This window comes from Panicum virgatum, chromosome 3N (genome assembly GCF_016808335.1).
Source record: "Panicum virgatum strain AP13 chromosome 3N, P.virgatum_v5, whole genome shotgun sequence".
In the NCBI taxonomy this organism is placed as follows: domain Eukaryota; kingdom Viridiplantae; phylum Streptophyta; class Magnoliopsida; order Poales; family Poaceae; genus Panicum; species Panicum virgatum.
This window is the reverse complement of record NC_053147.1, coordinates 22,970,206-23,039,594: the sequence shown is the minus strand read 5'-3', so window position 1 is coordinate 23,039,594 and position 69,389 is coordinate 22,970,206. Positions and strand designations below refer to the sequence as shown.

The 69,389-nt window shown below is 48.3% G+C and overlaps 7 protein-coding genes across 8 annotated transcripts; 3 read left to right on the top strand and 4 right to left on the bottom strand.

Annotated features, from left to right (window-relative positions):
- Positions 1-6,066: 6,066 nt before the first annotated feature.
- LOC120665175 (exocyst complex component EXO70B1-like) lies at positions 6,067-8,588 on the bottom strand. Its single transcript, XM_039944636.1, has one exon. It carries the CDS (start codon positions 8,353-8,355, stop codon positions 6,373-6,375), a length of 1,983 nt encoding a protein of 660 aa, XP_039800570.1. The 5' UTR covers positions 8,356-8,588; the 3' UTR covers positions 6,067-6,372.
- An 11,345-nt stretch (positions 8,589-19,933) lies between these two features.
- On the top strand, positions 19,934-21,022 carry LOC120665174 (PRA1 family protein B2-like). The gene has a single exon (XM_039944635.1). It carries the CDS (start codon positions 20,044-20,046, stop codon positions 20,695-20,697), a length of 654 nt encoding a protein of 217 aa, XP_039800569.1. The 5' UTR covers positions 19,934-20,043; the 3' UTR covers positions 20,698-21,022.
- Positions 21,023-22,867: 1,845 nt separating this feature from the next.
- On the top strand, positions 22,868-35,594 carry LOC120665173 (protein RETICULATA-RELATED 5, chloroplastic-like). 2 transcript variants are annotated; one of them, XM_039944634.1, is made up of 16 exons: positions 22,868-24,020; positions 24,166-24,375; positions 24,471-24,731; positions 26,184-26,270; positions 26,416-26,467; positions 27,516-27,729; positions 29,324-29,453; positions 29,959-30,489; positions 30,843-30,950; positions 31,142-31,687; positions 32,722-32,844; positions 33,472-34,148; positions 34,363-34,582; positions 35,144-35,194; positions 35,281-35,354; positions 35,462-35,594. In XM_039944634.1, exons 1-12 carry the CDS (start codon positions 23,142-23,144, stop codon positions 33,637-33,639), a joined length of 3,309 nt encoding a protein of 1,102 aa, XP_039800568.1. In that variant the 5' UTR covers positions 22,868-23,141; the 3' UTR covers positions 33,640-34,148; positions 34,363-34,582; positions 35,144-35,194; positions 35,281-35,354; positions 35,462-35,594. The 2 variants fall into 2 exon arrangements, with proteins under 2 accessions (XP_039800568.1, XP_039800567.1); XM_039944633.1 differs by lacking the exons at positions 22,868-24,020; positions 24,166-24,375; positions 24,471-24,731; positions 26,184-26,270; positions 26,416-26,467 and having other exon boundaries at positions 27,051-27,729; positions 33,472-34,152.
- On the top strand, positions 34,460-36,106 carry LOC120667680 (aldo-keto reductase family 1 member C23-like protein). Its single transcript, XM_039947707.1, has 5 exons — positions 34,460-34,582; positions 35,144-35,194; positions 35,281-35,354; positions 35,462-35,549; positions 35,717-36,106. The coding sequence occupies exons 1-5, from the start codon at positions 34,460-34,462 to the stop codon at positions 36,104-36,106; spliced, it is 726 nt and encodes a 241-aa protein (XP_039803641.1).
- Positions 36,107-37,227: 1,121 nt separating this feature from the next.
- On the bottom strand, positions 37,228-37,971 carry LOC120667679 (secreted RxLR effector protein 161-like). Its single transcript, XM_039947706.1, has 2 exons — positions 37,584-37,971; positions 37,228-37,508 (listed from the first exon to the last, which is right to left on the bottom strand). The coding sequence occupies exons 1-2, from the start codon at positions 37,969-37,971 to the stop codon at positions 37,228-37,230; spliced, it is 669 nt and encodes a 222-aa protein (XP_039803640.1).
- An 18,145-nt stretch (positions 37,972-56,116) lies between these two features.
- LOC120665172 (WRKY transcription factor WRKY24-like) lies at positions 56,117-58,940 on the bottom strand. Its single transcript, XM_039944632.1, has 4 exons — positions 58,617-58,940; positions 58,284-58,499; positions 57,175-57,785; positions 56,117-57,085 (listed from the first exon to the last, which is right to left on the bottom strand). Exons 1-4 carry the CDS (start codon positions 58,863-58,865, stop codon positions 56,461-56,463), a joined length of 1,701 nt encoding a protein of 566 aa, XP_039800566.1. The 5' UTR covers positions 58,866-58,940; the 3' UTR covers positions 56,117-56,460.
- Positions 58,941-60,140: 1,200 nt separating this feature from the next.
- LOC120665171 lies at positions 60,141-63,238 on the bottom strand. The gene is made up of 2 exons (XM_039944631.1): positions 63,047-63,238; positions 60,141-62,157 (listed from the first exon to the last, which is right to left on the bottom strand). The coding sequence occupies exon 2, from the start codon at positions 61,988-61,990 to the stop codon at positions 60,272-60,274; it is 1,719 nt and encodes a 572-aa protein (XP_039800565.1). The 5' UTR covers positions 61,991-62,157; positions 63,047-63,238; the 3' UTR covers positions 60,141-60,271.
- Positions 63,239-69,389: the final 6,151 nt, after the last annotated feature.

Below are 69,389 nucleotides of genomic sequence, written 5' to 3'. Positions count from 1 at the left end.
CCTGATCCGTAGAGGAAGTAGGCGTTCTTGTCGGTGTAGAAGATGCAGCAGCGAATCGGCGTCCTTCGGGCGCCAACGGGAGTGCTTGGCCTTCCAAACCCCTCCAGTGCCCTTAGCGATCAGACTAGCGGTGGCTAGGGTTTTAGATTGAGATGAATGAGTCAAGGTGCTAACCACAACCTTATATTTATAGGCACTGTGGGGCTGGGGGCCAACCTCTGGAAACGAGCCTAATGGACCTGCTGATCACAGCCTATTAGGATTTTATCATTAGATTTCCTTAATCGCGTTTAGATGGTTTAAATGCTTTCTTAATAGTGAAGATCATGAATATCTTAACTGAAATGTATTTCCAACAGTGAGCACACTATGCGCTTCAGCAGCGCGCAGCAAGCGGAGGAGGAAAAAGCAAGGAGATCGACGAGTCAAAGGAAATATACGAGCATGATTCTGCAGCGGAAACAGATATCCCTATTCGGTAGTGCACTAGTGCTTGCTTGCTGTCGCCGGCTGCAGCTGCAGCCGTAAGCAGTACCGAACGCAGTTACGCAGCCATTACTTGAACCTACTGCCATTACTGTGGCGTTGGGATTCTTGGAATGGCGCGGCAATCTTCCACGCCGTCTTGCCTCCCGTTCACCCCTGGTTTACCTCACCCCACGCCGTCTTGATCTTATTTGCAAATTTTCTTCGCAAATGAGCTGCACGCCTGCCTATAAAGGAGGCAGCTTAGCAACGCCCCGCAGCAGCCTCCTCCCTCGTCTTGCTCGCTGCTCGCTGCTCGCTCGTCGTCTAAAAAAGAGTCAGCTAGCACCACCCAGCAGCAACCTCCTCCCTCACCTCATCTTGCTCGCTCGCGCCGCTCGCTCATCCTCTACAATGGGAGGCAGTTAGCACCGCCCCATAGCAGCCTCCTCCCTCACCTCATCTTCGCTCGGCGCTCGCAGCAGCATGGCGAGCCACCGCTCCCTCTTGCCACCATGCCTCGCGGCGCTGCTGCTCCAAGCTGCGGTGATGTCCGCCACCGTGGAACATAGGAGGGAAGCGCACCTGGAGCCGGCCGACGAGGCCGGCTACAAGACATACATAGTCCTTCTCGAGCCACCTGCAGGAGGCCAAGACATGGATGCTCACATCCAGTCGTTCCTGCCTTCGACAACGACAGCCCTCGGCGAGCCGCGACTGCGGCGGTCGTACCGAACCCTCATCCACGGCTTCTCTGCGCGGTTGACGGAGGAGGTCGAGTGGGTGTCAGCCAAGTCGGGGATTCGTCCGCGCCTTCCCCAACGTTATCCGGTACCCGCAGACCACGAGGACGCTGTAACACCCGGTGTTAATTTTGACGGTAACATTGTGCTTAATCACTAATCGAGGCTAATCATCATTTTTAGCGCTAATCGAATTCGCATAGTAAATTTCGACTTAGCTACGTTCGATCTTGTTTTTCCCTCTAATCCGAGTTCTAAATCAACTTTTGCCCAACGTCAATGTTGTAGAACTGTTCTTCCTCTGTAACTTTCATTTTGGCCAAAAATTGAAGTTTCAGCACGAAATTTAAAGAAAATTTTTAATTTTGCTTTGAATATGACATTTTCAAATGCACCTAAGTTTTAAATTTTTATCTTTCAAAGCATTGTTCAAATGAAAAAGTGCCTGAAACAAAAGTTGAAGATCTCAAAATTTTGAACAACTTTCGTATTCAGAAGTTTTTCATTTGAGGCCAAAAACAAGGAGAAAAACTGAATTTACAAACTGGAATTTGAAACTTCGAGCTATTTACAAAATCGCCCTCACTCCACCTCCTCCCCTGTTCGCTGCTCGACACGCCGCCGAAGCCGTCGCCGCTTCTCGACGTCCGTCGCCACGCGTCGGACGTCGGCGAACCTCGCTTGCCGTGCTCGCGCACCCATCCTTATCCCCTCTCCCGGAGCCGTGTCCGTTTTCCCCTCCCTTTCTCCTCCCTCGCGCAGCACGGAGCCGAGCAACCCTAGCCCCGCCGCTCGCCGCGCCGTTGTCGATTCCGGCCAACCCTCGCCGCCCCGCCCTGTTTCCTTGCGCCCAGTGCCGCGCGACCTCGCCCCGAAGCTCCTCCATCCCTCCACGAACGCGGCCATACCCTACACCGGCCGAAATCGAGCCGCAGACGCTGTCCGCCATCGCCGTCCGCCCCGAGCTTCGCTCCCCCACGTCGAGCTCCCTCTTCCGGCCATCCTCCGCCTAAAATCGAACCGCGGTGAGCTCCCCTACGACCTCCTCTCGCTCCCCGACCCTTTCCCCGCCGGAATCCGCCACCACCGCCGTCGCAGTGCCGCCGCGCCGCCGTGGCTGCGCCGCCGCCACCGCGCGCACGCCGCCAAGCCTCCCTGCGTGGGTCCGCGAGCCGCCGTCGCGCGCCCCAAGGCCACCCGGCCGTGCTGAACCCCGCGCCGCCCACTTCCGCCGCCGCCTTGCCCCGCGCCAGCAGGAACGCCGCCGCCGACGCTGTGCCGCCGCCCATGCCACGTGCGCCGCCGCCCCATCTCGCGCGCGCCCTGGTGCCCTGCCCCGCGCGTGCCCCCGCGACCACACTCCGCCCTGGCCGTGGGCCAGCGCCGCCAATTCGCCGGCCGGCCCTCGCCGGCGGCACCACCGCCGCCGCCATGGCCCGTGCGGGCGAAAGCAGGGGAGGGGGAGGCAGCTGGGCCTGGGCTCCCTTACATGTGGGGCCCGGCTGTCAGCCCCCACCCCCCTTTTTTGTTTTATTTTATTTCGTTTCCAGAAAATGATTATTTTGGTTGATATTTCATAATTGCATAATAATTCATAGAAAAATGCAAAAAATTACAAACTAAATTTTGTTAGGTTTCTAAAATCAAGATCTTCAGAAGAAAAATACTTGCGTTTGGGAAATGTCACTTTTGCTCCTGCTAAAATTCGGGTTGTATTCAATCTAGTTTATTTAATACCGGTTGTTCCGTTGCTCTAAAAATTATGAAATTTATTCAGTAGATTACTCTTTGTATGTGTAGTCCACTGAAAAAGTTTCAGGTGCATGGCCTATGTGTGTTAAGTGTTGGTCTTTATTTAATTCTTAGTTTCGGTTTTTATCCCCGATTCTTGTGGTTAGTAAATTCTAAGTCCGTAGTTTTATGTTTTCCTTGTGCTCTAGTTGGGCGATTAGTCGTCCTAAGTAGTTTAGTAGCTATTGTTTTGAAGGAAACACTTCAGGCTAAAACGAGTTGAACTTTGGAACCGCACCTAAGCACTCAAATCGTTAGTTGTTACTTTCTTTGTGGTGGTTACTCAGTTGATGCATGTCAGCTCTGTCGTTTCTTTCAATTGCTTTGTATTGAAATGCGTCGCATCATGAGCATCCATGCATTGCTGTGGTTCTGACTCTAGCATGGCATCTTTCATACGTGTAGACACTGCGAGCGAAGCCGTCTACGAGTTGGTTGCTGATACGATCTCGGAGCCGCAAGCAGGGGAACCGCAAGCCGAAGCAGCAGCCGAACCAGAAGGTGGTGTAACGGTGGACGCACCGAGAAGATGGATGGATGGACCCGATGTGCATTACCCAAAGGAAAATGTCCGCCAAGCGAGTATCATCTAACCAACACTAACTAATTCAGTGTTGATCCCAGGCAAACCCCGGAGCATAACCTTTATTTTCAAGTATTCAAGGTTATTATTTAAGTATTGTGCATTAAGTTTTTAGGAGTTGAATGAAACCCTAGTATGCATGTTTCTCCCTAAGTACCTATGAGTCTCTACTAGTATACAGGCACCGTTAGAAATGCTTTGCTAATTAGAGACCCGGTAGAAGTCGAGTGATTCCTGTCACTCGCGAGATTTAGGTCTTGCTATTTATGAAAAAGTTACTGAAGAAGGAATCTTTGAGAAAAGAAAGGAAAAACTGGAGACCGGGCGGAGATGAATTGGTTATGGATATGGAATGGATGGAAAGTAAGCCTCCTCCTGTGTCGATTGAGGACCGTACCATTGTTGGCAGTGTTGATCGAGGATTGAACAGTACTAACCACATGCCGGAAGTAGGAGGTAGTCGAAACCGGTAAGCTCAGTACCATATGCGCACCGGTAGGCGGACTTGATACTGTCTTCACCAGTGGAGCTAGTATAGAAACTCATGGCTGACCCTTCGTTGGTATCGGTGGGGCTAACAGTCCCGGGTCGCAGGGCAATTCGACTATTCGGTGTGCATATGTGAAGGGTTGGCGTGTATAGCCCGACGGGGCATATACGTGCCGTGTTGGTTAGGTCCACCTTGCAAGGTTAAATCGGATCGATTCACCATGACTCACGGTTATGAGAGCCTTGATCTCTTTGTCACATCGTAGTAAAGAATTGGAACGAGAATGATATGATGATGATACTCTGTAAAGATTGATGTGATCAACCATGCTTGCTTTAGATGTCAGGCAAATCTAGTTGGCACTTGATAAACTTAAATTGAGCTAAAATATTGAAAGTAAGGATTCATTAGTAGTAGCCTTTCAGCAAAACAAACTCCAGAGCCAAAAAACTTTGCATGTCTAGATAGTGGGCTAAGTATACCCATAGTCGGGTAAGCCTTGCTGAGTATTAGTATACTCAGGGTTTGTTGTCACCCTGTTTTCAGGTAACTGCTGCTGGCTGGAGCTAACCAGGATTCACATCGGTGGGCTCGATGTGACGTCCTCACGTCATCGTAGTAATCGTTGTTTTTCTAAACTCAACTTCTATTTAGTTTCCGCTGCATTTTGAACTCTGATATTTTACGTAAACTTGTTTGTATAACTCCGCTTTGTAAATTAACCTTGAGAACTTTTGTCTGCTTGTAATCATCTGTGCTCGTCTTCGTGCGAGACTTCTAGTGTTTTTCGATCCTTAAACCGACAGACGCCCGGATTACACCGTTTTAAGTGCACAGTAACTTGATTAATCATTAAAATGATAGTTAGCGCACTTAAGCCGGTTTAATTTGGGCGGTTCTGCTACAACGCCGACGTTGCTCGACCTTCCCTACCACATGGGGGAGTCCCTACCACAAAAACGAAACCAAGGCTACTACTACTAGTACGTACGTGTGTGTTCGTGCACCGTGCCCACCGTTGCTGGATCTAAGATCTGCGCGTCCCCATGGATCTTTGCATCTGCTCCGTGAGGGATATGACCTCGTGGAGCTCGACGAGCGAGGCGGAGGTGACGGCGGCGCCGACGTCCTCGGAGCGGACGACATCGAGAAAGGGCCGCAGCTTTGCGGCGGGGAGCACGACGGAGGCAGCGTGGGAGAAGGGGAGGCGGCGGAGCGCGCAGAGGGAGGTGACGAGCGGGTGCTCGACGGCTGCAGCCGTGGCGCGCGTGGTAGAGGCCTCGGCGCATGACGGCGAGCACGCTATTGGCCTTGACAGAGATCATCTTGAGTCCACTTGGGGTCAGATCGCAGTGAGTGGAGAGAGAGGATTATAGCAGGGACATTTTGTCTATACGATAATACAATTGTCTGCATGCGGGCCCGTAGTCGTCGAAGACGTATAAAATGACATGTTTTAAGGTTCAAACGAATTGTAATGGCATCATTCGGAATAGATGAATTGTAATAGTATAACTCAAAAGTTGCACATTTATAATGGCATCGATCCAATTAACCCAAACAAAATTATCATGTTTTCTCCTGCTAGTTCAGAACAATAGGAAATAACCATGTCAATTAATGGTCAGTTGTGCAGGATATTCATTATCTGTAACAGCACCAGATACTAGTCTAAAAAACCCAACCCATTCCAACCACAGTTGACATAACTGAATATTTATGCATAATGTGTTCACAGAGAAGTTTTTAGTTCTCTTTCATATAAGTTGACATGAACTTTCAAAATGTATAATAGGCAGAAGTTCCTCTTGCAGACTCACCTGATGACTTCATCACTTCTTCTGCTGTTCCACAAAGATGACTGTTGCAAATGTCAGAAGTAATAACACCATGCAGTGACCTGAAGGTTCTACTTATGGTTTGATGCCAATTTTGAGCTACAGATCCTCTGGGCATCATATAGTTAGATCATTCACACAGTGGACAGGGAAAACTTAAAATTTCAAAAGGTTGCGCACAAACTTAATGAATTTCACACATAATACTTAATGGGGTTAAATTAAAGTAGAGTTTGAAACAGAAATGGAGCCCTAATATTGTTACAACATAATTACGCTACTGATTGATACAGACACACAAGACCTACATTTGCTGAACTCCATAACTTCATGGCAAGTTGAGCCAACAGCATCATCATATGTGACTACCAGATATTAACCACCAACCCAAAATCCATGATAGTATCTTCGCAAATTTAATAGAGCAGAAGCTGCAGCATAACAGGTTACCAATTAATTTTATCACTTCGCTGCTCCTTCAAACAAGTGATGGATGCGGGCTACAACATCTTCCGGTGTGTATTTGATGTACAAATCACGCCCAGTTTCAGGAGAAGACTTCAACTTGGCAATTAAAGAGGCATAAACTGGCATAACTGAATCCTCCACTGCTGCCCTAATGTCCACCCTTAGCTGTTCATCTGCTATCACCCATTCTGATTGTGTCGCAAAGATCTCCTCAAAGTATGTGTTAAACATACGCAGTTTCTGCAGCATCGCCTTGGCTGGGAGTCCTCCGATGCCTGGACTACCAGTCTGCAGCACAGTTGTAACCTTGCCCCATGTTGTCCGCTGATAATCCACGCTCCAGCGGCGAACTCTAGTTGTCATCTGCTTGATCCACTCATCACCAAGTAAAACACCTAACTCACTGTCATTCACCTTCTGTATGATGTACTTGCCGTTGTTCAACAAGAAGATAGAAGCAAGTGACGGATCACGGTAAATCTTAGACTTTGTATCCAAATTCTTGTGAAGGACGTCCATGATCCATGCTATGTGTACAGCAAGGGATGAGGTGGGGCGGTCAGGGTCAACAGCCACAGGCGCTCCTCCATTAACCCCCAAGTCACCTTCCATTACCTCTTCCAATGTCTGCCGCGACCCACACGCAGCACGGAGATAGTTCATAACATACCGAGTTATCGGGTGTATGCCACCACCAGGGGCAGCAACTCGGGCAGGGTCACGGCGGATGAGATTTTCCAATTCCATAAATATGCCTTTGATCGAGGACCCCAGTGTGTTGCACATCGTCGAGACCTCCGCGCGGAGTGTAGCAGAGTACGGGTCGGAGAACACAGGATCAAGGTCAGGAAGGATGTTACGCACAGCCTCGTACATGTCAACGACGCGGAACAGGCGCTCCGGAGCGCGGCTTGATGAAGAGATAGCGTCGCCGAACGATATGAGCTGCAACGCCTGGGTGCGCACGGCAGCAATGAAGGCCAGGTCCCCGAAGGGGGCGAGGCCGTCGAAAACGCGGTCACAGAGGCGGCGCTCGCTGGGAATCAGGATGCGGAACACCATGTTGAAGGCCGGGATCCAGCGAGCGATGTCGAACTCGAGCTCCTCCCAGGGTGAGGCATGGACCTCCTCGGCGGTGCGGGGGCGGATGCCGAGGCGCGCAACGCTCTCGTCGACGAAGCTGCGGCGCGCCTCGGCGTATGCCTCGGCGCACTCACGGCCGAAGCCGGCGTCCACCATCCTCTTGGCGATCTGGTGCACGTTGGCGATGGAGCCCGGCGAGAGAGCGTCGATGACGACGTCGTAGTCCGTCACCGGCTTGGCGATCGGAATCGGCTCGTCGCCGTAGCCGTCCCCGCCGCCGAAGTCGTCCTCCTCGTCGCTCCCATCCGACCCGAACCCGCCGGGCACCACGGGGGCGGCGGCGTCGGGGCGCTCTATGAGCGCCCGGAACTCGTCCTCCAGCCGCGCCATGCACCGGCTGAGCAGCTCGTCCGCGCGGTCGAGCAGCGCGCGGTTGGTCCCCGCGGCGTCGAGCTCCTGCACGGTGCCGATGAGGTCGTCGACCGCCTCCAGGAACGCGTCCGCGTCGGCGGAGTCCGCCCAAATCAGCCGGTCCATGGCCACGAACTGCGAGATCTGGCGGTCCAGCGTGCGCACGGTGCGCTCCATGGACGTCACCGGCGGCCTCGCCCCCGCGGCCGACACCGGGGCCGCCGCCGCGGGAGGCGGGGGCAGCGGCGGGGACGCGGGCATCGAGTGCTCCCCTCCGATTCCCCCCGCTCCTCCTCCTCCGCCGCCGCCGGACGCGGCCGCCGCCGCGGCGGCGCGCGCGGCGTAGAGCTTGTCGAGCGAGAGGCGGCCGTCGTAGTTGGAGAAGACCTTGAGGATGTCCTCCGTCATGGTGTCGCTGCTCCCCAGCGTCTGCACGATGTGCTGCACCGTGGCGAGCAGCTTCTCCTCGCCGTCCTCCGCCATCGCTCGTGAGGTCGGTGGGCGGGCAAAGACGTGCTACTCCCGCAGCCGGAGCGGCATTGCCCGGCGAGCTGGCTCCGATCTGGAGGAGGGCTCCACGCGGCTTCGGGGTGGTGGAGGTGGACTGGTGGTGGTTGCGGGCGGGATGGGGGGAGACGAGACGAGGAGGAAGGGGGAGGTCGGGAGGACTTCTCACTCGGGGAACGCGGTGGCGTCTAGCCGGGAGCGACCGCGCCGTGGACCAGCGGGGCCGCTTGCTTCTTGCTAGACTGGTCAGGCACGGGCCGCGCCGCAGCGGGCGCGCTCCAGTAGCAAGCAGTGTCGGGCGGGCAGCGTAACTCGCGGCGGGCGGTCGGATGAGCCGGTCACGGACGGTCCGGATGCACGGGGGCCTCGCTGATGCTGGTGTGGGGAGAAACGGCGTGGCCTCGGGTGAAGCGAAAGGCAAAGGTCGGGTCGGGTCGTGCGTGACAGCTGTGTGGGGGACGGGATGGCACAGAGCCGGGGCCCCCCGGACTGCTCGGCTGACAGGTGGGCTTCGGACGGACAAGGCGGAAAGGAGTGCACAGGCACGGCACGGGAAATGACGGCGTGGCGTTGCGCGGTGGGGCCCGAGGGAGAGATGTCATGGGCCATGGGCCATGGGCCATGGGCGTGATTGGCGCGGAGCGCGGTTGAACCGGCCGCCCGGGGCGGTGCTGGCCTGCTGGGTTCGTGAAAAGTTGACTGGTGTGGTCTGTTTTTTTTTTTGAAAGATGTGTGGTCTGTTTGTGGTGGCACGCTAGAGGCCTCCAGGTCAGAGACCATTAGCTAAATGAACTAAATTAGTCCAGCTTCAGAAGTCAGTCCAAGCCGCCGTGTCTGTTTGAAGAATATCTTAAACCCGTTTGGAACGTGGAATGGCCAACGCGGTTCCGATGGGCGAATGGCGATGGCCATCGATAGCCGCAAGACTGCGAACTGCCAAAAGGATGATTCGTTGGCTCACAATTGACAAAATCTCCATCTGCTGTGTACAGTTCACTGTTCACGTCTTCCTACTCACCGAGCATCAACGAGGATTGTCACCATGGATGTTTGGTTGGATACCAAATATTGGCATGCCAAAATGTAAGCATATTAAAATGTGGGCATACCAATTTTTTTTCTACTAAAACCTTGGCAAGTTTAGAATACCATTGGCTAGGTGGACTGTTTTTGGGCTTTCAACCAAATGACTGCCAAAATTTGTATATTTATCTATATTTTAGCATGCTAGAATTTAAGTAGCGAATAAATCAGACTCTCAGTAGTTTGAGGGAGGTAGAGTTTGAGCTACGATGCTTGGAGTTGGTTTAGGAGACACTGAACCAGTGCAAGGTTGCATTAAGGTACATCTATTGGGTCTAAAGAAAGGTATTCTAACTCGATTACTTTTAGGCACTAGCATATTCTATACTGGTGTCACATTTATTTCAAAACTTTTAGTTATTTACTAATATAAAGTTAGGATTGGTAGTAACTTTAGCATTATTAACGCTACACACAGTTCAGTTCACTCACTAAAGTCATTTTATCTTATTACGGTTTCTTTAGAGCTAAGAGATATACACACAATATAGATCCGACTCTTAGTCGCAATATTCCTATTTGATTTAGCTAATGTTTATGGTCTTTAATTGTAAATTAGAGCTGTAATCTCAGTCATTACTTCGATAGTATAATGTATGCCTTGCTTGAAAATAAAAGAAAGGAAATGGAAAAGGGTGGCTTTACCCACCTGCAAATGGCACTAGTATCCATCATCAATCAAACTCTAAAAAAGGAGTATCCATCTTCAAAGTTGGTATCTTTATTCCTGTTCATAAACTCTTGTGATTCTCAATTCCAACACAAAAAAAGTCCTAAAAATCTCTTGACACTAGGAGAGTACCACATGAACTGGGCCAACAACTGTCAACCATAAATGGACCACGTCCACAGACCACAGCTGTACTCCTGCTAATAGGGCGGGGATTGATGGGTTTTTTGGGTGGGTTTAAATACAGTATCCATCTTCAAAGTTGGTATCTTTATTCCTGTTCATAAACTCTTGTGATTCTCAATTCCAACACAAAAAAAGTCCTAAAAATCTCTTGACACTACGAGAGTACCACATGAACTGGGCCAACAACTGTCAACCATAAATGGACCACGTCCACAGACCACAGCTGTACTCCTGCTAATAGGGCGGGGATTGATGGGTTTTTTTGGTGGGTTTAAATACAGGTACTATTGTGTCACAGAACCGGCTAAATTAAACCGGCTTAAGTGCGTTAACTATCATCTTAAGTGTTAATCAAGTCACCGCGCACTTAAAACAGTGTAATCCGGCAGCCTGTTGGGTTAAGGATCGAAAACACCGGAAGTCTCACCCGAAGGCGAGCACAGATGATTACATGCAAACAGAAGTTTTTCATTTTAAATTACAAAATAGAGCTTAACAAAATGAATTTACGTAAAATATCAGAGTTCAAAATAATGCGGAATTTAAATAGAAGTTCAGTTTGAAAACCACGATACTACGAAGACGGAAGGATGTCACATCGAGTCCACCGATGTGAATCCTAGCTAGCTCCAACCAGCAGCAGCTACACCTGAAAATAGGGTAACAACAAACCCTGAGTATACTAATACTCAGCAAGACTTACCCGACTAGTGGTATATACTTAGCCGACTCCTAGACATGCAAAGCTTTTTGGCTCTGGAGTTATTTTGCTAAAAAGCTACTAACAGTGGATCCTCACTTTTAGTATTTTAGCTCAAATTTATTATACAATACTAACTAGGTTTGCACCAACATCTAGAACAAGCATGGTGGACTACATTAAGCCTCCAACAATAACATCATTATATTCATCTCATCATCATTCCATTTCATTCCAATTTTTTACTACGATGTGACAGAGAGATCAAGGTTCTCATATCCGCGAGTCATGGAGAATCGATTCGATTTAACCTTGCAAGGTGGACCTAACCAACACGACACATGTAAACCCCGTCGGGCCACACGCATCAACTGTTCCGATAATTACCTCGAAGCCTGAATCGCGTCCGCAACACTCTTGGATGATGAGTCCAACACGTGCGAACACCACGTGAACCTGTGGACGACAACATTGAAAGCATCTAGGCCCTCAAGGTATGTTTCTGAAGCATCCCCTCATGAGAGAAGACTTAAAAGTGATACAATATCAGTCCCAGGAGGCTGATAACACTTTTATTACATTAGATGGTACATCACCGTACAACTCTACGCGGAAGTGGGCAGTGAAGCGCCACTATCGCGAGGATAACAACTAACACCCACACAACGATATTAACTATGAAGAGGGGGTCATCAGAGTCTTGCGCCATACGGAACTTTCTGCGGGTGACCCTATCCACAGACAAGGTTGGGTGCATGACGGAACCTCTACTCAACGTCTTCGGGAACGAAGTCTGGATCTTCCTCTGTAAAAATTAAGAATGGGGTGAGTACAAATGTACTCAGCAAGTCCAACCACATCCACGGAGGGGGTATAAATAGAATATAATGCACAGGGTAAATCAATGATGAGGCTAGGGTTTTATTTGCGGAAAGCAAATTTTGATGCAGGGGTTCATTTAAAAGAAAGGATTTTCAAAGCAAGTTTTCTTGTACCAAGTAACACGTAGTGTTAATTCACACAGGATCCAAGTTTTAAGTTGCTACCGGACTCCTCATCCGCCATAGCACATGGCACAACTGCCAGACACTTTTTCCAAAACAACTCACGCCAACCCGTCCATTCCCAGAAGAAACACTAGTTATGTGACCACACCGTAACTCGCCCAGTACCGTGGGCATGGCTATTCGAATAGATTTTAACTCTGCAGAGGTGTGCAACTTTACCCACAAGCGGGGTACCACAGCTCGAACACCGTAGTGTCGGTGTAGATCCCAACAAAGCCATTACCCACCTTAGCTAGACCTGACTAGCCATCACGGGATCCACCAAGGGGTCATTGACCTATCACAGAGGTTTTAACCGGGGCATAAGTCACATAGAGCTAATCCCTTCTCCTTGATCACCCGTTGCTCTCAGCTCTCCTGATGGCTATCAGACTAACTAGTGGGGTTTATGCTAAGCCGTTGCCCATTCAACGGTCGAGTGATTTGCACGATAGTGGAGTTAGGTGAGATGACACACCAACTCGGTCCTTAATTGTGACAAGATGTTTATCTCTCTTCCTTACTCAACCACACAGGCACGAGCACACCATTTGGCAAATCACACAGAAGTGCCATCCATCCTGTCTAAACTTATCTTTCGAAAATTTCCCATTTTTCCCTTCCCACACACTCACACATTTTCTTTTTATAAAATGAGTTGTATCGTGTTTAAGGTCCTAAGCGCTCTAACAGCGATTAACGTCCAAACAAATCACATTCAGACATTAATCTAGGTGGTCAAGGAATGGTTATAACAAATCAAGGGGTGGCTATCCAACCATGTTTTTAGCAGTCAAAACATATGCAATTTTATAAAATAGGCCAATAGGTTGTGTTTATAAAAACTAGGACAAAATATGCATCAAAGGGTGGAATTGAACTTGCCGTCTTCAAAGCCTTCCGGGAGGTCCTGATCGAAGTACTATCCTTCAGGCTCGGGGTCGCAAAACTGGTCCTCATTCGCTTGCTCACAGTACTGCTCGTCGATGGGTTCTCCCACATTCACACCGCGATCTACGACGCATACAAACAAATGCACAATCAAGAAAAAGAAATAAAGGTTTTATCGTTGAGCTCGAATCGGAAACAATTAAGATATGGAGATAGGAGTAATATTTTTGGACGGTTTCTTAATGGCATGGCCAGAACTATAATAGGAATGGCGTGGTAAAGTTTCAGGTCGATCGGAGATTATTTGGTACATGAAATGATAAGTTAACCGGGTGTTTAGGGTCCAAACAAAGGCCTAGGGACTTATTTGTAATTAGTGAAAGGTCCTGATTGGAATTCTATAGTGTCTGGGTCAATCTAGAAAAAGGTAGGGGTCTATTTATAAATGTGTTATATAGTGGAAGGGTCTGTTTTGAAATATAATAAAAGGGAGGGTTTCTTTTGTAAAAGGACTTGAGAGATGAGAGGGTTCTTTAAGAAATAACGGGAAAGGCAGGGGCCTAAAGGCAAAAATACCTTTCTTCTCCCTTTCCCCTCGCTGGGAAATAGGGGAGCGGCGCGGGGTTGCCGGCGGTGGCCCTCGCCGGCGGCCTGGGCCTCGGGGGCGGCCGGGAGGAGGGGGAAAAGAGAGACAGGCTCAAGGGGGTCGATTCCCCCCTCGATTTTGGGGAAGGAGGCCCGCAGGGCGGAAATCCATGGCGGCGGGCGGCAGCAGGCGGCGGCGGCCATGGTGGCGCCGCGGTGGGAATCGACGGCGGCCAAGGAGAGGAGGGAGAGTGATAGGGAGGCGAGGGGGTCCTAATGCACCCCTTACCTTGGGCAGAGGCAGCGCGAGGAGGCGGCTCCGCGGTGGCCGGCGTGCTCGGCGGCTATGGCGGTGGTGGCGGCACTGGGAGCTCGGGGAGGAGGCTAAGGATGGCGATGGAGGTTGTGGTGATGGCGGAACGCGACGTGGAGGTCTATTTAAGGGCGGGGTAAGGCGGTGGGGCGGTGGCCGCGTTGGTGGCGGCCCGGCGAGCTTCGCGGCCGGCCTTAATTTCGTTGGAGCCGGCTCGGCCGTCGTGGAGCAGCGTGAGCGCCGAGGGCGTCGACGTGCACGTGGAGGAGGGGACCTGCTGCTGCTGTGCTTGTCGCCACGCGGCTCGAGCGGCGGCCGGCGAGGCGGCGGCGCTGTGAGCGAGCAGTGCGCGTACGGCGGCGCGGGCGGCGAGTCGGCCACGCGAGCACAGGAAGGCGGTGGCGATGCTCTGGTCGACGGACGGCACGGCTAGCGGCACGAATCGGCGGCGAGCGGGCGGCGCGGCGCGTTCGGTGCGTCGCGTGTGCGCGTGGGTGGGGCGCGCGCAAGCAGCAGCAGGCGAGCGCGTGGGCAGCAGGCGCACGTGTGCCGCGCGTGGGGTCGGCCGGGGCAGAGCGCGCGCGTGGAGCGAGGGTGGGGAGCGGCCGGTGGCGGGCAGCGAGCTGCTCTGCAGCGTGCGGTGCACGGCGGGGAGGAAAGGGAGGAGGGATAGAGAAGGAAAAAGAAAAGAAAAAGGAAAAAGAAAAGGGGGAGGGAAAAGAGAGAGAGAGAGAGATAGATTGACCGGTGGATCTCGCGGTAGCGACCGCGGCCGGACGCACACGCGCGCCGGTCGGGCGTGACGCGCGGGACGCGGGCGAACAGGGAGTTGGGACAGTGATGGATTCGGATGTCAGGACCGGTTTTTTGGGAGTTCGGGAGATCGGGCAGGGAATGATTTTGAATGGACTGAGCTCAACGATTGAAAAGAGGTTTTGAAATTATTTAGCGCGTGATTTAATTTAGTGGATTTTTGGGATGTCACAATTTCGGTGATTAATGACAACCATTATTGTGACTAATGAGTTTGTGCAGCTTAATGAAATCTTATCGCTCATTGGATCATATGTTAAAGAGGCCCCTAAATTTCATTATTCAAAAAGGCGATCTCGGTTTTCAACTCAAGTATATAACAAGACTAAAGATCTTTCTAGTCCTAAGTGTCGCAAGGTTGAGAAGGACACTTAGGTTAGTATAGGTTTTATAGTTATGTAGAGGTCGCACTATTAAGAGGAGTTAAGGCCAAGTAACTTGAACATGTACATGGTCAATCAAAGAATGGATGCACACACATTGGTCACTCGGGTTCTTGGAAGCTCAAACAAGTGCTATTCAGCTCATATCTCAAGAATATTTGGATTTCATTCAAGACTCAGATTAGAAAAAGCAAAATTAAGAAAAAGTCTTATCACCGGTTTAACCGACGACATCAATTTTCTATACGTCGGTTAAACGCAGTTGTTGAAGTCTGGACACAGTGTTCACCAGATTAACCAACGATGTTTAAAATTAATGACGGTTCAGTTGTCCAGAGAGTCGGTTTTTCAGGGGTTTTCAGGCTTACACTCACCGGTTAAACCGACGAAGGATTTGAGTTAGCGTCGGTGCAGTTGTCCAGAGAGTTGGTTTTTCAGTTGATCAGTGGACAACTACACTCACCGGTTAAACTGATGATACGTCGGTTAAATTGCCCGAGCTGTAACGGCTAGTATTTCAAATGGGCAGTTTACATTCATCGGTTGAACCGACGATGACTTTTGGAGGGCCGTCGGATTAACCGGCGTTGAGTACTTTTTCTGGCAGCTTTTCTCCAATGGCTCTATCCGCGTGAGCTGCCTATATATACCCCTCCAATGGGTCATTTTATAGACTCTTGACACCAGGCAACACTCATACACTCATTCTCTTGTTGAGAGCCACCTTGAGCTTCACATTCCACTCATTTGATCATTCAATCATCCAAGAAGCAAGGCTAAGGACTTGAGTAGAGAGAAGCTTGTGTGCATCCGTTCTTGGTGATCGGTTCTTGCTCAAGTGAAGGCCCTAGCTTGTTACTTTTGGTGATTGGCATCACCTAGGCGATCTTGGTGATTGAGGTGTTTCTTGCGGAGCTTGCCAAGTTGATTGTGGGAGCCCGAAGAAGATTGTACGTGGCTTGAGCTCCACCACGCCGGGATGGTGAACGGAGACTCTTAGTGAGCACCCTTGTCTTGGTGACATGGGAGGTGACAAGACTCTTAGTGAGTGTCACAACGTGGATTAGGGGTGTGTGCCAACACATCGACACCACGGGAAAAAATCTGGTCGTCTCTTGCCAACTCTTTACATTCAAGCACTTACTTTCATGCAATTTATTCATGTGCTTGACCATAGAGATTATAACTTAGCTCTACCTTGCTTAGCTTTATATCTTGTTGTATCTTTTATAGCTTGTGTAGGTTGCTTAGTTAGCCGGTTGGTGAATTGAGCCTTACTAGCATTGCATAGGTTAAGGTTGCTTTATTTTATTTTAGAAATTTGAGAAAGGTCCAATTCACCCCCCCTCTTGGTCCATCGATCCTTACAAACATCATCCGCCTCTCACCCCTACGCCAAAGTAGCGGGTCAGGATTCAGATTCCGATGCAATTAGGTAATTAGCTTACCGGTTTCGACTACCTCCTACTTCCGGCATGTGGTTAGTACTGTTCAATCCTCGATCAGTAGTGCCAACAACGGTACAGTCCTCAATCGAGACAGGCGGAGGCTCACTTTCCATCCATTCCATATCCATAACCAAATTCATCTCCGCCCGATCTCCATTTTCCTTTCTTTTCTCAACGATTCATTCTCCAGTATTTTTTCCTTAAGTATCAAGTACCTATATGTCGCGAGTGACAGGAATCACTCGACTTCTACCGAATTCCTACTTGGCAAAGCATTTCTAATGGTGTCTATATACTAGTAGAGACTCATAGGTACCTAGGGAGAGACATGCATACTAGGGTTTCATATAACTCCTAGAAAACTTAATGCACAATATTTAAATAATAACATTGAATACTGAAAATAAAGGTTATGCTCCGGGGCTTGCCTGGGATTAACACTAAGTTAGTGTTAGTTAGATTGCTGTCTTGAACCAGCTTGACATCATCTCCAGTCCCAGCATGCACTTCAGTCAGTCCTTCCATCTTCTGGATTGGTCAACCAGTACACCATCTTCTGGTTCAGCTCCAACTTTGCCCTTTAGTTCCACGCGTCGCACATCTAGCGTACCTAAGTGAGATGCAAAAATAATAATGCATGAATACATGGAAGTGCAATAGGCAATCCATAAAAAAGGGCAAGCAATACAAGCACAAGCCCACAATGGCATAAGCGTGAGCACGATGCAATGCAATGCAATTAAAGAGAAAGACATAACTGGGCAACTATGTATCGAGTAATCACAACAACAAGCTCAAAAGACAGAAGAGTTGGTGTTGCAATACCAGAGTTCAATCAATTTATTTCAGCCTGAAGTGTTTCCTTTAAAAAGCATTACTACACTTGTTTAAGAAAAACTAAGGAAAGATATAAGACAATCAGGAGTTATTAGAAGAATTTATTTAACCAACAAGATATAAGGAACCAAATGATATAAAGATAACCCGTATCTAGCCTGTAAAAGAGTTAACAAAACTTATACCAGATCAACATGAGTTACTGACATTAAACCTGTAGAAAAGAGTTGCATAGCAACCCTTATAATTGGAAAGCTATGGCTAGCAACTAAACAAAAGCAGAAACATGACTTGCAGCCTTAAACTTGTAACCAAATTTTACCAACATGATAGGGTTTTGATAAAGCATGCAACAAAAATTTACCAACATTTTTAGTGATAAACAGAAAGCAATTATTTTGGCCTTAGCAAGACAAGTGGAACAATTAAAGATCTACCAACATGCATACAACTTATGGCCTGGAAATTTTACAATGAAATACACATGCAATTATGGGGCCACTACACAAATTTCATAATTTTTAGACTACCAGACCTGCAGATACAAAATAAACAAGCTTAAACAAGAGTTAAGCATGATTAAATCAATACATCCCAAAAACATTAAACAAATAGCAGGTTAAATATTTTTTCTAAGTTCTACATATCAAAACAAAGCTAAGACAATTGGTTCTATATTTTTAGCATGCTCCTAACTCCATTTATGCATTTAGCAAACCACAAAAGCATTTATCTTGCATAAATAAAACTACATAGAACAATTTATGAAACAACACATTTCATGGTTCTATTAGATAGAGCATAAAAAGATGAAACTAGCAAAACTGGTTTTGCATTTTTAGCATTTTTCTACTATTTTCTACGAATTTTCAAAGCATGCAGCTAAAATATTGAAAAGGCCCTTCGCGACACTATTCATATGAGTCTACGACTTCACAAAAAGACCCCTGTACTTTTATCTATTCTTGCACAAGGCCCCTGGGCGGAAATAGGAACGGAGGAGGGGCGGCGGCCCGATTTGCGGCGAAGTGGCTCGCCGGCGGCAAGGGCCCCGGGGTGGAGGAGCTAGAGGAGGTCCGTGCGCACCTGTGGGTGGTCTTGGGGCTCAGGGAGGTGCTCTGAGGCTGTGGCTCGACGGAGCAGGGCGGCCGACGGCGATGGCCTCTCGGCGCGGCGGCGCTCTGGCGAGAGGGGGCGGTGATGGCTGGGCTCAGAAGCTTCATGGGGACGAGGAGGTTCCATTCCCGGGGTTAATTAGGGCCGGGGAAGGGCAGAACGACGAGCTCGACGGCGGGAGGTGCTCAGACGGGCGAAGGCGAGCGGGAACGGACCGAGGAGCTGCAGGACGCCGATAGGATACTCGCTAGGGGTTTTGTTGGGGGTGAGGAAGAGCGAAGGAGGGGCTCCACATGGAGGTGGCCTCGGCGGCGAGCAACGACGGGTGGCGGCGTTGCTGAGTAGGGGAGCTCGGCTCTAGGCTCAGGCGCGAGAAGTGGAGAAGCGAAAAGCGAATTGGCTCAGGAAAGGACGAGGACGGCTTGAACGGCGGCGGAATGGATCGACGAGGCGACGCGTGTTGGCCCAGACATCGAGAGCAGCGACGGTGCGGTAGAGGCGGAGGACCGGTCTAACCGGTGCCTGCTTCCGGTCTGACTGGTCACGGCCAAACCGAAGTGAGTTCGTTTTCTGACCTCCCAAACTCAAAATTTTCAAAAGGAACTCGAAATTTTTTTAATACAAAAGTTGTCCAAAATTTTAAATTCTACAACTTTCCTTTTAGGCACAAACTCATTTGAAGCTTAGTTTCAAAGTTAAAACCTTAAACTTGAGTGTGTTTGGAATTTGTCCTATTCAAAGTAAAATTAAAAGTTTTCTTCAAATTTTGTGCTGAAACTTGAAAAACCATAAACAAGAAAGTTTTTCACCACTCCAAACTATACAACGTTGTTTCTAGACAAAAGTTTATTTGAGCAAGAATTTAAAAATTATTTTTAAAGCATGTTTTATTAGATTGAAATCTATGCATCACTTCATGTGTTAAAGTGCTAGCAAAATTTAATCAAATAGTTTTTTTGTATGCACGATTAATACTAATGATAATGTTAAACACATAATTAATCCTAATTACTGATAATTAACACATGTGTGTTATATATTGGATGGGTGGAAACGAATGACACTATGAAATGGGTTGGGGCGGGTTGGGTTGACGACACAGACGGATTGGGACGGGTTGGGGCGATATGGTAGTAGATCGGCATGTAAGTCGCATATCATTTTCCGTCGTGACTTCGAGTTGGAATGAGTTGGGGCATTAGGTCGATGAATGGTCGGGCGGGTAGTAGTTAGGGCTCTTGAATTGATACACAGCGGTGCCCGCTCGAAAGCAGAATGCGTTGATACGAAGAAAGTCGGGTCCAAGGTCCAAATCATCCACCGACCCAAGACAATTAAAAATAAAGTTTAGTGTTTCAAAAAAATAAAAAATAAAAAATAAAGTTTCCTCTCACTGACATATCTCCCCTATTACACCCTGGCCCACTGTCATTGACCAAAAATATTGAAGTACCAAGCAAGCATATAGAGACAACCCAACCGCGGAAGGAGGCAGGCAAACCTTTTCCTCGAGGCAGCAACACCGCAACAGCAGCAGGGATTCCCCAATTCCCCATCTCCCGTAGCACGCGCTTCCCATCGGAATCCATCGCCATGGCCTCCGCACCGACGCCGCCGCCCCTCCTCCCGGTGACCAACCCCGCCCCCGGATCGTCCCCGGCCACCGCCGGCGGCTCCGACGCGCCGATCGCGCAGCCGGCCTTCCGGCTCTTCCTGAGCCGGGTCTCCGACTCGGCGCGGCGCTCGCTGTCCGACCGCCGGCCGTGGGGGGAGCTCCTCGATCGCTCCGCGTTCTCCAAGCCGGACTCCGTCTCCGACGCCACCTCCCGCCTGCGCCGCAACCTCGCCTACTTCCGCGTCAACTACGCCGCCGTGGTCGCCTTCGCGCTGGGGGCCTCGCTCCTGGCGCACCCCTTCTCGCTCCTCATCCTCCTGGGCCTCCTCGCCGCCTGGTGCTTCCTCTACCTCTTCCGCGCCTCCGACCAGCCCGTCGTCCTCTTCGGCCGCACCTTCTCCGACCGCGAGACGCTGATGGGGCTCGTCGGCGCGTCCTTCGTCCTGCTCTTCTTCACCTCCGTCGCGTCGCTCATCATCTCCGGGCTGCTCGTCGGCGGGGCCCTCGTCGCGGCGCACGGCGCGTTCCGCGTGCCCGAGGACCTCTTCCTCGACGAGCCCAACGCGGCCGCAGGCAACAGCGCTGCCCAAGGGCTGCTGTCCTTCCTCGTCGCACCCGGATCTGGTGTTTGAGGCTGCGGACGGCAAGATCTGGTAGGGTTTTGCGCTCGAGAAGTTCGTCTTAAGCTGGAAATTGTGTGGATCTAGTCCTGTAGCTGTAGCTTATTGTTTCCCCCTATTCGTATTGTGTACCTACATATCTACTGGCTTAGTGCTGGTTTCAATCATGCACCGGCTTTTGCAAAGATTTGCAAATCTATCCTGAGATTTTACTTTATGATTCGATTTAGTGCTAAGTATTCGAGTAACGTGAGTTCATGATGTCGAATTATATCAATACAAATGGTGTTATGAACTGATGATATAGTAATATGTTTCACTTGTTCTGTTGGTATTATTCATTTGCTATACTCCATTTTCTTGTGGAAATTCATGATGACCCATGGGTGCTGAGTGCTGAATGGCATGTGTGAATCTTGAGTTCTTTACCTGATGTTTGTTGTTAAATGACTTATATATTCTGTTTAAAATCATGCTCGAGTCATGAAGATTGTTGTTTGATCATCTACTGTTTGCTTGAAGCTCTGTTTTGTTAACTGCTGATTCTGTCTGAAATTTTTTTTTTTTTTTGGAAAGAGATGAAATAAGATTAGGATGGACCACAATCAGGACAAAGAAGTCCTTGTGAGAAATCATTTTGGACTGCTCTGTTGTTGTTTCAGACTACATTAGATTTTTATGGAAGTGGAAAATTGTTGAAAATTCTAAGTATAACTAGATTGGACACATTACCCGATTCCGAATAAATGATTTGCCCAGGAAACTTTTGACAGATTATTTTTGAAATTCCGGTCAAAGATGTATCCCTTTTTCCCTTGTTTATTGCTTCCATGGGACTTTGACCTTAGCATGGCTAGCCGGCTAGGTTTGCCCTATTTTTTGTTTTTTTTTTTAGCTCCAGAGATGAGTGATACTTCATTACCCTGTTTCCTATGATCAGTTGATCATTTGCCCATAGCAACTGAACAACATTTTCCTGGTTGATGTAAGCTAATCTTAGAGTTACACGTTTCTGCATAACCATTGCAGAGATTATCTTACATCAAGCTGCCGGTATGTTATACTATTGTGGGGTTTCTGCTGAGTTTGCATGACATATATTGTTTAATCACTCAGATATATGATCAAGGTTTTCTGTTTTTTCGTACCCTTTGTTTTTATAAACTGTATATTGATGAATATGGTCTGACTAGTGACAGCTTGCTTAGATGGGACTGGTGGCGCTGGTATGTTATACTATACTAGTGTGCTTCCTGAAAACTGAAAATCATACCCGCTGCAAGTAATCTGGTCACTTTGCTAGATGTTCGTACCTTTTTTTTTACAAAATGTATTTTGGTATTGAACTATGCACCTTTTTGGTTGCTGCCTGCCAGATATGTGTCTGACTAGTGGTAGTTTGCTTAGATGGGACGGCTGGTGGCGCTGGTATGTTGTACTAGTGTGCTTCCTGAAAACTGAAAATCATACCCGCTGCAAGTAATCTGGGTCACATTGCTAGATGTGAATTGTCTGATGTTTGATGAAAAATATTGTAATGTGTCACTGGTTGACAGAGCAGTCTTGCCTGACATTATGGTCAATATAGTGTTCCTTTCCCTTGCTGGCTGACTGCAAAATGTGGTATATGGCTTTGGCTCTGATACTACTAGAGACCTACTGAAATCTAGGACTCCGATATCTGATACTAATACCATGACATACAATTTTCGGAGTTTGCCTTTTGGTAGCCTGGCCTTAGCTGGGAAATGCTTGGTAAATGAATTTTTTAGGTTGTACCTCATTTCGTGCTCTGTGTAAATAGCAGCTGGCTGGAGCTCGAATCTAAATGGTGGACATTTGAGTTCTACATGAATTTCAAATGCTAGTCGGGAATTCAGGATAAATTATCAGTTCTACTACCGGAATATTTTGCAAAAAGATGTCATCTGTTTGTCTTGTCATCATATTCTGTGCAATTTGCTTGAACTGATTGCTCGAACCTTTTCTTTTTTGAACTAGGAGTTCTGTGACGAATCAATGAACGAGAGTCTAGTCTCTGATGGTAAATCGATAATACTAGGTGCTATGCCGTGGTTTGTGTCATTAGAAAAGAACAGAGGAACTACGCGTCCGTTTTAAACATTAAAACTTTTAATGTTTCGCATCTGAAATCTGAACCGGAATATAACTTCACATCCGAACTTATCAATACCGTATCACACATTCACACGATCACGCTGCAAAGAACGGTTTGCTGAACAGTTCGTTATTTTAACTCGAGGCCCCGCTTTCTTCAAAACCGAGCTGTCCACCCTGCTTACGCATACCCGCGGCGGGGACACGCGACACCACCACCCGCCTCGGCGCCTCCTCCCTCCTTCCGCCCATCGACCGATCGTTTCTTCGCGGCCTTCCGCTGAGTCAGATCCCACTCAACCCCCGGCCCAAACCCTACCCACCTTCGCGAAGCAGCCATGATGGCAGCCGAGCCGTCGTCGGCCGCCTCCGCCGCGGCGGACGACCTCGAAACCCTCGCGCTCGACTCGTCCTCGTCCACCGCCGCCACCGCGTCGGCCTCCACCGACCCTCTCCTCCGACCGCCTCCCTCCCAGAACGCCGCCGGAAACCACGACGCCTTCGTCATCGACGACTTCCTCGAGGAGGACGACTTCTCGCCCGCCCCGGCGCCCAGCGTCGCCCGCCAGCCCGCCCCGCGCGGCGACGCCGCGCCCTCGGTGTTCGCCAAAATCACCGTGTCCGATCCGAAGAAGCACGCGGAGCCCGCCGCTGGCGGCGTGATCCCGGGCTCCGGGAGCTACTTCACCTACCTCATCACCACCCGCCTCGCGGGCGGCGGCGGGGAGGTCCGCGTGCGGCGGCGCTTCCGCGACGTGGTGGCCCTCGCGGACCGCCTCGCCGCGGCCCACAGAGGTCTGTTCGTCCCGGCCCGGCCCGACAAGAGCGTCCTCGAGGGGCAGGTCATGCAGCGCCACGACTTCGTGAGCCAGCGGTGCGCCGCGCTCCAGCGCTACCTCTGCCGCCTCGCCGCGCACCCAATTGTCGGCCACAGCCCCGACCTCCGTATTTTCCTCACCGAGCCTGGTGCCATCCCCGCCTTCCAGCCCGAGGCGCCGCGATACTGGACTACCACGGTGAATGCTGCAGCTCCGCTGGTGCAGGCCAAATCTGGGAGGGACTTATTTGGGATGTTCAAGGGTCTGAAGCAGACTGTGGTGAACGGGCTGGTCTCAACAAAGCCTCCACCTGTGGAGCAGGAGACAGACACAGAATTCCTGGCGCACAAGGCCAGGCTCGAGGACTTGCAGCAGCAGCTCACCACAACATCACAGCAGGTATTTAGTCCACTCAAATTATTACTATGTGAAACATTTCAGTTGCGTGTATTGGTATTCACTGTGCCTCTCCATTTGTTACATACTCATTATATGAAGCATAGAAAACTGCTCTCTTAATCCTCTAATTTTGTACTTTATGCAGGCTGAAGCACTTGTTAAAGCACAAGATGATCTTAGAGAAACTACGGGTCACTTGGGCATGACACTGATTAAACTGGCAAAATTTGAAAGAGAGCAGGCAACATGTAATTCCCTGAGAAGACGAGCTGGTGAAATCCATAATTTTGCAAATTCTGTTTTGAAGATGAGCAGATCCCAGATAAAATTGAACTCAGAAATTGTGAAGCACCTGGTATGTTGATATCTTGTGGACTCCAAATTGTTTGAGTATCTTTATTGGAATTGTCTTTGACTCAATATAACCAGACATTGTTTATGGCTTTGCAGGGTAGTATCCATGAGTACTTGGAGGCTATGATATCAGTCAATCATGCATTTACAGATCGCTCTAATGCTTTACATCATGTGCAAAGTTTGTCAGCAGATTTGTTTTCCTTGCATACCAGGGCAGGGAGACTTGAATCTTCATCAGCAAGAGATATGGGGCATGAGTGGTCAACATATCAGAAGGTAGAGGGATTGAAAGAAACAATAAGAGCAACAGAAGCAGCCAAAACTGATGCACTAAGAGAATATGAAAGCATTAAGGTAAGTGACCTGGAAAAAAGATTTAAATTAAAATATCTGATTGGAAAAAACTTGAGTGTGAGCTTATCCAGGAAAATAAACTAAAAGTGGACCTAATGGTTTTAGGTACAGAAAAAGAAGTGCCCATCTCTTAACTTTTAGTGTTGTAAGTTGAGTCATGTTTTTATTTTAACATCTTTTATCTTATTGTTTATAGGCATATGCTCAGCTCGTATTTTAATCAAGTTAGCACATCTAACAAATCAGTATGATTAAATTTATACTCTTATGGTGGTTGCAAATGGATAATTGAAAAGTCATCATATTCTTGAAGCCTAATATAAACTGTTTTAATTGCATATTGGTTCTCTATTGCCTTTTATTTGATGGCTAACATCAGCAGAAATCTTCACTAGAATTGTTGCGAGCTATACGATCTAGCATTTCCGTAGAGCATTGATGTATATAAATACTGACTTGAAATGCTGTTTCTGTACATCAATATTAAAATCGCAAACTTGGAAATTAGAATTTGTGTTAACTTGCTGTTACATTGGCGGAAGATGTAGTTAAAATACTGAGGTCCATTTCATAAGGATGTTTTACTCCTGATCCATTCCATATCTTAAAAAAAAACTTGACCTGCGGGGGGTAAGACCGCCCCCACGGCATTGTTTGAGAGGTAGAATGACCTTCTCACAGCAGGCCAAGAAAACCCCCGAACCCCTGCCCCACCCGTACACGGGGCCCGTCGCCTTGTGAGTTAGGCCGGGCTCCACGGTGCTTTGGACATGAGGCAGGCGAGGGGGTTTTTTTAACCGGAGGCGGAAATTCGCCCCTTCCGGGGATCGAACCCACGACCTCCGGAGTGCCGCCGGATTGCCGGAACCAATTGGCCCGACATCCTTTGGCTGATCCATTCCATATCTTCATTCATAACTACAGCAAAAAATATACAAAATAGGAACTTGTTTAAGATGTAGTACTATTCGTGTTAATTTCAGCTTAGAATGATACTAGTTGAGATCTTAGATATAGATGCAAATCTATCTTTTCAATGCTTTGAAAATTTTAAATGGCTGTTGTTGTAGGCATTACATAGTCATTGGTTTCCCAGTGCAAATCAATCTTTTCAAAGCTTTGAAAATTTTAAATGGCTGTTGGCATTATAGTCATTGGTTTCCCAGTTTCCTTTTTAATCTGGCAGTTATAATTTATGAAAGCCTAGAACTAGAAGTTCATCTTCTTGGGATGCTATCCTGATAATGGAGTGGTACTCGAGCATATATTGAGGGTATTCAACTGATTCTGAGAATAGAAGGATATTTAGTCGAGTCAGATTAGTTGTTATAGCCAACTCTGACATCTCATATTTGTGGAATTGCTGCAGAAATTTTATTGTACTCTGGGAATGCTAGGTTTCACAATGGCTGTGACTGAAATTTGAAACCATATTGCCTTTTGACAATGCAGGAAGACAACAAGATTGAAATAAAAAGATTTGACAAGGAAAGGCGCCGTGATTTCACCGAGATGCTGAAAGGTTTTGTTGTAAATCAGGTACGAGTATTATACATTGCTTAGCAAAGAAAAATACTATGGATATTCCCATTTCCCTAGTACATTTGCGGACCAAAGGGAACGTGACAGATATAGCTACATGGTTTAACCACATAATCTTTTGCTCTTCGGTTGTTTTCTGCAGGCCTCATATTCCGACCATTTTGCTAACATGTGGACAAAGGTAGCAGAGGAAACAGAAATGTATGCAAACAGGGGTAACTGATGTACCAGTCTGTATAGAGAGTATAGAGTAGTGGGTTTTGGTCTATTTTGCTCCGACGTTCAGCGACACGACCATTCTTGATTTCTCCCCAGTTTTGCCACCTTGGGTTGGTTGTAATGCCACGAGTTATGTGCAGTTCGTGGTACTGGGTTGCGGCAGACGAGCTTCTCGGCTCGGTGAGAACTAGCATGTGTGAGACAGTGAGATCCATACGCGAAATTTTTCTCTGTGATAACTGACAACCCAGCGAGCATCGATTACTGCTGTGTACCAAAGCAACTATGCACTTGAAATTGTGCCGTGGACGATACTCACTGTCACTGTGGATGGATATAACGAACCGCTTTTCAGGTTTCAGCGTGAAAACACGTTGATGGATGGTGTGGATATTGACAGGGCAGGCAGCGGAACCTGTGGCTGTCATCTTTTCTTATCCACACATGTTAAAAGGCTTTGCGAATTTTGGTTCTTGCGCTAGTCTTGTTTTTGCCTTGTGAAATTGTGATTCGCGGTTCATCCACTATCCTCACCGTCACCGAGGCCAGAGCATTCCCTTGCGATCAGAACGCAGAGTTCCAGTCCTGCAAGGCTGCAATTCCACCGGCCGCGAGCTGCAATGTCGTCGCTCGCGCCGCCTCAGAGCCCCGCCGCCTCCTTCAAACCGTGTTTCTCCTCTCCCCGCTCCCGCCTCGGCGGCAGCTGCAAACCCCTCGCGGCCACCAGCGCCGCCTCCTCAACCCGCCGCAGCGTGTCCGCCTGCGCAACCTACCGCCGCGGTTTCCTCCTCCTCGTCCCATCGATCGCCGCCGCCTCCGCCGTCCTCCGCACTCTCCCCTCCGCCGCCGCTGATTCCGATGACGCCGACATCCCGTCCACGCCGGCGCCGCCCGACGAGCTCCCCTCCCCCTCCACGCAGCCTACGGCTGAGGCGGAGGCGGAGGCGGAGCCCAACGAGTCGCCCATGTCGAGGGTGTACGACGCGACGGTCCTCGGGGAGCCGGAGGCGTTGGCGGGGGACGCGCGGGGGCGGGTGTGGGAGAAGCTGGCGGCCGCGAGAGTGGTGTACCTCGGCGAGGCCGAGCTCGAGCCCGACCCCGACGACCGCGCGCTCGAACTCGAGATCGTGAGGGGCCTCACGGGCCGCTGCGCCGACGCCGGGAGGGGCCTGGCGCTCGCGCTCGAGGCGTTCCCCTGCGACCTGCAGCAGCAGCTCGACCAGTTCATGGACGGGAGGTGCGGTGCTGTTCTCCTGCTTTTTACTTGGTATAGTTTTAGTTGTTCGCACGCTAGTGAAAATTGTGGGAAATTTAGCTCTGCTAGTGAATTTCTTCTGCTATTGTAGCTTTGGTTTCGTAAACACATGCAACTCGTCTCCACAAAAATATTTTGGTAGGCCAGAAACACTGGTGTTTCGAAGAAGAATTCTGATGTCTATTTCCCAGCGTCATTTAGGGACTTCACAGATAGTTGCGCATCTATGCATAGTTGAAATGTATTAGCTTATAGGCAACGTATGCTATGCAAACCATCATGCGATTAAAAAGGAAAGCGAGTATTTCTGAATGCACTTAGATGATGATATCTTCAATTAAGAACACAAGGATCTTGGCTATCAGCTTAAGCAACAACAGTGTGCACTCTCTGTACTTTGTAACCTCACAGTCATCTGACAGAATCATTGGAGCTTACATGCCGAGTCATAGCGGACAGTGTTTGTGATTTCTCCTTTGCCTTTGTTTGGGCAGTGGATGAAAATCTTACTGTTCTGAATAGTAAAGGGTTGAAATCCTGATTTGTATCATATAGCCCACACCAGATTTTTCCTTCCTGTGCTATAGTGCTTTGCTTAATTTGTACTGTCTGTAATCCGAATGGGTCATTCACCTGACCTCCTATATATCCTATATATATTATCATCATTCTCGAAAAAGGATCCTGGGTCAACATATAAAGTGAGGCTGCTGTTTAGTTTTTAAGAAGTGCCTAGCACTGTGCGGCGAACCTAGTAGCTTTTCCATGGCAAGAACTAAGAATTACACTGATGTAGCGGTCATGTATAGTATGGTTGAGACAAGATTTGTATTGTATGTTTTTTTTATGTTTCTTGTTTCCTGCCTCCTAGGACATCCAATTCATTATAGAAATGAAAATTATATATGATGATTACCCTTTGGCTGGATTACTCTTTGTGCTTAAGTTGTTTTTGCTAACAATATATCTTTTAGTGATTAAACTTTGCAATATCCATTTAATTGAGCCAAAAAGTTGGGTATCCTTTTTTTTAATTGAGGCCATACCCATTTCCATTACTTAAAACAGAAATACCAGAGTACAGGTACAAGTATCTTTGTTACTCGACGGACTAACAATACGGTAACTAGGATGGTGTACCAGTGCTTGGTTGGTAACCTTTATCTTCCAAGAGGGTATTATTTTCTCGATCACAATACAATTTTTTTTACCAGTCTCTAATCAGCTCCTCCTGGCATTACTGTCCATCTACTTGGATTCAGTTTCCAATTCAGGTTACAATGTTTCTCGCCAGGAATTTTATCCAATACCCACTAGGAAAACCAGCTACAACTCCGCATGATGATTTGAAAGTTGAAACCCTTATTGTAACAAATGCATAACTTTTGTCTTTGCTGAGCATTAATAGAGTGATACTTGTCATGAAAAAGGGGCAGCATTCTTTGCAGATCACGATTAATTTGAAGCCTAACATTAATTTGATGTTGGTTAACAATTAGTTTATAAGGGAAAATGTATTTTAAGTAAGTACCAGACTCCCTTTCAGCAAACATTGACAAGCTTATGCTTTATTTAGGATTGATGGCAGAATCTTAAAGCTGTACACATCGCACTGGCCGCAGGAGCTCTGGCAGCAGTATGAACCTCTTCTGAATTATTGTCGTGATACTGGAATTAAGCTTATTGCTTGTGGAACGCCACTGGAGGTGATTGTTAGCTTTTATAATTAATAATTTAGTATGTGAATAATATGGACACCCTTTTTTTACCAATACCATTCAGCACCAGTGACTCAAGTCTTCAAATTCTTGAATATTTGAATCTTGGCAAAGCTTTCCATTATATCTCGAAAGATAACGCTAGATATTTTGTTATACATTGTTATTCCATATAACATCATGCAGTCTCTCTGCAGCTTTTTACACAGTTACTTAGCAGGCATGGCATTAGCATGGTTTAGTATCTAGACAACTCCATACAAACTATTAAAACAACCTTATCTTTGCAAATTTACTATACGGTTTCTCGGTAGTGTTATGACTGTTGACTGATGATGTGTATTCTGCTGAATGCTGAATTTGCATGTTATTCTTATATACTTTGTTTTGTGCAATTATTAGCTTCAAGTTCCAACTTCCATTAGTCAACTTGATTTTTTTTGAAAAGGAAATCAGTCAACTTGATAGAATATAATGTTTCTTTGTTGAGTAGGTAAAAAGAACTGTCCAAGCAGATGGGATTAGAGCTCTCACAAAAGCCGAAAGAGAAGCATATGCCCCTCCAGCTGGCTCAGGCTTCATCTCTGGTTTCATGTTTGGCTCAGGCCGGTCATTAATAGACAAGATCTCATCAATGGACGACTCTCTGTTTGGCACTACCTCATATTTATTAGAACAGACAAGAGTAGTTGATGATTATACCATTTCCCAGATTATTACGAAAGAACTTAATGATGGAGATCATTCACGGTTGCTAATTGTTGTGACGGGCGCAAGCCACGTTATGTACGGACCACGAGGAAGTGGTGTTCCTGGCAGAATATCTAAAAAGGTGCCAAAGAAAGACCAGGTTGTGGTACTGCTTGATCCTGAAAGACAGGTTATAAGGAATGAAGGTGAAGTCCCTATTGCTGATTTCTTATGGTATTCAGCGGCTAAACCTTGCACTAGAAATTGCTTTGACCGTGCTGAAATTGCTCGAGTTATGAGTGCTGCTGGTAGGAGGCCCGAAGGTTTACCTCAGGTCTGCTGCTTGATCTTTACTGGCCATGATTTTGGCAAAAAAAAGCTATAAATTGCATAGAATATTTGTCTGCAATTCTTTGAGGTCTTTTATTGGTCAGTTGTATGTAGGTTTGGGTCATTACACTGTATTGGGGACCCAGCAGGAGGCAGGTCCTGAATATGATTTGAGTCCATGCCATGAGAAAGAGTAGCTAACAAAATGTAGACATTAGAATCTTTCTCCTTTGAGTACAAATGTTTATTTATTCAATGTAGCAGGATCTTTATTCGGTTGATAGAATGTTTCTGTGCTTTGTAGCAACATATATTATTTGAGTTTGGCTAATCGAACTCTTGCACTGAACATCGCAGGATCTTCAGAAAGGAATAGATCTTGGTGTAGTTTCCCCTGAGATATTGCAGAACTTTTTTGACCTTGAGAAGTACCCTGTTATGACAGAACTGATTCATCGATTTCAAGTAAGACTATTTTGCCATTTTCACTTCACTAAGTCCTTCCCTCTCCTATCAGTTTGATAAGTTGATGTTTCTGAACACACCTCCTTGATGCATACACTTGTCTTGATCTATAAACAAAATGATTATCAGAAGCTAGTGATGTCTAAATCATGTCTTAGGCTGAACTTTGTTTTAAAAATCAATTTCTACAGGGTTTCCGAGAAAGATTGTTGGCAGACCCTAAATTCCTTCAAAGATTAGCTATTGAAGAGGCTATATCAATAACGACAACTCTACTAGCGCAGTATGAAAGACGGAAAGGAAGATTTTTTGAAGAAATTGACTATGTCCTCACAGATACTATAAGAGGATCCGTCGTTGATTTCTTTACAGTGTGGCTTCCTGCTCCTACTATTTCAGTCCTTCAATATGCTGATGATGGTTCTGGTCAGAGTTTGGAGTTTGTCAGAGGCCTTTTAGGATCATTGCCAGATAACGCGTTCCAAAAGAATATCCTGGGTCAGGATTGGAGTATCAAGCAAAGAATTGCAGCAGTGTTAGTTGGTGGTTTGAAACTTGCCAGTGTAGGTTTCATTTCTAGTGTTGGGGCTGGAGTTTCCTCAGATCTGGTTTATGCTGCCAGAGGAATAGTGAAACCTTCAGAAAAAGTGGAATCAGGAAGGAAGAGATCTCCTATCTGGAAGTCAGCAGCTGTTTATAGTTGCTTTCTTGGAACATCAGCAAATTTGCGGTATCAGGTAGTTTATGGAAATAACCTACTTTTGATTTGAGGACCTAGGTTCCATTTTTTGGTTTATACAGCATTTTGGCTAATCTCTTTCTACCTGAATGTCACTAGCATTGTACTGATTTTTCTTAATGATTTTGGGTACATGGTACGACTAATTTTACCCATTAACACCTTCGAAATTATTCCTTAGAAGTTAGCATCATGAAGTGTTCAATATTTTAAAAAAGACCCACGTTTTGCCAAGTTCATGAGGTCCCAGCTCCTTTTGGTTCAATCATATGATCTTTGCCCCTCATTTTCCTTTTAACCAAGCGGTACAGCACAAGATTGTGCTGTTGAGGCCATGGTTAAAAGCCTTCTCTTCCTTATTCTCGATTTATTTTCAGTTCAACTATGGCATATATCTCTGAACAGGTCAACGGCCAGGCCATGAAAATTTGATCTGTTTCCAGATCATGGATGTAACTTTTGCAATACAGTTTGCTAGTGAACAAATTTATTATGGGAAATTATTTACGGAGAAAGTCCAGTTTACTCTCCTCAAGTATGACCAAAGTCTGGACAACCTCCTAAAATACCTTTTGGTTTGATTTACTCATGCAACTCTAACTATGTCAATTGGTCCGATCTTCCTTTTAACAAGAGTTTTCCTTTTTTTTTGTTTCTCCATTCACAAGTTGAATTTTAATTTGAAAATTTGTAGACTGGTAGGGACATCATAACTTATGTTAAATAAAATACATTATGAATTTAGCATCATTATTTTGATAGGTTAGGACATCTAATAAATTAGCCCTAGTGATACAAAATTGTACAAAAGATATTGATGAAAATTTCATAATATTTTTTTAATATAAGTTATGATGTCCACTATCACCTCAAAATCACATTTCCTAAGGGGTAGATTGGACTAAAACACAGTTGCGAAAGTAAATCAAACCAAATAAATAGTTTATGAGGTTATTCGGACATTGGCCATAATTGCAGGAGTAATTTGGACTAGCATAGTTTTTCTGAATTTCTTTACTAATTGTGTTGTAGATTATTGCTGGTCTAGTGGAGTATCGGCTAGGAGAGAGCCTTGTGACATATTACAATCAACCACTTATTGCTGGTTTGTTGTCCTTCATTGCGAGGACATTGAACTCATACTGGGGAACACAGGTTGAACATTTTTCCCATTTCTTTTGTTCTCTGAGCATGTTGCAGTAGTACTTTCAAGCTTTTTATAATAAGAAATCATATTTTTTATAGTGCAAGAAAATGGATAAGTAAGTTTATTGGATTTTTTCGCCCCGTATTCTGATTCATGTACTTTCTCCTGTTTGGATTGCTTATCATTTTAGCTTGATACACGTAGATCATATAGGTGATGCCTTAATTTTCTGCTTAATTTTTGTTCACCGTATGCCCATTTTTATAACACATACCACCAAGGAATGCCTTTTGTGGAAAATGAAACGAAATGAGGAAATATTTTAAAGGAAACCAAACTTCCTTGAGTTCCTTCTCTGGCTTCCTTCAGTTCTTATTGGGCTCTTTAAATTTTTTGAGAGTGTATGAGCCAATTGTCGTCTGCTCATTATAACCAAGTTTACACCCTGGAAGCGATAGCAGTCTGTTAACTTATGCATTATCGTACTTAATATTCATAATGCTTCTATGCAATCTTAAGAGGAAACCCGTATAATTTTTAAGCAAGCTGAAAGCCTGATACTTTACACAAGATACTAACACTACCACATAATAGTGCCTTTTCCATCTCCTCACTGCCTATTCTTTTTGCTGCAGCAATGGGTTGATCTTGCGCGATACACTGGGCTACAGAAGATTGAGGAAAAGCCTCCTGGTGAGGCCACCACCCCACCTGAACCGGCACACTTGGATGCTTGTACGACTGAAGGACATAATTTGGATGACAGTAGTAATAACACCAATGAATCAAGTGGTCCGAGCTAGTGATTTGGTTACTTCGCGGAGGCTGAAGATCACATAGCCTATACTTTCATAGACAGTGAAAGAGGCCACCATCTACGAGATTGAGCCTCACTCCTGGGATCTCAAGGAGTGGAAATTTGAGGAAATATTAGCCACATGCATTTATTCATTTTCTTTTTCAGTGCCCCCAACAGCGTGCACACAGCGTTTCTTGTTTCTATTTCTAGAGTAAATATTGTTTTGTAGTGTCAAAAAGTAAATATTGTTTGTACTTTGTCCATCTGTAAGAACTCTTGCAGTCCCTAGAGGATTTGCCGCAACGAGGGGCTGTAGCCTGTATAGCATAGCATTTTATTTATTCTGGTTTAGGATGAATAATAGTGACACTAGAAAGTTCGACTGGTAAGTCCTGCAAAAGAAGTTTGGCAGGTCCGGCTGTTGCAAATGGTTCTTTGAGCCCTCTATAGATCCATATGTTTCAGAGTGTGAGCAAGTTCTCTTCGTCATCTTTCAGAGAAATAAGAAATATGGTAGGTAAGCTAGTTTCTTTCTCGAAGAACTTCGTTTTCGTATTTTATTGTACCACTAGCCAGCTATGGGCTCTGGCATGTTCGTCCAGTGCACCTGTGCTTCGTGCATGGGGAAGCGGTTGTCTTTAGATTCTGATGGCTAGCCATGTGTCCCTTGATACTGCTGTACGTGGCATCTCTTCCTGAAGTTCTATCTGTATATATGCACGCGCAGCCATCTCTGTCCTGCAGAACAAAGTTATCAAGAAGACTTGCAGAAGTGAAGGTGGTAGGTGTTACACTGAGGTTTTGGAATGGCGAGAGCACAGGCTATGGGGCAAGGAGAACAAGATCACTTCGTTCTGAAGAGCGGGCACACCATCCCAGCTGTTGGGCTTGGCACTTGGAGAGCCGGCTCAGATACCGCTCACTCTGTTACGACAGCCATCACTGAGGTATGGCTCTGCATGTCTCTCCTACCCAAACTTTCTTAATGACTTCCATATTTAGGAAAAGTAAATCACGTGGACCCTAGTGGCTGTAAACAGGGCGCAGCATAGTGGCCAGCGGTCAGCATAAGCATGCTGAGCGGTAGATCTGCCGGATTCCAATTTTTAGTTATAAGAGATCATGCTAATTATCACTAAATCTATCTTTATGTATTTGTGTATAGAGTTACATCCTTTTGCAGTGTGACTGGGAATTTAATAAACAAGGAAGCCTTTTCTTCCAGTCCTGGTTTGTGCTAGATACTGAATAGAATAATGATTTGCTGATACTTTATTAGCAGTTAGACTGCTGAAATTGAAACCTGGAACTTATAATTAATATATGAATGTATTTGTTTAAACGGAGTAAAGAGCTTAAAGGCCGTCTCTGTTGTAGGCTTGTAGTGCCATATATCAGCAGCAGGCTTTTCTCTGAAGAATTCACCATGCTTATTTGATTTGTAACCTGAACTCTGCAATGGCTGCTTCTAATTCAGTTTAATTTCGAATCTCTCGTTACCCTTGCAGGCTGGGTGTAGGCATGTGGACCCAGCTGCTCAGTACGGAGTAGAAAAGGAGGTACACATCAAAATAAAATCATGTTTCTGTATTAACCTTGCTAGTAGAAGGTGTATATATGTCGTAAAACATCCTTTGCCAACCAGGTCGGTAAAGGACTGAAAGCTGCAATGGAGGCTGGGATCAGCAGTAAAGATTTGTTTGTAACATCAAAACTATGGTAATCGTATCCGCAATTTACATATTGTCCTCCGAATACCTAAATGTCAGAAATTAATAGTATATTCTGATATGTGAATGTGATCCAATATTTGACTGCTTTTTCAGGTGCACAGACTTGGTTCCTGATAAGATTCGGCCAGCGCTACAAAAGACGCTCAAGGATTTGCAGCTGGATTATATCGATCTCTACCTTGTAAGAAACCTAAACCGATGGCTTTCTATTGTTTCAACTTTCTTACTGTTAGCTGAGAATTGTACACTAAGGGACTTTCTATAGTGATTATAGCTTACGGTTACTTTAGTACTGGTTGAACTACACCTCTGAGCCTGGATGCTGCTCCGGCAATCGCTCGGCTCGAGGATGTGCCACCGGCGGAGGTGTCCTACACCTGCAACCTTCCTGGAAGGCAGCAGGCGCCGCCCCAGCACGCCGACTTAGTGCTGCAGACACCACCACCGTGCCCCACTCTGCGGGTTGTGGACTCGCCTCCGGTGCCATCTCAGCAGGAGCACACACAGGCCGGCGCAGCCTCGGAGCATGATGAGGACTGGCCACCAGGCTTCGGTCCGGCCAAACCCACGGTGGACGATGTTCCTCCTGGTACGCCGCCGGCGGATGCCCACCAGACCACCACTATGGTTGTTCCTCCGCTACAGGTGTACTCTCGCCGCAATGTCACGGTGGCGCGGGGAACACGCGAGGTTCTTCCGTTACAGTTGTTCCCTGATGCCAGCTCGCTGGTAAAATAAGTGGTCGCTAATTTTGTACATGATGTTTGTTCGGAGGCTCCCCCACCCGTGTTGGTCGCCTCGCCGCCACGACGGCGCTCACGACAGCAACCACAAGACTTCACCATCCGCCGCAGCGAAAGGTTGGCAAAGAAGTCGCGCCATCGTGCTACAAATCCAGCGGTTCAGGTGCAAAATGTGTTGATGAGGAAGCTGGGCCTCACTTCAGACATTCATCCGCCGGATGCCTCATCCTTCCAGCAATTTGAGGAAGTTTTCTCTTCCTCCCTCACTATTTCGCACTGTGAGGCCTTGGATGCTTTGTTGCCGGCGGGGATAGGCACTCTGGCAGCCGGGGTGGTGACACCCATGTGAGGCCTTCGATGCTTTGTTGCCGGCTGGGTTGGACACTCTGGCAACCGGTGTGGTGACACCCGTGTACATCAGTGGGTAGATTACCAGGTCGCACATCGACTGCCGTGTAATAGTCTAACTCTGTGTACTAGGTTGGTTTCCATTCTCCGAAACCAACTAGTATGTTGTACTTTGCTTCTCTTTCTCTTAATGAAAAACGTGCTCAGACACAGTCGCGAAAAAAGTACTGGTTGAACTTACACTTGCCAGCTTTACCATGTTATCTAGTAGTAATTTGAAATTAAGCTCTTGCATACAGAAATGTTATAATTTCCTTCCAATAGAACAATTCTACTTGCACTAACAAATGAACACAGATCTATTGGCCCTTCCGACTAAAAGATGGGGCACATGTTGGCACTCTCTCACACACACAACACCCCCTTGCTTGCAGGTGGAGGAAGAAGATGAGAGGAAGGACTTAGGAAGAGCACACGAAGTGGAGCTGCTTAATCTTGTGAGCTGCAGCTGCTCTCCTTTTTATAGACACAGCCAGTCAATGTACAGGGTATGGCTACAGTGTAATGCAGCATCTACTATTACTTGCTACTGCTACAACTATTGCTACCATGTTGCCATATAGTAACTTGCAGCCACTACTATATGCTACCGCCATCTGCCGCCCAAGTCAAAAGACCAGGTATGGCAAGCACAGGAGCAGGAGCTCCCACTACTGTTCAAGCATGATGACAAGCGAGAGCAAGAGTAATTATCTAACAATCCTTCCCCTAATTGCACTGCTCTTGCTTGATTTCCTCAACTCCAATCTTGGTCCTCAACTCTGTGAGTCGAACGCGCCCAAGTGGCTTGGTGAGGATGTCCCCAAGCTGTCGAGCAGTCTCGACGTGCTCGAGCTTGATCTGTCCACCATCGACGCAGTCACGGGTGAAGTGAAACTTAGTGTCGATGTGCTTGCTTCGGTCATGGTGGACGGGGTTCTTTGCCAAAGTAATGGCGGACTGGTTGTCCACCATCAGGACAGGTGCCCGAGCTTCTTCTCCGGTGAGCTCTGCCAGCAGCCGCCCCAGCCAAACTCCCTGGCAACATGCCGTCGCCGCCGCAATGTACTCTGCCTCGCAAGTACCCAGCGCAACGACCTTCTGTTTCATCGATTGCCAGGAGATCGGGCACGCTCCAAGGAAGAAGAGCACACCAGTCGTGCTCCTTCGTCCATCAACGTCGCCCGCCATGTCGCTGTCACTGAACCCAATCAGCTCCAGCTCTCCTCTGCTCCTCCTTGGGTAGACGAGCCCGTAGTCGCGCGTCCCTGCCACATAGCGGAGCAGATGCTTGACCGCGACGAGGTGATCCTCCCGCGGCTCCGCCATGAACCGGCTCACGTACCCCACGACGAACCCAATGTCCTGCCGCGTGTGCGTGAGGTAACGCTGTGCGCCGACGATGCTCCGGTAGCTCGTGGCGTCCACCAAGGGGGCAGTGCTGTCCTTTGACAGCTTCACCTTCTCCTCCATGGGCGTCTGACACACCCTTCACTCACCCATCCCACTCCGCTCCAGCAGCTTCCCAGCGTAGGAGCTCTGGCAGAGCGTGATGACGTCCCTCCCCTGCTCCACGTCAATGCCGAGGTAGTAAGTGGGCAGGCCGAGGTCTGACATGCGGAACATCGACTTCATCTTCTCCTTGAACGCGTCGATGTCCCGCTGCTCAGCTCTAGTGACGATGAGGTCGTCGACGTACACGCCGACGATCACCAGGCCTCCCTTCGACCGCCGTGTGTAGAGGGCGTGCTCGGTGGCGCACTTGGTGAAGCCGAGCGACGCGAGGCTGGCGTCGAGCTTGATGTTCCACGCGCGCGGTGCCTAACGCAGCCCGTACAGGGCCTTGCGCAGGCGGAGCACCCTATGCTCCTCGCGTGCGCGGCGGTAGGGGCGGCAGCGCTCCCGCACAGGAGCAGCAGGCAGCCTCGACGTAGCAGCAGGCAGCAGTGCGCGGCGGTAGCAGACTGCAGCGGCCGCAGCACCATGCCACAGAGCAGGCAGCCATCCAGCAAGCAGGCTGGCTCGGTAGCAGCGACACACACGTGACCAAGCAGGTGGCCGTGAGGAGGCAGCAGCTGCGACGTGGGGGCGGCGGCACAGCGTGCGGATTACGGGCGGCGGCGGTGGGGGTGAGGAAGGAGGAAAAAGAAGATTAAGGTTGATAAGATCTAACGGACGAGATGTTTTGCACGAATGTCAAACACTGAAAGGTGGGGAAGAAAAAATCTTGTGAAAGATGTATAGGATTTCTGGGGCCTAACTGACATGCCGCCAGGTAGTAGGTATTCAGCCCGGCAATCCGGCACGGCCCAGGTTGTCCGAGTCGCGTGGGCCCATCAGGAAGGGGCCGCGGGGAATATTATAATCCGGAGCTTGGCCAGCCCAAATGCTGGCGCAGTAGATTGGATCTGGTGAGTGGTGAGCGGAGCGGATGCCGAGGTGGCCGGTGGCGCGGCGTGGTCAGTCTCGGTCAGATGTTCCGAGGCCGGGAAGCTTCGCGGCGCCTTCTCGCTCGCCTTCGCCTCCCCACGGCGGCCTTTCTTTTGCTGACTGCTGAACGGAGAGAACGGCGCCGGTATCACCATTTCACCACCTAAGACTGACTCTAACAATGCATCGCAAAATAGGAGAGGCATTGGGGAGTTTGCCTCATGTACAGTATTTAAATGGAGCACGCAAAAAATCCGGTCTTCAACAGAGCCGATGCAAAATCACCGCCGCCACTCCTTCCCTCTCCTCCAGCTGCCGCCGGTGCCGCCCCTACCGCTCCGCCCCGGTTCCGGCGAGCTCGCAGGGAGAGGGCGAGGCCCGCCTGCTCGAGCTCCGGCGCTGCCGGCCACCTCCTCCTCCGGCTTCGGCCTCCTCGTCGTGCGTCCTCCTCTGTCCTCCGCTGCCGGCCACCTCCCTCCGCGGCGCCCTCCGTCCGCAGCTCCCTCCCTCCGCGGCTTCCTCCCTCCGCGGATCCACGCGCCGACACGGGCGGGCGAGCTCCCCGCCACCGCTGGCCGGCCGAGCTCCGCACCACCACGAGCGGCGAGCGGATCGAGCGAGCACCGGCAGACTCCTTCTCCCTCCCCTGCGCGCAGCGCGGCCGCAGCCTCTGCTCCGTCCGCGCGCGCCGGCAGGAGCGCGTACAACTCGCACAGATCGGCTCACTCCCCCCAACGCATCCCTCCCCCACCCCCGATGGCTCCCTCCCCGGCGGCCCTTTGCACGGCGGCGTGCGCGTGCCCCTTGCGTGGAGGCTCCTCCCTTCCGGCGCGGCGACTCCTCTCTTCCAGCCGGCCCCTCCCTCTCTGGTCCCTCCCTCTGCCGGCCAGATCAGGGGCGGAGCGCGGCGGCTCAGCCTCAGGTCATGGAGGTTCGGCGGCGGTGGCTCGAGCAGAGCTCTCTCTGGTCTTCCTCCTCGCCGGCCGCCTCCGTTCGCCAGTCCGCCGCACGCCACGAGTTGCCGGCCTGCCACGCGCCTCCGCCCCGCGCCGCGCCGCGCCTCCGCCTCCATCCGGCGCGGCAGCCCCGCGCCGCCGCGGACTCCCAGAACAGCAGGGTATGCCTTCGAGGAGAGAGGGATTGCAATTTTGCATCGCCTCTCTCCTCCGACGCACTTTGCCTCCCGAGTTTGCCTGGTCTGTTGGAGGAGATGCCTCCGACGCACAATAGAGATTGGAGAGGCAAAATGCATTTGCCGCCCTTGTTGGGGTCAGTCTAAAGGACAGGAATCCCATAAGACATTGCCCGCGTCAAGAGATAACTAAAGTATTTTTCTTATAACTCATTTTTTCCTACATTAATTTTTATGAAAATTCTTTTTCCATTCTCCCTAGAATAAATTTTTCACTAGATTAAAAAAATTGTCGGTAACATGTTCTAGCAAGAATTCTTAGGCAGCAGCCAGACAAAATTCAATCTTTAGATAGTATATTCTCTCTTTTTTTTCTCTTGGGCGCATGATGATTTCTTGCTTTTTTAGATAAATTGGGCCGCCTCGTTGTTTTCACATGCTTCCTCGTACTTCTACGCGGATTGCATCGGTATCCAACAGGTGATTAGGATTGTATCGGTATCCAACACGTGATTAATTCTCTGTCACACGAGAAGGCTAAAAGACAGTCTTCTCTATCCTCTGCATCCTATATATGAGTACTCCTTTGCGATCACTACTACAGAATACATCATCGCAAACGCCCCATCACCGCCGGTTTGTTTCAAACCGGCGGTGATAGTCTATCACCGCCGGTTCCAAATGGATCCGGCGGTGATGTGTGCACATCACCAACGGTTCCAGATACGAACCGGCGGTGATGGGTGCACATCACCAACGGTTCTGGAACCGGCGGTGATGGCCCCGCTATCACCAACGATATAAATCCAACGCCTCCTGAACCGTTGGTGATACTCCTTACGAACCGGCGGTGATGAGGGGTGCTGGAGTAGTGGATCAAGTCGACGGGAACGAAGTGACGTAATTAAATCACGATTAAGTCGACGCAGTATGCAGGACACCGATGGCCCCTCCGCTACTTTGGTATCTGGTGTACCCTCCCATGCGCCCAAGAAAAAGAAAAGGGGCAGTAGATACCACTAGCGGAGGGTATTTGTGGCCATAGAGGGCTATGGCCCCCTTGTCATGCAAAATTTTGTCGGTGCCCTGACTCGGGGGGTCCGGATCCCAACTAGTAAATGCTGCGTGTTTTCTCGTCCCAGAGGGGGTCCGGATCCCAACTAGTAAATGCTGCGTGTTTCCTCGTCCCAGATGTTGATGCAAGAGGCAACACAGTAACGCACGGATTTATCCTGGTTCCGGCCACGGGGCCGTACGTCCAGCAAGGGGGTGTGCGAGGGCACTGTATTATCTTGCACCGGAGGCGCCTGTAGGAGGGGGTACAGGCAAGGCGAGAGAGGGAGGGAAGCTCCCAGGTCTCTGCTAGAGGAAAAGCTGACAGAGGCGAGTGCTGAGCGTGGTGCTTGTGTCAAGATGATCGCGACCAACGTCCCCCTTTAAGGGAGCCCGTCTCCTCCTTTTATAGTCACAAGGAGGGACGGTGTACATGAGCAGGGGATCGTGGAAGTCGTTGTTTTCCCCCGAATCGCGGGGTGCAGTGGTCGAATACTGTAGGAAGTACACTGTGGGGCATGGCGTCGGGCGTGGCAGTCGTCCTTGGTCTTGCGGAGATCGCGCTGGCGTCCTGCCAGCCCCAGCGGGTGGCGTGATCGTCACTGTAGGGTGTACAGTCTTCCAAACGTGGCGTGATGGCGCCCCGTGGGCCCTGCAGGTCTGGGTCTTGCATGCTTCAGCGGCATGTGGCGATCCCGGACCCCCCCTGAATGGAGTGCTGGCGCACGTACTAGGAGGTCTGGGAGACACACGGAGTTCTCGGACCCCTCGAGGGGGAGGTCCGAGACTCCGACTGCGAGTGCTGAGCGTCCCTCCTTGAGGGGCACGTGGCGACGCCGGACCCCCTCCCGAGCAGGGGGCGGGTCCGGGGTCATACGTGTGATGAGGTGGAGTCCGGACAGCCGGAGTTGGCAGAACAGTAACGGGAACTGTGCCGAGCGCGTCTCGTTCCGCGTCGCAGGCTCCACAGTGCTGCCACAGCGTTCGGGATGGCGGAGCAGTGACCGGAGTTGGCGGACGGGACTCCGATCACAGTCACTGTGGGGAATGGCGGCTTGACGCCGTCTGTCCTGGACACTGTGGAGGAGTGGTTGGCATTCAATGCCCCCGTACGACGGGCGGGTGAGCGGCAGGTCCGTTTGTCCTTTACGCCGAGCGGTGGCCTCGAGCGAGGCGGAGATGAGTTGCCTGCTCGAGGGTAGGTTCGCTACCCTCGAGCGAAGCAGAGATGTTTTGCCCACTCGAGGGTAGTGTTTGACGAGATTTTGTGCCATATGAGCTATATATCTGATATGGATCATGTGTGCTATATCTCTAAGCAAAAAGAGAAAAGAAGCAAGGAAATGAAAAGAGGCTAGCAAATGCAAGGCTTCACGTACATGCATGCATGACATGACAAGCTAATTGGGCAAGAGTGCATGCATACTTGCGTGTGCTAATTCTCAAGATTATCAGCCTGCTTTGATCTTTAGTCTATATGACAGCCCTTATGCATGGCGTCCTGTTCGTGTACAAAATGTGCATGCATGTTCTCGTACTCGCTCGTGGCTTGTAGTCTTGGCTCACCGGTCAGCGGCCAGTTGCCGTATATACAAGAGGGTACGAGCCCCACGTATACGCGCTGCCGGCTGTTCAACGTGCATCCAGGGATGTGACCACGTGTGTGCTTATCTGCTCCTCGCGGATATCCCTCCAAGCTCCAACAACTTCCGCGCGGCTCGCGTGTAAACTAACAGATCGAATCGGCAGCTCTGGGTGCATGGCAAGGCCTCGACACCTGCCCTATCTGTGCCTATAAAAAGCCAACACATCTCCACGCCAAGGGCTTTTCTTCGGGCAGAGGGAGCAGCGGGCGGCTGAGGAGCCAGGGGCGAGGCGCTCCCCAACCCATCTCCATCGGAGATGCAGACGACGCCGTGCACCTCCTGCTCGCCTTGACGAGCGGAGAAGCCAGGGAGGCAGAGAGAGAGAGAGAGGTAGTAGATGGACTACGAGGCTGCTGTCCACGACATGCTGTCGATCGACGCCGGGCTGACGAGCCGAGAGTCAAGAGGGTAGACGCCAGAGGAGCCGACAACGACCTCGCTTGCGCCTGCAGGCCTGTACCACGACGGCGACGACCTCGCCATCGTCTTCGTCTTCTTCTTCGTCTGCGCCAAGCCGGCGGCGAAACTCGTCCTCCCGTCATCTTCAGGCCCACCGTCCACCGTCGACAAAGGAGCCGGAGTCGACAACAGCGCCGAGCAGAGGCCGAGTTACAAGTCGAGTGACGAGGAGAAGGCTAGGCCATGGCGCCTCCGTCCGTCTTCAGAGGCGCGCCAGGTGCAGCCGGCGGCGAGGCTGGGGCTGCACGTTCAAGCCCGGCACCGAGCCGACAACGACGGCGACACTGCGAAGATGCCGGGGCAAGAAGGGACGTCAGGGCGGCAAGCGATGCCAGCGGTGGGCGGCCACTAGATGCCGAGCTCCGGGGAGCCGAAGAGCCGATCTGCACACATGCGAGCCCACGTGTGCATTGTAATAGGTGTGCGTGTGCTGTTGATGATAAGCCAATAAACTACAGGGGCATGCACGGGGAGCACGTGCGCCACAGTGAAGAGCAAACAGAGAGCAAGTGCATCGACGTGCAGGTGTCTTTGCAACTAATTGATGTCTCTGCAAACGGGACTTTTGCCGCGGAGTTACTTCGTCTCTCGACGATCGGCTGCCACGACACCACTGTCCGAGCCACGTCTATCAAGGAGCCATGCCCAAGCTGATGGCGCCTCCAACTACCACCACGGCCAGACTCACGCGCGGAGAAGCAGGGAGGTGCGCTCGGCCATTGTCGCTCGAGCCACTGAAGCTAGAAGACGGCGACCACACTGGAGTCGAGGAATCCCCGGCGGAGCAACGACACCCCTCCTCATCGACTACTACTTTTGCTCGGCCACCAGCAGAGCGGCGGCACCCCTCGTTGTCGACGACCACCTCGGCTCGGCCACCAGCAGAGTGGCGGCACCCCCTCACCGTCGACGACCCTTTCAGCTCGGCCACCGGCGGGGCGACGGCACCATCGTGGCTAGCACTACACATCCAAGCCCAGCGCTTCAAGCCCAGTATCGACCGACGACCACCACACCGTTGTGGAGACGCCGAAGTGCAGCTCGGCGACAAGGCCGGCGCTTCACATTCAAGCCCGGCACCGACCCGACGCCGCCATCACTGCGAAGACACCGAAGTGCAACCCGACGACGAGGCCGGCGCTTCACGTTCAAGTCCGGCACCGACCCGCCGCCGCCGCCATCGCAGGACGCCGCCGGGCCGACCACCCCGAAGAGCTGTGTGGAGCCGGAGAGCTGACATGCAACTCGGCACCCGAGCACGCGCTCGCACGCATGTCCGTGCATGCATTGCCAGATAGATGCAAGTGCACACGCATTGCACGACTAGCAAGCTAGCTAGTTACAGTCGCATGCACAAGTACGTGCGCCACCAAAAGAATAAGGTGCATCCACATACAGATGCCCTACAACTACAAGATTGAAGCCTTCTGCGGACGGGACTTTTCCCGCGGGACCACTTCGACGACGACAAGCTGCTGTGAAATCGGCTTGGTCCAGCTCGCCACCATGCATCGACTACCCACCTCTACAATGACTACCACGCCGTTCGAGACCGACGAGGCCGAACGACACGGGCGGGTGCTGCTGATGCTCCAGCTGCGCTACACCGGCTTATGGACACCGACGAGGCCATGGATGATGCTTACGCCCACCTCTACACCACCACCATCATCATGCATGGAGAATGGGAAGCAAAGACTGAAGACGACGACTACAGCAGCTTAATCGGAGGTACTCCGGCAAGCTAGTCTTGCGGAGGTAATTAACCGGGAGCTTTCCGAGGCCCCGGGAACTGGAAGACCACATCGCCCAAGTCGGATCCGCCCAATGGCGGCAGGCTATGGAGCGCACATATGTATGGGAACATGTATTTGTATTTTATAAAAATATGAATAAAACTTGTGTTCCCGTCTCTTTTTTCTTTTGTGTATTTTCTATATACACCGGCACGCCCGCATCTTCTTTATTTTCCATGCAGAGAAAATCTTATGTGATTTTTTTCTATTCAAAACAGATAGATTCGCTACCCTCGAGCGAGGCGGAGGTGCGAGGCGCAGTCGAGAGTCTCGATGGGAGCCCTCGAGCGAGGCGGAGATCGCCCCGCGGGTCCGAGAGGGGTGCGAATGGGCCGCATGCTGGGCTTCTTTGAGTTCTTTCCTTTCTTCCGGATTGGAAGGAGGCCGTGGGCCTTCGTGGGCCCAGTCGCCTATCATGTGTTTGCATTTTTTAGGGTGATCTTAGTACCCCTATTAGGGTGTCCCTAATCGTGGTACCCGACAAATTTTCACTAGTTAAACAGTAGTTTTAACATTGTTCATTGTTTTAGCGACTCAATTAATAAAGATTGCCTTCCTGATTCTATGGTTAGGTTGTGCCACTGGTAGATACTACTCTTTCCGTTCTGAAATGTAGGGCATTCTGATTTTTTTAGACAAAAGGTAGAGAAAAATGCATATACCCCTCATTAGTACATTGTCCAGTTAATCATTTGCTTAATTTTCAGTGCCTGCACCAAAATCAAGGAGATTAGCATGCCATTTTACTCCCTTGGCTCACCGCAATTGATTTTTTTTTTACAAAACTAGCACCAAAATAAAGGAGATTAGCCTTACTTTTTGTACAAAGAACTCTAGAATGTCTTATATTCTGGTATAAATTTTAAATTCTCCAATACCTTACATTTCAGGACATAAGGAGTATCTTGTAAAAACATGGCTAATCGATGCACCGGCAGCCGGTGGAAGAAAACCAACGTGGCGAGCATTTAATGCTACAGCGGCAGCGGCAGCGGCCAATAAGCGGCGAGCGGCGCAGCAACGCAGCGAATAGGAGGCACGGTCGCACGCATCCGCCTGCTTCTTGCTGGCATCATGCGAGGCATCCACTTTCTTATTTCTCCTGCTTTCTCTCTTTCCCACACCAGATTCTACCGGCTCCTCGCCGTCCATAATAGTTGCTCTTTGAAGTTAATAATCATTTCTATAAACTAGGTGATACCCCGCGCGTTGCTGCGGAATTTCTTAAATAAAATTCTAACGTGAAATTTGAAAGTAGAAAAATTAAGATTCACAAAAAAATCGGTGGACGGTGATGTGGCATTTGATATAATGGGTTCCTATATGATGCGGATAACTTACATGTTAAGAGAAATAGAGTTAATGATTTTAGTAGGTGTCATCTATATAGGCTATATAGATGATATGAATTTTAATTGCATATTATTTTTATCAGGATCCAGCAGAAATCGATAAACTAATAGAATAAACATCAATAGAATATTTGATCACATTATAGAAGAATAGGTGCTCAAAAAATAGAGTATGTATATGACTTCACATTAAAGATTAAAAATATTGTAAAAATAGAGTATGTCTATGATTTTACGTTAATAGATTAAAGATTAAAAGTATTGCACATAGTAGAGATGATATGGACATTTTTTTTGTTTATTGAATCTCGTAAAAATCGATAAGCTAATAGAAGAAACACCAATAGAATATTTGATCACATTATAGAAGAATAGGTAATGAAAAAATAGCGTATATATATGACTTTACTTTAGTTAATTAAAGATTAAAAGTATTGCATATTGTAGAGATGACATGTACATTTTTTGTAATTAATAAAGTAGTTGAAAGTTAGTGGGACACTTAGTGGAGATTGATGTGGACACCTTGCATGAAGAGAGAAATAGTTAGTGGGTGCCATCTATATAGGATACTAGGTGATACCCCGCGCGTTGCTGCGGGATTTCTTAAATTTAATGTGAAATTTGAAAATAGAAAAATTAAGGTGATTGCATGGCAACATTCACAAAAAAAAAATCGATGAAAAACTTAAATAGATGGCCCTAGTGGATGTTGATGTAGCATTTGATATAATAGATTCCTATATGATGCGGATAACTTGCATGTTAAGAGAAATAGAGTTAATAATTTTAGTAGGTGTCATCTATATAGGCTATATAGTTGATATGAATTTTACTTGCATGTTATTTTTTATCAAGATCTAGTAGAAATCGATAAACTAACGTCAATAGAATATTTGATCACATTATAAAAGAATAGGTGCTCAAAGAAATAGAGTATGTATATGAGTCTTTACGTTAATAGATTAAAGATTAAAAGTATTGCAAAAATAGAGTATGTATATGACTTTATGTTAATAGATTAAAGATTAAAAGTATTGCACATAGTAGAGATCATATGGACATTTTCTTGTTTATTGAATCTCGTAAAAAACGATAAGCTAAAAGAAGAAACACCAATAGAATATTTGATCACATTATAGAAGAATAGGTGATGGAAAAATAGCATATGTATATGATTTTATTTTAGTTAATTAAAGATTAAAAGTATTGCATATTGTAGAGATGACATGAACATTTTTTATAATTAATAAGGTAGTTGAAAGTTAGTGGGACACTTAGTGGAGAATGATGTGGGCATCTTACATGAAGAGAGAAATAGTTAGTGGGTGCTATCTATATAGGATATATAGATATAGATACAAGATGGGGAAGTGGAAGATGACCCTGTGCTTTGAATTAAGAAGAATGCACGCTCCTAAGAGCTAGCTCAAGAAAGCACCTATTACCTCGAAATTTATTGTTCTTAATTAACACCACATCAAATAACTATTTTTTTGCTCGAACAGTTTTTTAAGGTCACAATGGGTGCTCAATACGATGGGTGGCATGAAATAGATTATAGCTAATTATTGCAATACTCGTGTGTGCACTATAAGTCACGTCACAATCACAGGGATGACTTCCTTTTAGGGCAAATCTCGAGAGCTTTTATTCAATTGCGGAATCATTACAATCTCTACCAGCAATCTCCACAAGCCAATTTGGGAGAAGGCCGGACCAAGAAAGAAAGGGTTGGTCTCCGTTGGCATACTCGCACACCTGTGAGCAGCCTCATTATCCTCCCTATGAACAAAAGAAATATCAAAAGCTACAAACCCAATGCTAAGCTCTCTAAATTTCGTGCTGAATTCCGGAGATAACACTTCAAATCCCTTCTTCGGATCGAATGAGGTTCGCCACCGACAGATTGTCCACCTCCAATATCACTTTTGTAGCTCCCAGCTAAGTGGCAAGCAGCACACTATCACAGGGATGACTATTGTGCTACAAAGTGTTCTTTTTATACAACAGCTTTTTTCCTTTGGTTTTGTTTCATATTGATATAGATAGGAAAATAATTTTTGGCCAAATATTTTTGAATTTCATTTGTGCATTTGAAGTACGGAACATTCAGAACTGGGGATTAGATTTCACCTAGATATAAAATATTTCAAACTGAAGGTTGAAATCAAACGACAAAAAACTTCCAAACTGGGAGAATGAACACTCAATTGAAAAAAAAACTTTTAAAAAGCTATGCAATTTTCTATCCTAAAAAATTCACCGAGCTATTAGTTAATGGAAAAAGTTAAAATTACTTCCTTCAAGTAATGAGGAATGGCACATGCACACGAATCCCATTTGATTGAAACTCTGGCTATTACTATTAAAATCAGTGTGGGTGGAAAGCTCACAAGTACATCAGGTGGTCCCACTTTAGATACACAAGTTGTACTGTAGTACTGAAATTATTTTTTAAAATGACATGTTGTACTTAAATGGTTGTAAATTGAGACCTTCAAGTTGAAAAGGTTGGATCTTTAAAATTACTCCCTCTGTCCTAGTTTAGTTGTATTTGTGAGATTTGAAAAATATCCCAAATTAAACGCAAGATATAGACCGCAACTCATCAGTCTAGAACTCATCAGTCTAAGGTCTTGTTTGGATCCTCTTGTTTAACTTTAGTTGCTAAAGTTTAAAGTTTAGTAACTTTGGATCCAGATAGATCTTGCTAAACTTTAGTTGGATCCAAAAAGAGTTTTAATCATTAGCGAACCAAGAGTTGCTGTAGTGAAAATGGCCTCTCATGCCATATTGCAATATAATGTTTTGGCGATTGATGACACACACAACACTTGGACTAATATGATTGTGAAGATGAACATTCTCAGGCTTTTAGGTTAAGTGATGACAAAGAGAAGATAGGCGTAGCTAGGCCCGAAGGGCCCCCCCTACGGGGGTTTTGCTATCATCAGTTAAACCGACGTAGGGCAAAATGAACTTACTGGTGCAATCACAAAGAAGGTCTGCGGGCTAGGGTTTTACACCGGATTAACCGACGCTAAAGAAATTGCATACGTCGGTGCATTGACAGATGAAGACAGAGGAAATTCTATACACCGGTTAAACCGACGATTAGATATTGGTGAACGTCGGTGCAGTTGTCCAGAGAGTTAGTTTTTCAGCAACTACACTCACCGGTTAAACCGACGCTGCATCGGTTGATTACGTCGGTCGATTGAGGTAGCCGTTGAAGTATAACGGCTAGTTGGAAAATGCACTCACCGGTTAAACCGGTGATGACAAAAAGTTGAGCGTCGGATCAACCGACGTTAAGGGTTTTTGTCGGCCTTTTTTCCAATGGCTAGTTTGGGGTGTGTGGGCTATATATATGACACCCCACGGCTCATTTGAGAGTGCTGGAGACCAAGGAAGTATACAAGAGTCAAAGATCATCTCCAACCACCATAGAACTTCTTTGTACATCATATAGGCTTAAGCACACTTGTGAGAGTGCTTAGTGCTTGTAATAGGGATTAGTTCTTGCGAGAGCTCCCTTGAGAGAAGTCTTGCTGCGGCAAGCAATCCTTGTGATCCGTCGTGTGACCCTCCGACTTGGTGTGGAGTGGCAACGACACTTTGTGCGGGGGAAGAGGAGACCCCCTCCTTGGTGGAGAAGCTCCGTAGTGGATTTCGGCCGGGTGACCGAGAGAGACGGTGGCGGTGCACGAGACTTAGTGTCTTGTGGGCACTTGCCTTTGCTTGCCGGCATCGCCTTGATGGCGTAGTGCAAGACGTGATCGGAAGAGCCTCGGTGTCCCGTGGACGTAGGCGTTTGTGCCGAACCACGTTACATGACCGTGTCTACTCGGGAGTTTGCATCCCTCTTGCACTTACCTCTTTACTTACCGTATTACGTTTCCGCATTTACTCTCTCTTGCATGCCTTTACTTTCCTAGTTAGTTTGATTAGGATTGGCTATAGGTTGCAAGTTTTTAGGGGTAAGTAGAAAGTAGCATAGATAAACCTTAGTTATAACTAGCATGTGTAGCAGTAGCACGTGAGGTTTATCTTATGCAAGTAGTTTGAGCCCTAGGACAAAAAGCGATTAGCGACCCTATTCACCCCCTCCCCCTCTAGGGTCGGACACCCCGGTGATTCTTACAGTTGCTAAAACTTAATAAAAGTGAGCAAAGTCCGAAATACCCCCGTAATATCTCCACCTGACAGCCTTAGGGAAACAAAACACAGATGTGGGATAGTGCAGGGAATTAAATCAATGGTAGTATAGTTTAGGAAAAGGATCCAAACAACCCGTGCTAAAGTTTAGCAACCTTAACTGTAACTTTAGTTTGCTAAAAAAGCTCCAAACTTTAGCAAACTAATTTTAGTTGGAGTAGGGGATCCAAACAGGCAGTGAAGCAGTAAAGATGAGCCCTATTTATTTTATTTTACTAAAAACTAAAGCACCCCACCTCTCCCGCACGTCTGGCTCGCATGTCAAAACTGCTGCGAGGATTACCGATTTTCTTAGGGCCTGTTTGGCTCCAGGACTTTTTCCAAAAGTCCCTATCACATTAAAAGGAATCTTACTATTTTATATTATTAAATAAAATCTGTTTATAAATGTTTTTTGACAGCTGAGTGCTTTTTCGCGAGACGAATCTAATGAGCCTAATTAATCGATGATTGGCTACAGTGATGCTACAGTAACCATTCGCTAATCATAGATTAAGATACATCATTAGATTCGTCTCGCAGTTTAGCCCCAGGGTTCTGCAGTTAGTTTTATAATTAATATTTATTTAATACTTCTAAATACTAAAAAGTCCCTGGGACTTTTTTGAAGTCCCTGTTCCTAAACACCCCCTTAGTCTATCTCCTCATTTACATACTAATGTTAATTGCTCTTCAAATTCTAAGATTGCACTTAAAACAGGGCAGAGGAGTAAGCATAAAATATTAATTATTTGCGATATTATGCTATAATATAATAACAAATCAATTTACCTCATATAGTCTTAACTTATTTTAAGATCACTTAATATTCACTAATTATGTATTAATGACAGGGCCGTCCAGGCAAAATTGGGGGCCCTGTGCCAAACTCTAAAAGAGGCTTAGCAAATATTAACAAATAGTAACGTATGGGCTCTAATGTATTAGATAGAATGGGAATATATGACAATAATTATATCATTCAACTCATAGTTGCATATATAATCTTTATTTGAATAGTATTGCGTCTTGCAACTCTTATAGAGTACACAAAAGATTGAGTTAGATCCTTTATTCTCTGTTTTTTCTTGCTAGAATTATATTTTCTCTTGGATCTTGGAACATCTAATCTAATTGATGCACATGTACATTAAAGATAAAAGTAACATAAGTAAGGGATGTCAGACAAAATAAAGATATTCTTTTTCACTGTTTCATGATTAATCGCTACTAGTTCATCTGGATTCTAAAGAATTTGGAATCATAAATGGTTGAAGGAAACTAGCTCACGTTGGTAATTGGGATTGAGTAGTTGGCCATGGAGGATGGACTTGGTACATCTACTCCTGGGAATGGATCATCATCCAAATCCAACTAGTAATATCCAATTAACATCCAATTGAAGTCACGTTAACATCCAATCCAATCCTAGTAGATAGTTCTCACCATCCAATCATGTCCAATCCAACCGCATACACATAATTATCCATCCAATCAATCCAATTCACGTATGAAGAGAAGAAGGTCTGGAAACCGAGCTCGGCGACGGTAGGCAAGAGGAACGGCATAATGGGCGGCATCATTATTAGGAGAAGAGATTGACAGGAGTTAATTACACACTAGTCGACAATCGCCTCGAGCTCGTCGTCCTCCTGCTGCCCCGCCCCCATGGGCGCCGGCGCCGAGGTGGCAATGGTCGCATTGGCAATGGTCGCGGCAGAGGCGCCCGGCACCGGAGGCGGTTCCATGGCAGCGGCGCGCGCCGCCGCGGCCTGGACATCCCGTCCCGTGGCGCGGCGGAGGCTGGGTGCAGGAGCAGCGGCCATCTCCGGGAAGTTGAGCACAGTGGCGGGCCCTTCACGACGAGCGCGGTGGCGTCAAGGCCGCCGTCGACGCGGTGCCGGGGCCGGGTCTCCTGCACCAACATCCTCGCCATGGCTACCAAGGACGCCATCGTGCTGGCCGGCGGCCCTCGTACGCGGTGGAGTTGGGGCGGCTCAACGGGATGCTTTCGGCGGTGAGCTGGCGCGGCCTGCAGCCAGAGCGAGGTGCGGTCTATTACCACCGGGGAATTCGCATTATTGACCCGCTAACCCAGCGCCGTGCGGCCTTGGTTTTTGAATCCTTGGGGAGTTTGCCATGGAAAAAGCCATCATTAGAAAGCAGCTAGTGGAGGGGGATGACTAAACAAAGGAGTTAACCGCAACCTGCGAGCCCTAGAGGAGTCTGGTTTTTTTTTTTGCATTTAGGCCCTGTTCAGTTTTCAAAAAATTTCATGCACTACAGTAATTTCGAATGTTAGATCACTAATTAGAAGTATTAAATGCGAAAAACTGACAAAACTCATTCTATAACTCCGGATGAAATTGCGAGACGAATCTAATGAACCTAATTATGCAATGATTAGACAATGTTGCGCTACAGTTAACAATCTCTAATGATAGATTAATTAGACTTAATAGATTCGTCTCGCAATTTTTCGTCCATCAGTGTAATTAGTTTTATTATTAGTCTATTTTGAATACTTCTAATTAGTGTTGCAAATGTTGCCAAAAAATTTTGCACAAATTTTTTTGCTAACTAAATTAGTTTTAGTTGAGTACATTACACAAAAAGATACTATTGTTGAAAAAAAAACGATTAGGACCAGCCGGTTCCAAAATCCTTTCCAACAATAAAAGATCAATCGGCCAACATTGATGCCAAATTAGCCTAGTAATCAATTGACACAACATAAGCCACAGCCAACCAGTCAGCAGTATTGTTCTCTCATACTAAATCAGCACCAGTCACCAGCTACCAGCCAGTCAGCAATATTATTCTCTCATAACAAATCAGCACCAGCCATCAATCACAGCCAAGCGAACACAGCATATAAACTTTGTAGTAATGTCGTCATTCATAACCTACATGATGGAGTATGCCATAAACTGTTAGGGCTAAAATCAAGCTAAAAGATGCAGATACTCTGTTCACGTGAAAATAAAAAAAAAATTGAGGGGGGAGGGGTTTGTCTTGTACCCATGCCATTACACTTGAACATCGATCCATGCGCGAGGCTTTTTTATTTTTATATTTTTTAAAAACATTTTTTATATAAATATATTTTTAATTTCATAATTTGCAGTTTTATACCCTACCGCCCGGCTGGGGGGCGGCAGGCCCCCTGCCGCCCCGCAGTCGGGCGGTAGGGACCTATATATAAATAAAATTTAACTTTTCTTACATGAAGATCCTTGGCCCGAGCCGGCCGCCTGCTGGCCGGGCGGCAGGCACCGGCCGCCCGGTGGCAGGGCGGCAGGTTGCCACAAATATAAAGGCCGTGGCCATGGACACGTGGTGTGTGTTCATATCACCTGTCACCATCTCGCCCCTCTTTCCCACGTCTTGATGTGCATGTAATTGTGCACATCTTGATAGTTTTTTTGGGTACTCTACTGCTCTCACCCATGGTCTGGTGGTAAATTAATCCAGCGGGCATATCTTTTGAAGCAAGGAATTCTAGAGAAGAAGCTAGCAACAAATATTGATCGCAACAGCGAGATTACCAAGATTGTCTTTAGTTTCTCCTCCAAATTTTTTTTAAATAGAATCTTACTATTTAGAAGTATTAAATAAAATTTGTTTACAAAATTTTTTGCACTAATGGATTGTAAAATCGCAAGATAAATCTAATAAATTTCATTAATACTTCTAAATAATAAATTCTCTTTGATGTTAAAATTTTTGAGGAAGGATAGACGGAAAACCAACTACAGCAACAGAACCGAACAGTGCTCCCTGGCCAGTTCCAGTTTGTCCATGGGAGCAAGGCGAGTCCTTGTGGTCGTAGGCTCGTAGGCAGGGAGCTGCACAGGTATACAGTGTGCAGCCGTGCAGGTGAGCGTGTGAGATGTGGACTCCATTTATTGCAAGCAGGGCAGAGGGCAGAAACAAGGCAAGCCAAAAGTTGTCAGGAGGCGTGGGAAAGAGGGGCGAGATGGTGACATGTGATATGAACACACACCACGTGTCCATGGCCACAGCTTTTATATTCGTGGCAGCCTGCCGCCCCGCCACCGGGCGGCCGGCTCGGGCCGGGGATCTTCATGTAAGAAAAGTTAAATTTTATTTACATATAAGTCCCTAAATTATGAAACTAAAAATATATTTATGTAAAAAACGTTTTTAAAAAATAAAAAAGCCGCTCCATGCGCCATGATGGATGATGGGCCGCCCGGCAAAACAGCTCTATATAAACACCGTAGCCTTTCCCCGTGCTACGCCCTCATCATACTCCCTCACAAAACAGAGAAAGCCCGGAGCCAAAGCCAGCTGGCGACGGGCATCTCCTCGTCCTCCTGTCGACGCGCGCGCGTCCGCACCAAGCAGCCGCCGGCGCCAGGAAGGAGGACGAGGCGGCATGGGGAACAGCCTGCGGTGCTGCCTGGCGTGCATGGACGTGGTCCGCGTGGTGCACCTCAGCGGGCAACGTCGACGAGTTCGCCTGCCGGCTCGCCGCGGCCGACGTCCTCGCCGCGCACCCCAACCACGCGCTCACCGACGCCTGGTCGGCCGGGCGCGACCCGGAGGATCGTCATCCTGTCGCCGGACTACGCGTGCCCGCACATGCCCCACAGCAGCGGGTCTTATGTTACCAATTGTTGGCACAGGGCTCGCGCGACACACGCGTCCACGGGGCCGCGACTCACGCGTGCCCGCACGTGCCCCAGCGCACAGCAGCAGGTCTTATGTCTGTTGGCCCGACACTCCTCCAAAAAAGCTAGCCTAATAGGAGGTTGCACCCTCACCATATAAACTGTGTTTGCCCGCTCACAACTCTCAATGTGGGACTATTCCCAACAGTTGTATGGCGGCCGCGGCTCGAGAGCATAGCGGAGGAGCCCTCAGACTCAGAGACATAGCTGCTCCACGCCTCCTCCCCCGTTTTCTTTCTCCCCTCTCCGATCCTCCGATGTGGATACCAAGAATCAGCGGCCGGCGAGGAAGCGTTTTGGGTCCTTCCTCGCGGCTCGTTCCATCGTTGATCTCCCTGCGTGTAAGCATTTTCGGGGATTCTTGAACGCTCTTTTGCCTCGGAAGTCGAGTGGAAAACTGGAGAGAAGGAATGAAAAAAAAAAACAGAGCGATTGTGAGATCCGAACCAATCTGTACAAACAGAATTTAGTTTTGAGTTCATTTTGTTCTTGTTTACTCCAAGTTGCTTGAGAGTGGTTGTGCACTTGTTACTCTGTTTTCTGGGAGTGCCGGAGTACTGCGTCGCCACTGCTCGGCGTGGATGGCGATTCCCAGCCAAACTCGAACCCCCTTGCCATGCTGTCCTGCACTTGCCTTTGGCGAAGCCTGCTCCTGCACTGCACCGGGCGACGTGTCGACGGCGGCGGCAGCGGATCCGAAATCGGCGAGCGGTTTGTCCCGCGGCTGCCCGACCGGGCTTATGCCCCGCCAGCTGTCAAGAATCCCTTGCTTGCCTTCAGTATTTTTCTGAGCATGTGCTAACTCAGCTTTGCGAGGAAATTTTGACTCTTTTTGTAGCACAACGTAGATACATGAACTGAACATTCACTTTCTTTTACATGTTAAGATCTGAGAACTTGCAACAACATTTTTCATTGGTAAAAAGAACTTGCAGCCAAGCTGATGAAAATCATGTGCCATGACCTTGCTTCCTACGCCGATGTGTGTGATGTGTCCTACGTTTCTTGTACATGTTACAGGAGGCTACCCCTTCTGCTGGTGCCTGCAAAGCTGGGGCCTCCAAACAAATCAAAAATCAACCAACTACTAGTACTACTATGATAGTGTGCACATAATCTGCCGAGTCAAAAAGAACCACGAGTACGACCATGTCTTGCCAAATCGGTTTGGCCTTTTGGCCGCGGCTCATCCTGTCATCAGAACAGCAATGGCTGCTCGAAAAATGACATGTCGTCTCGTGGCTCGTCCTTGGCTGATGGGGCGGCGTAGTACATCGCCTCGCTCTGCTGCTGTTGCTGTTGCTGGTAGTGGCTCGGGTAAGAGTACGCCGTGCCCACAGTGTTGCCGAACCCGGACATGGAGAATCCGGTCTCCGCGGCCTGCGTCGGCGCGCCGCCGTCGAGCAGGCCGCCGCAGAACGCGCCGTGGCTGCTGCTGCCGCCGCCTCCGCCGGCGACGAAGCCGTGGTGGTGGTAGCCCGCGGCCTGCTGCGCCTCCAGCGCGGCGCGGTAGAGCGAGGCGCTGCTGCCGCGCGCGGGGGGCACGTCGTGGTTGTGCTTGCCCTCGTAGGTGGTGACCACGGCGCGCGTGTCGTGGCACGCGCGCTCCACGTGCTTCCGCACGGGGCACCCCGCCGTCGTGCACTTGTAGTAGCTCCGAGGGTTCGGGTTGCCCTTCACCACCTTCTGCCCGTACTTGCGCCACCGGTAGCCGTCGTCCAGGACGTCGATGTCGCTCATCGTCTGCACGACGACCCTCGGCTCGCGCACCGTCCGGTTGCCGGCCACCGAGGCCGCCTCGCCGTCGCCGCCGGCTTTCCTCCTGCAACAAAAAGTAACACGTTAGCGCGCCATACACACAACACATGGACATGGCAGCTGTGGGTTCGAGAATTCGGTGGTGCCACTCACCATTTCTTGGAGTCGGGTTCATCGTCATCGAGCTCCTCGCCGCCGAGGTTACCGGCAAGCCTCGAGCTCACGCCGTTGATCTCGTCGTCCCCGAACGACCCCGACGAGTTCTCGGGCGTCGCCACTGGCGCGCCGGACAGCGCGCCGAAGGAGTACTCCGCCGCCGCGTCGCTGGCGCTCTGCAGCCCGTACGACGACGATGCCGCCGGCGCCGGGGCCGAGCTGGAGTTCCGGCGCGTGCTCTGCGGCTTGGGATGGTTGTGCGTGCCCTTGTACACGATCTCCGTGACCTGCCCGTCCGGCGACCGCTCCACCTTCTTCTTGGTGGGGCAGCTGGGGAAGCTGCACTTGTAGTAGCTGCGCGGGTTCTCGCTCCCCTTCATGTTCTTCTGCCCGTACTTGCGCCAGTTGTAGCCGTCGTCCGACGGCGGCCGGTTGCTCTGCTCGCGGAAGCCCGGTACCGCAGCGGGCACGGCGGTGTAGCCGCCGTTCCCGAGCATGTCAGGCTGCGTCGCCGCCGCCGGCGGCGCTTCGAATTGCGCAGCGGGCTCCTGGTAGCTCCATGGCTGCTGTTGCTGCAGCTCGCCGTTGTAGGAATCTCCAAGTCCACCCTGCAACAGTACAAACACTAGTTATTAGACATCAAATACATGCATACGTATGATTGATGCAATAACGATTTCTGAAATAAAATTGATGGTGGCTTAGAATATGAACATTGACTTCTGCGAACTCGTGAACAGTAAGGGAATCGAATGCGACAGTTCAGTTTCTTTGCCATGAAATCAACACCAGCCGTCATGATGGATCTCCAAATAGAGTAAGAAAACATGCATGTCAGCGTCTTGGCAATGGGCACACGCTAATAATATAGGGAGCCGCAAGAGGAATGCGTGGAAGTTTTTGATTGGGACTGCCTACCTATTTGCAAAGTTTTACCCGGTAAAAGTTGTGACGCACCTATCTTCTCAAAACAGAAAAACGAAAAATTTGTGATCCAACGTCACTGGCAAATAGTAGGCCTCTGGAGTCTAGACTGAAGCACAAATTGTGACGCAACTCTGCCATTCTTTAGTTTGTGAAGTAGCTTGTGTATGTTCATCGCTTACCAATGGCGCCATCAGCATGGACGACGATTGTGGAAAGGACGCCGCCTGCCGCGCGGCTCCGGCCCCCGTCTCCGGCACGGACGCCGCCGCCGTCTGGAACGTGAAGTCGGTGTACTGCCGCTGCTCATCCTTTACGCTAGGCTGCAGGTTCTCCCCCGTGCCCATCCAGTTGAAGGGCTCCGACGGGATCGCGCCCGTCGTCGGCGACGGGAACAACTGAAACAACAGGAACACAGTTAACGTTAGCCACTGGCGTCACAACACATGCTGCGTTCGACGGGAGCTTTCATGGCCGTGAGGCCGCGTTCCGCGACGATATGAGTCCATGCTTACGCTGGGCGTCAGAAGGATCGGCGAGTCGAGGAAGCCGGAGAGCGCGTTGAGGAACGACGACGGCGACGCCGGCGGGTGCGACAGCGGGAGGGACGGCGGCGGCATGGCCTTGAACTTGGACAGCCCGCTGCTGTCTGCTCCGCCGGAAGCCGGGCCGCCAAGAAAGCTAGCGAAGGAGCTGGTCGCGAGCGAGAGCGCCACGGGTCCGGAGTTGGCCAGCGTTCCAAAGCTCCCCGGCGTCGAGGTCATCGGAGGGAGGCGGCTCAGGCGCGGAGGCTGCCGGGGAGGAGAGGGGAGCTCCAGAGGCAGCCGGTGCAGGATGGCGATCCCGAGACCGACCGGCTGCGGCATATATAGAGGTTTGAAAGTTTGACCGTTGACCGGTCAGCGCCCGGAGGGAGGGAGGTGTCTCTGACCGGCGGCTGCGGTGCGAGGCCGCGGCCGCACTTTTCCCCGCTCGCCGATCCACACCCACCAATAGGAGCGCGCCCCTCCGGCCACCGCCGGTGGCCGGTGGCCGGGAAGCGGGGTGCGGGCCCGGCCGCGCTGGGGCAGTGGCGTCCGGGGATGGTTTCTTTGACCTGTTCCGACGGACGGGATTGCCCCCCCCCCCCCCCCCCCCCGCCCGGCATGATGACGCCGCGATTGGGATTACTGAAATCCCAATTCCCAAGAAAGCCGGTCAAGGCCGTAGGGGGGGAGCGTGCGTTCCGTTCGTGGCAGCAGCAGCAGCAAAACTTTCTGAGAAGTTGCCGGACAAGTGGAAGCCGAGAGGCACGTGTGAGCTGTTCTCCACGCACGGTTCCTTGCCGAGCAGGGGGGAATGGGGAGAGGCCGAGAGGGGACCCTGCGTTTTCTTGTCAGCGGAAGGGTTGAACAGAGAACCGGTCGTCGTGGTTGCATTTGTGTTGTCTTTATACTGGTAATAATGCACTCTGCAAACAAATGTTCTGCACAGACATAAGTACCTTTCATTGACTTGGGAGGGCACCGCAACCCATCAAACGTTTGCCTCTGAAAAAAAGAATGCAGCAACATCGGATGACGAGGCGGATGCTGAAGTCGTCGAGCATATCCTGGCATCTCGATCCCGTGCATCTCTAGATGTGGGGTCTCCTGTTGAACAAGGAATTGAAACTGCACGCTCAGTTTTGTGATTGGCGAAGAAGAGATAGGGATACCGCGAGAGGAGAGGAGAGATGCATCGCTTCGTCGTGATAAAAAGTTTGAAGGAGATGACCGCGACACAGGAGGGAGGAGGGCAGTGGAGAACTGGAGGTGAAGCTATCTAAGAATCTTAAAAAGTTTCGTAATGGAAATACAGGGAATGAATGTGCATCTGAGTGAAGGCCAGAGACAACGAGAGCAGATGCTGTTGCCAGCTTGCCATTGCAAGAAATGGGCAGATTATCAGCAGCAGCTCATTATGTTAGCCATGACTAAAAGCAACCGATACTTAACTGAACTGGAAAAGGAGAGACCTCCACGACCATCCACAAATTGAACTCAAAAGCACGCGTAATATGCTGAGATATAACAGCACTTAAGATAGGAGAATAAATGGATACTCTATACATTTTGTATGAAACAGTAACCGCACAGAAAATTTCATACACACAAGATATAGTATTTTTTTACAAAAAGATATACATGTATCATCTCATTGGGCTGGTAGCTCCTTCATTGGATGCCCCCATGTCATGACGCGGTCCAGCATCTCTGTGGAGAACGGATGGGGTTGGTGCCTTCATCGCCCTATCGCTTGTTGGTGAACCACCCTGAGGTGTGGAGCCAGATGACCTGCGTGGAGCTGATGGGCTCTCCAGGATGAAGATCGACGGACTAGCATTGCCACTCCTGTAAGGCGAACTCGGATGGGACCTGAACAAGGGCGAACCATCTTCACGTCGCAACGGGGACATTATGCGCGGACTTTCCTCTGTCACTTGCCCTCTGTGTGACCTGTCCTCTGTAATATCGTAGTGATCAGCGGTTCTGACCTCCTGGGCAAGGGAACATGAGCAGCAGAACAACCACTGGAAACAATCTGTGGCATCAGGATTGCGGCAGCAGAAGGTATTTTCGGGCAGGTTGAATCTCTTCCTCATTTGTATTCTCCAAAAGCCACCATACAGTAAACCGAAGAAGCATAGGAAAAGACCAGTGAGCCCCAATGCCGATTGAAGGGAGGGGTTGTTAATGTTGCCAGCTGCCAGGGTGAAGATAAAAAATGGTGCTAGGCAAAAGAGCAGAAACGTCGCGATATGGACATACATGTTGCCAAAGCCAAGCCTCTGCATGTTCCAGCCAAAGACACAGCAGCTGCAGAAAAGTGACAAATATGCAAGAGATATCTGGTCCCAGAAATCCAGTATCCCGCCAACCCACTCAGGCCTACTCTCCACGAAACGACGTTCTTCAGTATGGATGAAAGAGTATCTCCTCTCAAATGACATAAATCGTGAAGTTGGCCTGCCGCTCTCAGTTGAGGTGACTTCAATTTGTGCTTCTTGATCAATGTCCGCCTGTTCTGTGTCATAATCCTTCCCAAGTGGGCTGATGATATTATAAAGGCCAGCGAATGCTGCAGCCCCAATTGCAACAGATATAGTCAAGCCAACACCAATAGGAGGCCGTTCAGATCTGCGGTATCCCAGGTTTAGACCGCAAAGGGCATACTGAGCAAAGCAATTCAAATTAAGAAGGATTACAACAACCATCATGTGCATCCACTCATTAGGCTTATATGCTCCATTTTTGCAATATATCTTCCTAAGCCTTAGAATGTCCTGTTGCTCCCATCGACACAGAAGCACAAAGTTGTAGATCCGTTGTGGGTGCTGATACAGACACATGAGTGTGAACAATGCATTCAGAATTTGGTTGTTCACTTCAAACCAGGTGTCTCTTTGCGATTTTTTTGGCAAAGCATGATTTAGCATTCCACTCATAACAAGGAAGAGAATTGCTCCCGACACAGCAACACAAGCAATCCAAACGAAAAGGGCCATGTTCATAGGCTCCTTTATCCAATCCTTGGCCATCATCCAAAGATGGCCCCAATTAATCTTCCTGAGAAATTGGAAATGATCATGACTACCATGGTTATCAGAATGGACGGAACGTGAGAACTCATCACGTTGAAGCGCGAGCTGTTGAAACCTGAACGAAGGGGAGGGGCCAAGCTTCTTTAATCTGGGGCCACTCGAAAGGCTATTCCAGAAGTTCCTAAATCCACTCCACCGCTTTCTCCGTTGTGAAACACCTTGAGTAGCAAGGGTGTTCAGGCTTGTTGCCCCAGGAACATCATCCGAAGCTGTTGGTTCGACTTGTCGAGTGTCAGCTTTCAGATTTCCATTACCATTGGAGGCCATATCGGTCAGGTGGAGTCTCAGATTATATAATAGAATCCAACCACTTTCCACTAGGCAAGGCACCCTATTTAACACTCAAGACTCGAAGTGCCATTTACTGCAGGAATGACTGCTCTCTTATATGCATACAGAAAAGTTTGCACGCACATACGCTTGCCTAACAATTTCTGCAAAAACAAGAACCAGTCCAAAAGAAAGGAAAATGATGTTACTAAATTTAGACACAGAAAGGCATTGAACAAAATGATGTTACTAAATTTAGACACAGAAAGGCATTGAACTAACATGTAGGAACGGTTTCAAAGTAAGAGTTTATTTTGTTGAAATGACAGGACTAAGGAACAAGGAATGATAAAGTTTCTGAGGCAACAAAAGAGGCATTCCATATCATGTATGAAACCTTGTGAAAAGAAATAAAGGAACAATGTAAAACCTAAGACAAACTTAAATGAATTAAAGCACAGGTCTAATGTACAATCTAAAACAGTTCTCCTTCAGGAGCTGCACCATTTATTTTTGTTGGGTGCTAACTTATCCTTTGTAAAGGTAGAAGCATGAATTAGTTTCACAGAATGCCCCACCATTATGCAGTTCCAACATTTCAGCTATCCCGCCAATTATGCTTCTGATAACTTCTGCCCAAACCTCTTTACTACAGAAACTCCGGCCGGTTATATGAGTCAAGCACAGGTGAATAAGGCTGCAAATGCTTTCACAGTCATCTAGAGAAAGAATCCACCCATCTAAGAACCCACGCTGGTTCCCCAACAGATTCACGTACTAGCCTGATGTTAAGATACGTACTAAAATGATGGGCGGAACCAGCAAACGGCTAGACATATATCCACTAAACTGACCTATCGCTAACAGCAGAGTAGTACCCGTGAGAATTCCCGCTGGGGCACGGGCAGACAGCGGAGGCAGCCGAAGTAAACAGCGCGCTAAACCATACGGGGGGCGGGGGAGAGTACGAGAGATCCACCCATAGTCCGGGAGGAGCTAGGCAGCAAGCAGCGAGCGAAGGCAAGGAGGGAAGGAGGGCGGGGGAGCGCTCACCTGCAGGCCCGCCGGGACGCGGAAGCGAAGGCCGGGATTCGTGCCTCGCCCCAGCCGCCGCCGCCGCCGCCGCTCCGGATTGCGAGGCGCGAGGGGCGGATTGGGGGAGGAGGGAAAGGAGAGGTTGCAGGCTTGCAGCCACCGCGGAGGCGGAGGCATTCATTGGGGGCACCGGTCGCGAACAGGGTGTCCAGTCAACGTGGCTGCGGGGATAGTCAGATTCCGCCGCCTCCCCCACTCGGTTAACGGACACGCCCGGTCGCTCGCCCGCCCTGCCTGTCTGACCCGACTCATCCGCCCGCCAGGCCACGGCCCACGGGCTGCGTCGGGGCCAGCGGGGTAAAGGCCCAACGCGCCTGCCGTCGGGGTAACGTAACGGCGCAGGAAGAAAGCGCGCGCCTGCCAGTTTCCGTTCCGTTGCCGCAGGCGGTAGCCGGGACGGAACGGAACGTCGCAGCCGCCGAGCCGCGGGCTTCCGGCGCGCGCATCGTCTAGAACATATCTTCTTCGTCGTCTTGTTTGACGAACGGCAGCGTTCCTGCCCGTGATCTCAGTGCAAGAACTCCAGAACTCGCCACTTTGTTCGTGTCCACTAGCTGCTCCGCGCCAGGACGTACGCCCGTGTGGGTATGGCCTGTTTGGGACCGCGACATGCAAAATCGCGATGCGTTTAAACGAAACGTGGTCCTTCCCTCGCTTCTCGCTCCTCGCGGCGCGCAGTTCATTTTTCCGCTTTTTTATCCGCACGCGACTGTCGAACGCGCGTTGGCCGCAACCCGTTTGGCAGGATTTTTCTGCGTTTCCCGCTCAAAAGAGTCGCACCCGGTCCCAAACAGGGCATATAGCGATGCCTGGACAAGCTGGCAAGCCGCTACCGCAGCAGCTCCACCGCCTCTAGCCGCATCCGCGCATGCAGCGGAGGAGCTGGAGGGCGGCAATAAATCGGGATCCTATGCTAAACTGTAAAACGAGATATGATAGACTAGCGAAATAGCATGCACGATTGTGTAAAAATGAATCGGCAACTGGCAAGACTCGAGAGAAACTGGGCAAGGTAGTAGACGGTCAGCATTTTGTTTAGAGACGTACGTCTAGCGTCTATCAATTACATTTGAACCGGTCCGTTAGTAACACAACAATAACCACTTATTAATTGTTAGACTAATAGATTTTATTATGATGAGCTGCGGAAAAAATTCGGAGCCCAACAAATGAGAGCCATGTGCGGCCGCAAGGGCAGCACGCCCGTGCGCCCGGCCCTATTTTAAAGTCATTTCGAGACAACCGATACTTAAATCGCTCAAATAGCTACCTTAGACGGACACAGCCATTAGAAGAAGAAACTGAAACTCGATGGAAAGTCATTTCGTAACTAAGGCAAAATTTAACTAGAAGACAGCTGAAAGTTATTTCTTTTAACTTCATCGATTTTGGCTTCACAAAAAAACTGTTTCGGAAAAAAAAAAGCACTCTCTAACGCATCTATCTTGATAAAGCTATTTCAATATTTACATGGCAACTCTAGTTTTTCTTTAAAATAAGATATATTAATAACCAATTTGATGGATTTTGAATAGATAAATATAAGCAAAATTAATAGATAATCCCTCTGTCCCAAAATAAATGTTGATTTAGCATTCAAATTTTGTTCCATAAGTATTATTTTAGCTTGTAATGAGATCCATCTAATTAAACTAATACCAAGTATCAAGAAAATATTGTATAGAAAAATATATAGAACCAATCAAATATTTAGTAGATGTTACTTTTCTAGTTCCAATGCATATATATTGATTGAGGATCCAAAAAATTAATAAATAACATAATTTTCAATCACAATTGCTAAGCAATTAGTGATAACAAAGTCATTTCTTAGGATGAGTAATATATCTGATTTTTTAAACAACACTTATTATACAGAATTGGAACCAATAAGACAGTTAATTATCTTTTGCAATCAAGCGACAGGCTAGATCCAGCAGCATGCTAGAGAGGCAATCAGGCGATGCGGAAGACCATGCATCAACACATAGGCCAGTGTAAATTAAATGAGCCCGAGGAGTGTCATAGCAATGACACTCCTCTTGTATCCCATGACACTCCCCTTTTGCTCTCTTCTGCCACTATTTGTAGTTTCTATACTTGCCATATCATATACTCCCTCCGTCCCAAAAAACAAGTCATTCTAGGATTCAAATTTTGTCCCAAAAAAACATATCATCTTATCCTATTTAGAAAGTGCATGCGCATGTAAGAATCAATCAGCGTCAAATAAGAATAATAAATAGGGACAAACATGGTCATTTTACCTTCTTGTTAATTTGTCCTAAAATTTCTAGAATAACTTGTTTTTTGGGACGGAGGGAGTAGATGCTACCCATAGAAACTACATCCCCAATGGATGGTTTCTTCAAAATAAATTGCTATCCAATCATATCTCTTCTCTCTCTTTTCTCCCTCCAATCCTCTCTTCTTTTATCTTGGTTTTCGTGTAGATATGGAGTCACAATTTCTTCGAATTTTTTCTCCTCTCCCCGTTAACTCTCCTGCCACCTCGGTTTTTTGCTTACATGGCAACATATTTAAAGCTATGAAAATGAGCTGAATTGGAGGATTTGCCATAATAGATTAACTAGCTTGCACGGCATGAGTCATAATGTTGATCTTATCAAGTCTGGCATACTGCTACCAACCTGCTTGAATTAGAATGGAGCTAACAACTAGGACAATCACTGGCTTGATTGGTCTGATTGTGCTTTTACGTTGCCATGCTGGGGTGTGTGGTTCTTCACTGAGGGAGCACACACACCGTGTTCGGCTGGTTGCTACTGGGCTGCTTCCGGCTGCTCCTGCCATTCGGATCGCTGCTTGCTGCCGTTCGGGCCGCTGCTTGCTGCTGGCTGCTCGCTGCTGCTGGCTGCTGCTGCAGCAGCCAAGAGCAGCCCACTCCGCTGCTGCCGAACACGGTAATAATTCTTTCCCCGTGGGTGCATGTGCCCCCCTCCCCCCTAGCTTCACCCCTGCTGCTCAGCATCGTATCGTGGGTCTCTGGTCTCATTGCACCGGCTACATGCCCCGGCAGATGACGACCCATCCCAGAACACACAGTGACATCTCATTTTCTGGGTACACGAAACGGTGTAATCTTCATCGTCATTGTAGAGGAGATCGTGTGTGACCTCCGATCAAACTATCGCCAGCCATTGCCTATCGGCGAGCGACTGGCCAAACACCATATTGTCATCAAGCGACCGGCCAAACACCACATTGTCATCATACACATCATTGGTGACAACCCTGGCCATCAATGACTGGTCCATAGTGTCGGCTTCCACAATCATAAGCTAAAGGCACGTCGTTGTGGATGGTCAATGGATGTGTGCTTTTGTTGTCGGCGGTAGCGATGACGAGGAGGATTCCGGCCCGCATGGCTGTGAAGGAGGCCACGATGGGTTTTGGTCGTTCGGAGGGTCCATCGATGGACAGCAAGATGACGTCGACACCATCATTCACCGCCGCAAGGATGGCAGACATCAGGGTTCATGAACGACTTGAAGACGGCGACATGCGCTTACGGAGCCATGCCGGACGTGTTGCCGACGTTGGCGCCAACGATTAAGTTGCTGGCTGCGATGGTTGTCACCAGCTGGTAGACTAAATGGTCCGTCGGGTTGGATCGGGTTCGGAGTGGATCAAATGGAATCTGTTGTTTGTTTCCTTAAGCCCGAGCCCAACCAGACACATGGTCGGGTAGGGTAAAATCCAATTGTTTGTGTATAATTTTCGGGTCGAGTCGTGTTTTCTCTCTCTCCAAATTTTGGGTCAAAATATTTGACCCATGCAGGGCCCAACTTTTATAGCGGGTCAAAAATTTCGATCCGAGCCCGGCCTATACATTTTTCGGGTCAGGTTTTATTCAGACGTATTGGGTAGGGTTCATCGGGTCGGACGGTCCATGATCAGGTCTATCAGCGGGCAATTGAGAGCTACAACTTTAAAATCAGCCAGGATTCAACATGCCTTTCGCAGTACGCATCATTATGGTTTAAAACACCATGCGCGTCACCAAAAGAAAAGGAGACACGATGGAGCTTCACATGTCCTGTAGGTGGTAGGAAATGCTACTTTTTTTTCCCTTTAATAAAGCACAACGATTCCAAAGCTGATGGATGATGATGAGTTCAACCGGCCCGCGAACGTGACGAGATGGTCCACCAAGGCTTTGTCCTCGGAGCAGTCCTGCCAAGTACCCTGGACGGCCGGACTGCCGGAGTGAGTGCTGTTGAGCACCAACTGTCGATTCTTCTTGTTTTTTTTTGGGTGCATCAACTGTCGAAGTGCCGCACCGTCATCCGCCCATGGCCTTGATTATGCATCGCTTCTAGTGATGGTTTTTGGAACCATCGCCTGAAGGGAGGGGTGCGATGGTTGTTTGGACCGCACATTAGGCCCATCTGCATTAGGAGTAGTACTATTACCAAGTGAGACAAAAAAAAATTGGTGACATCAGCCAAATGCAAAGAGGTTTCAAACTAAAAAACCTTATAAATCTTAAAATAGTTGTCCAAATTAAATTCCGATTACACTATTATCTTTACTAAGACAAGATCTTCAAAACAAGACACACTTGCTAATATTTGCACGATATTTTTTAAATATTTTTTGTAATATTAAATTATTAATTTCAGCTCTGGGAACAAATATTTCAGCAACACGAACAAAATAATTATATTTACGAATAAAAAGTTATACATAACAAACAAATAATAATGTAGAATGAACAAAACATTAAATATCACCAGTAAATGAGTCAATATGACAGAACAATTTAATCTACAGAGAGAAAATAAATTATACACCTCGAACTATATTATTATGACAGCGAGTAACAAAAAAATCAAAAATATAAATAAGATATGTATATAAAGAATGGGTAAAAAAAGTGGAACAAAAATAAAGAAAAAATCGAGAATAGAATAAAAATAAATGAGATGAAAAGGAAGAGAGATTAGCAAGTAGCTGCAAAAAAATAGTCCCCGAAGCATAATAGTGAGCTAGTCCATGTGCGCTGGTGCTCTGTAGGTGAGCAGCGAACCGTTCAACTGTTTTTTTTTTTTTAACTCGAACCGTTCAACTGTTATTAACAAACGGACAGCGCGATAGGAAGGCGCGGAAGCGTTCAGGCGATAGATCGAGATTCTGCAGCCCGCGCAATGCATAGCCCGTGCGTCCGCCCATGGACGGAGGAGCGGAGGGAAGTGGAAAGGAAAGTGAAAGAGCCGCCTGATTGGGCCTCACAAACGCCTGGACCACCCCCATTGGCGTTTTTTATATTTTTATATTTTTCAAAATCGTTTTTTACAAAAATATATTTTCGGTTTCACAATTTACAGGTTTATACCCCTACCGCCCGGCAGGGGGTGGCAGGGGGCCTACCTCCCGTCTGCGGGGCGGGCGGCACCCTGCCGCCCCTGCCGGGCGGTAGGAGCTTATATGTAATTAAAATTTGTGTTTTATCGTATGGAGGCTCCTACCGCCCGGCAGGGGGGCGGCAGGGGGCCTACTGCCCGGCACGGGGGCGGCAGGCTCCCCCCAATATAAAAGCCGAGGTCCCCCCACACCTGCATTTGCAGCAAACAACATCCATAGAGGGAAAAAGGAGAGACGTGGGGTGAGGGAGGGAGTTGCAACAGCGAAGCCCTGCCGGATTTTGGATCCGAACCGCAGGTAACCAATATTTCTCAACTTTGTCATTCTAAATTTTTTGTATTTTTAATTCTATAATTAGTGTTTTTATAATTGTAACCGCTTAGGGTTCGGATTAGTAGTTATAATTGAAGCCGTACCATGGTTTTAGAAAATGGTTTAATTAAAATTAAGTCTTTGGATGGCCAGATATGTCGAGCAAGGTGGCGTTTCAAGTTCATTACGGTGATTTCTATAGAATTACTCGTGATTCCTATGGAGTAAATCTATCAGCATTGGAACGAAGATAATGTAGTCTAGATAAACCCCTAGAGAGGAGTTTTGGTTCCATACGCAAATGGCTTCACGGGAAGTTCAATGTGAATCCAAAGTCTCATTTGCTTATGGTTCATACCGTCACTTCCTAGGAAACAAATGAGGATTTCTGAGAGTTGACGCTTATAAGTAGTACGGAAGAATGAAAACATTACATGCACGCAGCTCTTCAAAGAGGGTGGCATCTCGCAATGGTAATTCAGATTCACCAGAAGGTCGGTGATTTAGGTGAAGGATCAACACACACAACATATGACTGGAATGAAGAGTTGGAAGAGGATAAAGAAGAAGAGAACGTACAAGCTACAGAACCAGAACCAGA

Bases quoted from the DNA above. Each gene is read 5' to 3' on its own strand.
- LOC120665175 (XM_039944636.1), bottom strand. From the start codon at position 8,355: ATGGCGGAGGACGGCGAGGAGAAGCTGCTCGCCACGGTGCAGCACATC.
- LOC120665174 (XM_039944635.1), top strand. From the start codon at position 20,044: ATGGCCTCCGCACCGACGCCGCCGCCCCTCCTCCCGGTGACCAACCCC.
- LOC120665173 (XM_039944634.1), top strand. From the start codon at position 23,142: ATGATGGCAGCCGAGCCGTCGTCGGCCGCCTCCGCCGCGGCGGACGAC. The intron at 26,271-26,415 runs GTACGAGTATTA...TGTTTTCTGCAG, and splicing joins AAGGTTTTGTTGTAAATCAG to GCCTCATATTCCGACCATTT. The intron at 27,730-29,323 runs GTGCGGTGCTGT...TGCTTTATTTAG, and splicing joins GACCAGTTCATGGACGGGAG to GATTGATGGCAGAATCTTAA.
- LOC120667680 (XM_039947707.1), top strand. From the start codon at position 34,460: ATGGGGCAAGGAGAACAAGATCACTTCGTTCTGAAGAGCGGGCACACC. The intron at 34,583-35,143 runs GTATGGCTCTGC...TTACCCTTGCAG, and splicing joins TTACGACAGCCATCACTGAG to GCTGGGTGTAGGCATGTGGA. The intron at 35,195-35,280 runs GTACACATCAAA...TTTGCCAACCAG, and splicing joins AGTACGGAGTAGAAAAGGAG to GTCGGTAAAGGACTGAAAGC.
- LOC120667679 (XM_039947706.1), bottom strand. From the start codon at position 37,971: ATGGAGGAGAAGGTGAAGCTGTCAAAGGACAGCACTGCCCCCTTGGTG. The intron at 37,509-37,583 runs GTACTTGCGAGG...GGCTGCTGGCAG, and splicing joins ACAGAAGGTCGTTGCGCTGG to AGCTCACCGGAGAAGAAGCT.
- LOC120665172 (XM_039944632.1), bottom strand. From the start codon at position 58,865: ATGACCTCGACGCCGGGGAGCTTTGGAACGCTGGCCAACTCCGGACCC. The intron at 57,786-58,283 runs GTAAGCGATGAA...GTACTGTTGCAG, and splicing joins CCATGCTGATGGCGCCATTG to GGTGGACTTGGAGATTCCTA. The intron at 57,086-57,174 runs GTGAGTGGCACC...TTTTTGTTGCAG, and splicing joins GAACCCGACTCCAAGAAATG to GAGGAAAGCCGGCGGCGACG.
- LOC120665171 (XM_039944631.1), bottom strand. From the start codon at position 61,990: ATGGCCTCCAATGGTAATGGAAATCTGAAAGCTGACACTCGACAAGTC.